The 50903-nt window shown below is 37.4% G+C and overlaps 7 protein-coding genes and 1 long non-coding RNA gene across 10 annotated transcripts; 3 read left to right on the plus strand and 5 right to left on the minus strand.

The window, feature by feature from the left end:
• The first annotated feature begins 3998 nt into the window (after positions 1–3998).
• LOC112186526 (ABC transporter G family member 1) lies at positions 3999–11204 on the plus strand. The gene is made up of 8 exons (XM_024324978.2): positions 3999–4465; positions 6880–6959; positions 7044–7514; positions 7627–7713; positions 7788–7913; positions 8012–8203; positions 8498–8584; positions 8745–11204. Exons 1-8 carry the CDS (start codon positions 4087–4089, stop codon positions 9441–9443), a joined length of 2121 nt encoding a protein of 706 aa, XP_024180746.1. The 5' UTR covers positions 3999–4086; the 3' UTR covers positions 9444–11204.
• A 2749-nt stretch (positions 11205–13953) lies between these two features.
• LOC112186527 lies at positions 13954–17681 on the minus strand. Its single transcript, XR_005806214.1, has 3 exons — positions 17613–17681; positions 14625–14900; positions 13954–14149 (listed from the first exon to the last, which is right to left on the minus strand). It is a non-coding gene; the product is annotated as an uncharacterized LOC112186527 (long non-coding RNA).
• Positions 17682–18608: 927 nt separating this feature from the next.
• On the plus strand, positions 18609–23461 carry LOC112186525 (ABC transporter G family member 1). 2 transcript variants are annotated; one of them, XM_024324977.2, is made up of 8 exons: positions 18610–19114; positions 20097–20176; positions 20286–20753; positions 20836–20922; positions 21412–21552; positions 21676–21882; positions 22299–22385; positions 22611–23461. In XM_024324977.2, the coding sequence occupies exons 1-8, from the start codon at positions 18679–18681 to the stop codon at positions 23304–23306; spliced, it is 2202 nt and encodes a 733-aa protein (XP_024180745.1). In that variant the 5' UTR covers positions 18610–18678; the 3' UTR covers positions 23307–23461. The 2 variants fall into 2 exon arrangements, with proteins under 2 accessions (XP_040370186.1, XP_024180745.1); XM_040514252.1 differs by lacking the exon at positions 20836–20922 and having other exon boundaries at positions 18609–19114.
• Positions 23462–28457: 4996 nt separating this feature from the next.
• LOC112184899 lies at positions 28458–35341 on the minus strand. Its single transcript, XM_024323135.1, has 3 exons — positions 35170–35341; positions 29738–29854; positions 28458–29641 (listed from the first exon to the last, which is right to left on the minus strand). Exons 1-3 carry the CDS (start codon positions 35339–35341, stop codon positions 28458–28460), a joined length of 1473 nt encoding a protein of 490 aa, XP_024178903.1.
• Positions 35052–39067, minus strand: LOC112186529 (putative nuclease HARBI1). 2 transcript variants are annotated; one of them, XM_024324979.2, is made up of 5 exons: positions 38593–39067; positions 38430–38484; positions 35979–36483; positions 35670–35901; positions 35052–35554 (listed from the first exon to the last, which is right to left on the minus strand). In XM_024324979.2, the coding sequence occupies exons 3-5, from the start codon at positions 36330–36332 to the stop codon at positions 35397–35399; spliced, it is 744 nt and encodes a 247-aa protein (XP_024180747.1). In that variant the 5' UTR covers positions 36333–36483; positions 38430–38484; positions 38593–39067; the 3' UTR covers positions 35052–35396. The 2 variants fall into 2 exon arrangements, with proteins under 2 accessions (XP_024180747.1, XP_040370187.1); XM_040514253.1 differs by having other exon boundaries at positions 38430–39067.
• On the minus strand, positions 36521–38436 carry LOC112186530 (L10-interacting MYB domain-containing protein). The gene is made up of 2 exons (XM_024324980.2): positions 37381–38436; positions 36521–37269 (listed from the first exon to the last, which is right to left on the minus strand). Exons 1-2 carry the CDS (start codon positions 37753–37755, stop codon positions 37183–37185), a joined length of 462 nt encoding a protein of 153 aa, XP_024180748.1. The 5' UTR covers positions 37756–38436; the 3' UTR covers positions 36521–37182.
• Positions 39068–40703: 1636 nt separating the features above from the next.
• On the plus strand, positions 40704–48213 carry LOC112186531 (ABC transporter G family member 1). Its single transcript, XM_040514254.1, has 7 exons — positions 40704–41385; positions 42701–42780; positions 42890–43357; positions 43439–43525; positions 44454–44579; positions 45585–45671; positions 47315–48213. Exons 1-7 carry the CDS (start codon positions 40950–40952, stop codon positions 48005–48007), a joined length of 1977 nt encoding a protein of 658 aa, XP_040370188.1. The 5' UTR covers positions 40704–40949; the 3' UTR covers positions 48008–48213.
• A 917-nt stretch (positions 48214–49130) lies between these two features.
• LOC112185374 (36.4 kDa proline-rich protein-like) lies at positions 49131–50437 on the minus strand. Its single transcript, XM_040515122.1, is given in 3 exon segments — positions 49131–49850; positions 49853–50221; positions 50224–50437. Coding segments are annotated over 3 exon segments (942 nt in total). The 5' UTR covers positions 50345–50437; the 3' UTR covers positions 49131–49398.
• Positions 50438–50903: the final 466 nt, after the last annotated feature.

Genomic DNA, 50903 nt, shown 5'->3' on the forward strand with positions numbered 1-50903 from the left:
AAATGAAAAGGTACCTTACCATTTGAAGGTATGTACTTCATATAAATGGTTCATTCTCTACAGAATGAGACAATCCTAGAGAACCTTGAAAAGATCTATGCCTCCAATATTCACCATTTTCTTGTTTTTTTTTTTTCACAGATAAAACTCCTAGAAACTAATAGTGCACAATTAGTTTCTAGTAACCGTGAGTCACTTTATAAACCTTCTTTTGAGTGTTTAGGTTGATCTTCGTAAGTGCAAGACGCCGGTCAACAACAGCATTGTGCTGGGCTTCATTGTATCCTAGAGGCATATTTGATTATCCCTTTTGCACACTTGATTGTGGGGCAAATAATGTCTTAAGGAAAACGTTGCTACTACATGCCTTAGAAGCATGAACTCTCTCATCATCCATACCCACAAATTTTTTCTAACCGAAGGAAAGTTGTACATCAACCAAGTATGTAACTGATATCGACTGAATTCAAATCAGACAACAGGAATTTCATAAATCCATTGTGTATCAATTCTTCATTGAAATTTACTTCAACCATAGCTTTCTTCCTATCTGGGTCCTTAAAGTCTCCCTCCAACCATGGGATTTCCAAGATGTTGTACTAGTTCATCAACTCATACAATTGTAGCATTTCAATTCTCTGTGGTTCTCCTTTTCATCAGAAAACAAAACATGTAAATTTTATGTTGTGTTATATCTAGTTGAACAATAGTGTATGTTTAATAAATATTGTAGATTAGATGATTCACACAACAGTTTTTGCTTTCTCTTTTGTTTATGTTTATTTGTTAAACAATGGTTTGCTGTTGGTATTGAATTGTCTAAAATAGAAGAGAAAGACATGATTCTATAAAATTGAACAACACATCTTGATTCCAGAAAGACATGCATTGATTCCAAAAACCATTTCATTCTATTACTAGTATTCATCCCAACATTAGAACAAGCATTAACCTTACCCAAGTGCCTATACAAAAACATAAACTTGTCCATAAAACGTGTCCAATGCGCATTAACCATGTCTATAACTAAGGCAAAAAATGATACTAGCTAGCAGGTGATCAAAATACCAAAACAACAGCCCTACATTCACCAGCCATATAACTAAGCAATATGATACTTCATCACAAACCGAGGCCACCCTGACCTCACAACGTCAATATCCTTTTGCGTGTAAATCAGTCTGTATCGTCGCTGCCACTGAAACAAATAGCATAGTACATTCTTAGCATCGCTAAATCATGCAGCAACAAGATGGAGCAGCAAGAACATGAAGTTTCAAAGCTATCGAGCTAAAATTTAAGGCTTTACATTTCAAGCAAAATCCAAGTTCATATCCTCAACAATTTCCTTCATGTACCGCAAGATGAATATGCCACAGTCCTTCCCAATTTGTTGCGCCAGAATACCCTTAAAAATAGTACATTACAAATCTCAGAAGTGCAGTAGCACAGCATTTACAAAGTACGACCTCCGAACCTACAATTATGAATATTAGCTAGACATACCGCCATGTTTTGCCACACTATTGATTTCCGGCCAGATCCATTCCTCTGAGCATTATAATTTTTTTTATCCCACTTCAACAATAAAACAATAGACATCAATAAGTTTAATCAATCGACGACAAACAAACCAACATAAAACTCAGAATTACAGCATTTTATCAAGATCAGAGACTTAAGCAGACTTACTTTTCCACAATTGTCTACCATTCGCCACTAATTAGTCGATGCCTCAATGGATCCATGAAATAGATAGCTTCCTCATTTGGGTTAACAACAATCAACATCTAATGTTTACTTACAATTTTATACCAAAACAATTAAGTTGGCTCCAGTTCTATATTTATATATATATATATATAGATATATATATATATATAGATATATATATATATATATATATATATATATATTACTTATTGAACGACATGTTTCAAGTAATCAATTAGACAACTTAAAGTTAAGTCACTTACCCTGCATTATATGGCAATAACAAAATCTGACCTTTCCCTAGTCCTTACAGTTGAGAACCTATTTGCTAGATAGCACGCTCTTTCCTTTGGATTTCCACATACAAGTGCTCCAACCTGTGAAGGGTCCACAAAGCTAACCATGTGTGACATCTTTGCTCTCTTCAAGACTTCATGCAAGTAGCTGCAAAATCACACAGCTTTAATACTCGTTGAAAACATATATAGTATAAATATTGAATACATCTATAAGCTAATAATTCTTTAAGAATGACTGATTTTCCCAACTTACCACATATACATGCAGATTACTCCACCTGATAGTTCAGTCATCTTACACAATGCATGAATGTTCAACTTAAACAGATATTGCTTCCTATCGATGCCAAATACTTTCTCTTCCAACTTGAAGGAGATTGTCATCCCATTTGCCATGTTGTCTCTCACCCACAACCACAAGCACTTCAAAGGTGCAGGGTAATCTTTTGGTAGCTTCTTCAAGTCAATTTGGTCCTCTTCAGGACTGTGTACTTGCCTGTTTTCGATAAGGATGGTAACATGGCAAGAATCTCCAATGCCGCATATAAGACATCTTTTGACCATGCCTATGAGGTTTGGTATGCTCTAAACAAACAAGACACACATTGTATCATTTCACAATGCTGCCTGATAAATTTCCATATGCAGGGAAGTGGTTAATGGTCCAAAAGAGTACTGATTTAAGTTTAAAGTACTGTCTTTTGTAACCATCATAGACCCCTTCAACCCCATCCCACAAAATCTTCAAATCATCTATCAAGGGCTGGACATAGACATCAATGTCATTTCCAGGCTGTTTAGGTCCAGTTATTAGGACACGCATGTATCTTTTTATAATTCATTCCCAACGCACACAAATTCTAGAAGCAATAGTCCAATCAATACCAACATGTTAGAATAGAAAGCATCACTCAACCCATGCTATGCTTTCAGGTTATAAGTTTTAACAAGTCCATTTAACTTGGTAATACGCATACAGCCAGGGTAAAGAGGTTTGTCTCAATCCTCAACAAACCTTAAAAATTTATCGGAGTCTACTAAAAACACCTCATCGGACCCCCCCCCCCTCTACTTGTATCATTCTGTGCCATTTCTACTGTTTCAGAATTCCCTTCGGGTTCGCTCATGTCATTTGACGAGAATTCCCCATGCCATATCCATTATGTATAACTTTTATCAATACCAAACTCAACCAAATGATCATTTACTAACCTAGCCTTCAAAAATTTACCAAAGAGCCATAACTAAATTAAGTAAGGTATAACAATAAAAGAGCCCAAAAGACCTAACAAAAGGATAAGTCCAAGCAAGATCAATTGATGCAATCAAATCAACGTGTACATTTTCTTTTCTTTTTTTCCTTGCATTCTTTGATTGGGTAACTTACATTATTTTTTTTTCGAGGCCCATTAAAGTCGGAGATCAAAGGCCTGGGCCTAGTTTGCCTAGTTCTAGGGACGGGCCTGGAATACTAACCCGAGTTGTATCAAATTGATTCATATACACGCGCCCTCTCTGCCTAAAATCTCTGACTACTCTTTATGTTGACATGAAAAGACTAAAACACGTCGTTTGTTCAAATGTTCAATGCTCTTAAATGCGGACCTTACGACTTACGTACACTTCTTTACCTCCAGGCCTTACATGTTTTTTCTACTTTTGATTTTGACACACCACGTTTATCACATGGCCGGAAAGTTAGAAATGTCGCGTGATGCATGCAGGGGAGAGGACATGCATTAAATTTTGAACGTTAAGGCCACCGAATATATAGTACTATGTTTTCATTCATTGATTCATATATATACCTGCTACGGTCCTACGTACTTAATATCTTAAATTGATCACCACATAAATCAATTATTATATACAAATTCAACCAAAATTATCGTTTGCTGGCACGAGTATTTCCACAAAGAAGTGAAATGTGTTTTAAACACATGTCCCGGCCACCTGATGTCTACCCTATAAATACCGAACAAATGTGGACATTTCTGGGAACCCAACTAAAACCAAATAGTTTCCCTTCCTGCTTACTAACTCTCTAGAGTCTAGATCTTGCTTATAGTCTTCCATGGCTTCTGGTAGATTCCATTCAAATGTCCGTCGACACATCGATGCTACGTTTGAAAATGAATATGGTTACCACACCAGTAATCCCACAGGATTACTGGAGATTGAAACAGTTGCTAGAGGAGCTTCCATCCTGGAGATTGAAACAGTTGCTGGAGGAGCTTCATTCCGAAACCAAAACCGAAACCATGTAGTTCCATTATTAACTGTAATTGATGAGGGTGTTTCCTTGACATGGCAAGATTTGTGGGTGAGAGTAGAAGGAAGAAGCTGTAGATCAATCCTCCAAGGGCTAACTGGTTATGCCAAACCAGGGCAACTCTTGGCTATAATGGGTCCTTCTGGTTGTGGCAAGTCTACTCTTCTTGATGCTTTGGCAGGTAATTTAATTAATCATATATTCCATAATATCAATTCCAGTGCTATATCAATAGATGAAATAATTATTAAACCGAATAAATTTAGAAAAAAATTAGTAATGCTAGATGAACCACATTTTCAGGGATCACTTGCATCTCACCTTATGTAACAGGAGGAATATGCTAGCAATATTCCCCTCCACTCTTTTCTTTTCTGCCTTTCATATTCATTGCATGTCTTATATATTCCACTATCTAAAAAATTAAGAGAATATACAACTAAAAGACAAGTTTTTACTAGCCAAGCGAGCTACCACTCCAGGCCCAAGAGCAACTTGGGTATGTCAAGTTTTTTTTTTTTTTTTGTTAACCCAAAAAAAAAGTTTTTACTTCCCCTTTTTACCCTTATTTAATTTCACAAGAATTTAATTAAATAACTGATTATAGTTTCTCTCTTTTTTTTTTATTTTTTTTTGTGAATCCATTTTTTTTTGCAATATATATTACTCTTGTGGGCTTACAGTTGGAATTTTACATAAGAAATACGTACATATATATATAAACACAATTCAAATTTTGTCCAAAGAAAAGAAACAACATAATTGAAACCCAAAAAAATGGCCAAATTTTTCCTTTATATACATATATCACTAGGGCTGCACAAGGATTGGGTTGGATCGGTTTTGACTCCAAAACGTCTCTATGCCAAAATGAGCGGTTTAGGCATTTTGGAGAACCGGTCATAAAAAAAAAAAAAAAAAAGCTTAATCCGACCCAATCCAATCCAATTAAAGATGGTTTGTTTCGGTCGGTTAGACAGTTTTCACCTATATAATATTAACATGCTATTTATGAAAAATTCATATTAAAAATTCAATCTCAATAATTGACATTATGTTAAATTATCTAAATTTAAAATCTAAAACATATAGTCAAAAACTAAAATCTAAATTAGATTCAAAGTGATTCACTTATTTAATTACTTAGTCATCAATACTAGCTTAATATGATAGTATTAAAGGTCAAAGAATGAGAGATTGAAATATCAAAGACGTGATGTGAGAGGATCAAAAAAATTGTAGCGATTATATACTAAGGTTTTAGACCTTTGGGTCTTGAATTCAACATGGTAGTATATCATTTGAGAATAAAGTTATAATTGGAGATTTAGAACTTACTTAGTACAAACCGGACAAATGAATATATATTTATTATGCGTATATATAAAAAAACTTTTTATTTTATATTTCAAACATATCGGTTGGTTCGGGTTCCGCGGTTTAAGCACAAGAGAAATCAAACTAACCCAATTCATAAATGGTTTGGTTCGGTATTGAACTAATTTTCAATTTTTAAAGTTAAAAAACCTTTACCAAACCATATTTTTCAGTCAGTTTTGGCCGGTTTGACCGGTTTGTACCATATTTTGCACACTCCTATATATCACATAGAATGTTAATAGAGAGAGAGATATATATATATATATATATATATATATATATACAGAGAGAGAGAGAGAGAATTTATATAATCATCTAATCTCATATGTGTTCTAATAAGAAGAAAATAAAAAGGCCTCCACCTGCCACGTCGATTAGCTATACTCTTTTTTTTTTAAGGTTTTATATAAAAAAAAAACTCAAAAGTATGGAACATGACCAACAAAAGAAAGAAAATTCTTCGTTGAAAAACTTAGGAAATACAAGAAATGAAAAAACATTGGAAAAAAATTAGAAAAACAAAAGAATCAAAATATACAAGAATCAAGAGTTTTTTTTTTCCATATTAGCTCCCAATATAAGGTCAAACTTAAATAAGGGTAAAACATGGAATGAAATTAGCTGTTTTTTTTAAGGTAGTAAATACGTAGATCGTAATTATAAATGAATCCACATGGTAGAAGATAAGTGGTGAATGTAGAAAGGGAAAAGTTAGAAGGGAAAGTTGGTAGCATTCCTCAGTAGCAGTTGATGTGGTAGAAAGTCTAACTTATCACAATATTTCATTACTAGTTGTGAGCAGTAATTTCAAATAAATACAAAAACATGATGATTAACGCTTTCACGCTTTCATTTCCAACAATAATTACAAACTTATAATTTCATTTTAACTTCTTCTAAATTCTAATTAGAGAAGATGACTGGATTTAATTGTTGACCAGGTTCGAACCCTAAGATTAATGAATATTTCTTTGTACACATCGATCATTATAAGTTTTGATGCTACTATAAGTAATTTTAGTTGGGAGTGTGGCCGTAATTTTTGTTCTTTCACTCTAATATTTTATCATTTTGGACTTTCTCCAGTCACGACTTAATGGAACTCAATACATTCAGATATTAGTTTTTGTAAAGCTTCTCTAGTATCAATAATATTTACTTTTTCGATGCAAAGATCTAGCTAATTAAGTTAAATGATGGATACTCAAACTGCAGGGAGACTCGGTTCAAACACAAGGCAAACAGGGGAGATCCTAATCAATGGACATAAACAAGCACTGGCTTATGGAACTTCTGTACGTACAAAAATGACAAAAACTCCTTCTTCATTTTTTCTTACATACGCTTAGGGCTAATAATGAATAAAACAAAATAAACAGGCATATGTGACACAAGATGATACTCTAATCACAACATTAACAGTCGAAGAAGCCGTATACTACTCAGCTCAGCTGCAATTACCAGACTCCATGTCCAAGTCGGAAAAGAAAGAGAGAGCACAGGTAACGATAAGAGAGATGGGTTTGCAAGATTCCATGAACACGAGGATCGGAGGTTGGGGAGCCAAAGGCCTCAGTGGCGGCCAAAAGAGAAGAGTCAGCATTTGCATTGAGCTTCTTACGCGACCAAAGCTTCTCTTCTTGGACGAGCCAACAAGTGGGCTTGACAGCGCGGCGTCTTATTATGTGATGAGCCGAATTGCAAATCTTGGTTGTCATAAATCCTCGCCGAGGACTATTGTTGCTTCCATCCATCAGCCTAGCTCTGAAGTCTTTCAACTCTTTGACAATCTTTGTCTTCTGTCTTCGGGTAGAACTGTGTATTTCGGTCCTGCTTCTGCAGCCAATGAGGTGAGTTTGTCAAAGCTTTCAGAATTAATGATGTAGAGTTTTCAGAATTGATCGAGTAGATAGTAATTAATTAATTTTACTACTGCTGCTCGCTATCTTCAATGGAAAACAGTTTTTTGCTTCAAGTGGTTTTCCATGCCCAACTCTTCAAAATCCATCAGATCATTTCCTCAAGACCATAAACAAAGATTTTGAGCAGGTAATTAAGCCATCTCTTAGTGTTTTCAAAAATGGTTTTAGCACGTACCATACTCTAATTAATTTTACATACAGGACATTGAGAAAGGCATAGCTGGAGCCACACCCACAGAGGAAGCCATTGATACTCTAATAAAGTCTTACAAATCATCTGAAAATTATCACCAACTTCAAAGACATATAGCTGAACTACATAAGAAGGTATAAGCTGACAACATAATGCAATCAAATTCACCATACCTATTAAAATCGTCAATTGCAGCTAACATAATTGTTTGATTTACATGACATGAATATAGGATTGTGAAGCTTTGGAAAGGAGAAGCCATGCTGGCTTTCTTACACAATCTTTCGTGCTTACAAGAAGATCGTTCGTGAACATGTATCGAGATCGAGGCTACTACTGGTTGCGCCTTGTTATCTACACCGGCATAGCTGTAGGCTTAGGCGTTGTCTATCATGGTCTTGGACATACTTATGGATCAATCCAGGTAACAAATTGATCGAGAGAGATATTTATCTGTGTGCGCGTGTGTTATTGAAGTGATTTTGGGACCTCATATTTCTTCATATTAGGAAAATGCACTCAATTTTTAACTACTGACAGAGTTAGATTTGTCCAAAAATAAAAAACTATTTACAGAGTTAGAGGTGAAGTGCAACTGTGAAATTTGAGTACCAAAATCTCCCTACAAAATTTAATGGCACTATGCATCTTATTATCTTAAGTAGAAGAATTTGATTCATTTCACGTTGGCAAATTATTTACTCTCTGTTTTTTTCAGGCAAGAGGCTCGATGCTCTCGTTTATAGCTTCATTTTTAACTTTCATGGCCATTGGTGGGTTTCCTTCCTTTGTGGAAGACATGAAGGTATTCGTTTTCTCATTTAGCACAATTCAAATGTGATGCAAATCAACTTAATTAAATGGAATATTAATTCTGTGTAGGAATATTCATAAGTTCTCTTGTATTTAAACCCTTTGATAGTAAATTTAGGAGTAGGTTTGACTCATACTCTTGTGCATGTCAGGTATTTGAACGCGAGAGACTAAACGGGCACTATGGTGTTAGTGCATTTGTTTTCGGCAACACATTTTCCTCGGTCCCTTTCTTGATGTTAATTTCACTGATTCCTGGAGCAACAGCATATTACCTTGCCGGACTTCACAGTGGATTCGAACACTTCTTCTACTTTGCTTCTGCACTATTTGCTTGCATAATGCTGGTTGAGAGCCTAATGATGATAATTGCGAGCATCGTGCCAAACTACCTGATGGGCATAATAGCTGGTGCTGGAATCCAAGGTGTAATGATTTTATGCGGTGGATTCTTCCAGCTGCCAAATGATCTCCCGGATGTTTTGTTCAAGTACCCATTATATCACATTGCTTTCCACAAGTATGCATTCCAGGGAATGTTTAAGAATGAATTTTCAAGAACAAGATTTCCAAACGACAATCGTCTCGGAATGAGTTCCTCTAAATGGCTCAGTGGTGAAAGCATTTTGAAAGATAAATGGCAGGTGGAAATGGGTTACTCCAAATGGGTTGATCTTGCTATCTTGTTAGGAATGGTAGTTCTGTATCGAATTTTGTTCTTCGTTATCATCAAGACCACTGAGAAAGTAAAGACTATTACCTCAGCTCTTCTGTCCGTGGCTCCCAATCGAAGCATGCAAGTACTGGTGAATCCCTCCTCTACTCCACTGCATGGAGAGTGTTCGAAGTAATGCTCATTGGAGTGTTCTAAATGATCTCAAATTAACTAGATTAGTCTAGAATTATCTTGTAATTGAGAAGTCGTAGAAAAGTCTAGAAGTGGTTTGACCACAAATGAAGGTCGGTGATATATACTGGTAAGTTAAGTTGGTGGAGTTGTAGATAATTATATGTTAGGTCGGTGAACAAGTTGTTTAAATATGTAACCAGCCTTGTACAATTAAGTATCAAAAGCTCCTCTCTGTTTTTCCTTTCATACAACCTGCCTCCTCTATTTTAAACTCTAACCATCTCCTCTGTTTTTAACTTCCAAGCTCTTACTCAAACACTCTGTCCTAACAATCTTACACACATTGTCCTAAGAACTAATCTTCTTTACCTTCTAAAAAACCATCAGTAGTATTAGAGCTTGCTGCGATCAAATTTAGGGTGTTGATTTGTGTCTTCCATCATGTCTACCTCCACGTCCAACCAAACATCCATTCCTCTTTCCATTTTAAGGGAGAAAACTATGATTTTTGGAGTATCAAGATGAGAACCTTCTTCATGTCTCAAGATCTGCGGGACATAGTAGAGAAAAGATTCTCAACTCCAGAAAATCTGATGGTGGAGCAGTTGAGGCAAGAAAAGAAAGAAAAACTAAGAGATTTTTAATTTGCCATTGCATGGCTTCCCACCGAGAGGAGAAAAAAGCCCTTGGTTTCGAAGGCAATGACTAAAATCCAGTCACCCAAGAAATGGGGCTAAGGTCCATTGATGAATTAAATAAAATCGACTGAATTGTTTTCTCCACGGATCTTTCCTTCGGTTCTATGGGCCGATGCCTGCTGCTTCATCTGTACGGAGTATGGACCGAGGATAAAGGAGGCTGTATTTCATATGCCATATTTTAAAACAAACAAAAAATAATATATATATATATATATATAAGTACGACATTAGAGAATTATAAAGATTAGTAATGAAAAGATAATAAAAATAATAAAGCACACAAAAGGAATTAAACTGAATAAAATAGGAATAAAGAGAAGAAATAGGACTCGAGCTCGTCCGGCGGCATTCCAATCGATGCTGGCCTCCAGCCTCGCAGGCTCTTGAGATCTGCTGCCGGACTGGTAGTCAATCTGATTTGTTTCAAGGTTGCTCCATGGATTGTTGCGCTCGAGGTAGGTCCAGACAGCTTCTGCCTGGTCTTCTGGCAATATCCCCGTGGTTGTGCTAACCAAAATCGGCGACATGGTTCTGAATCGACGGTGGGGTGTTGGACCAGTGAGATTAGAGATTGGGTCTTCACTGCGTGCGCTGTGACGGCATGGAGCGCGACGGTTTGGGTCTAAGTGGAGGGTGGTCACGGCGGCGTAGATCGGGGCAGTAAGGGTCGTGACAAAGGGCGGAGGCGCTGGGCTTGTGACAAACGACATGTCGTCAGGGGTGATGGGCTAGGACCCGGCCTGCTTGATGGGCTCTGGAGCTGGACTATTCCATTTGGATGCTCTTGGGCTGACTATTTTGGGCTGGGGTGTTTTGGCCTAGGCCTATTCTATGTTTTGTGTTTTGCCTAATTACAATAAATTCTTTGTATTAGGAAGTTAAGCACCGATGTTTACTCTAAGTATCTCTAGCGTCTCTGAATTAGTACCAAATGAGGGTCTCCGCTACCTCTACGTATTTGAATATATAATGAGTAGGACTATTTCTACGTGCCACTTTTGAGTATTTCCACTATCATCTTGTCTGTTTATGAGTTTAAATGACAGTGAAATGGTATGTAATGGCGTACTGGCTTGTGATAAATATACAATTTTTCTGATTCAAAAAAAGATAAGAAATATTAAAGAACTAAAAAGATATGGCATATGAAATATGTACGCCATATATGGAGTAAGTTCATCTAGGTGCTAAGGCAAAATATTTTACTGGTTTCCTTGTATAAGCTTACGGTGGGAGGAGATCAAACCCCTTTTTAGCTTACCATGGCAGATGGTCTTAGCATGGAAAGTTTTACATGGTTGTGTGCTTGCTGATGACTTTTTTCAAAAGAGAGGTGTATATATCTATGGCTTCAAGAATTGGTCTTGGTTGCAAAGGTTCAGAGTCTGTGGATCATCCGATTTCAGTTTGAATTGGGTCCTCTTCCTATTTCATTAATTGAAGTCTTGCAATTTGGTCTCAAGGGTCGACGCAGTGCTGAATTAAAGGAGCTATGGATTGTTTGTTTTACCACAATATGTACTGTGGTTCATTTGCCTTCAAAACAATTGAGCACAAAAAAAATTGCTCCAATTGCTTCTAAAATTCCAAATCGAAAACTCAACCATATACACTATTACTGCTGACGTTTTTGTTGTGGCTAGAGTGCTAGACCACGACGAAATATCCTACGTCCCTTTCACTTTTTGTCTGGATTTACTTCTGGTTTCTAGAGCCTTTGCCCTTCCCCTCGTTTTTTTCTTTATTTTATTTTTTATTTTATTTTAGATAATGCCCTTTACACGTACAAAATAACACCCCGTGAAGCAGTCAAAATAACACCCCGTGAAGCTCTTGGGTTTTGAGACAGCTGAGGGTCCATTTGAGGACTCATGCGCATATCATACGGTTCTTTAAGCTCAATTATTAACGCCAATGGCGGAAGTTTGTAGTCCCAGATCTCAGATCTCTGTACTAGATGTTAAACGCATAATTTTTTTATATTTCCTATATTTGTTTTACATTGTAGCCTGCTATATATTTAAATGAACGGTGGTTAAAGCACCCACCACCTATGTATGAAGTTATAGGTTCGAGTCACCATGGAGGCATGAGTGAAACCCTTTGATCATCTTTAAAAAAAAAAAAAATGAACGGTGATATAATGGAAAAATTAGGACATCTCTGTTTACTTTGGCAATTGAAGCTATCGTTTGAATTTCTGAAGTTGAAATTGCATTAAGGTTTGCTAGTAGATTACAAATTAAATGTCTGCAATAGAACTCCAAATCGTTAGCTTATATGTCATTTTCAATTTGATTTTCTAGGCTTCTAGCTTTTGGTTTTCTCAATGAATACATGAAGACTCTGTTATAGGAGACTTGCAACAACACTAGATTAATTATTAATTCTCAAAAAAAAAAAACACTAGATTAATTGGTACGTGAAATAGATCAAGGAAGATCCTTACAAGGTTTATCTTGAAGTAGAGGAAGAAAACTACTATGTAAAGGTTATTATCTTGTAAACTATTGTATAAGAGCTTTATTCATTTTGTAACATTCATCATAAAAAAATAAAATTTAGAATATTCCATTTTGTATATACTTAATTCCTTTATGTACATCCATTCAAGATTTTTTTTTATTCATACTTGACACTTTGCATGCAGTAGCAAATGACTTTTGACGACGGCAAAAATTTTTGATTGCCGTTGGTGGCGTCGCTAATAATCTTGTGGCAGTGCATTTGCCATCACAAATACCAATGCTGACATCATCAATCGCAACCGAAATTTTACTGTTGCAAAGGACTCTGCAACTGAAACTTTGCTGTCGCCAAAAGACCTTTGCGATAGCAAATTAGCTTTTGATTTTCTGCTGGGTCCATTGTAATTTTTTATTTTTTTAGTGTCAAGACGCTTTTCAATATGACCAAAAACCCATCCATTTGACCAAAGTGAAGGAAGTTCCAGCGGTGTCAAGGAGAGTGAAATTACAAAGAGCAGTTCAAATTCCTGACAAGAAATTCAGTTTGGTAGATTACCTGTTCATGAGAACCAACAGCGGCATTGAAGTCACCAATACACATCCAAGGCACCTGTGTCTGAGAGCGAATATTCAACAAGTCACTCCAAATATACAGGTATCTTTTGAGAGAAGCCATATATTAGGAATTAGATCACCTTGATTATTTAGAGAAACTAAACGCAGATTTAGAGAAGCCCAATATGCAGTAGTAATAAAGTCAAAAGCCAACATGAAGTTCAAAGTCAGACTTGTGCTGCTGACAAATATGAAATATTAGCCACTGCGGAGCGAGTATCAGAGTTTCCAATGCCCCCTATGTTCCAACAAAGAATCTTCATTGAAGTTTCTTAATCAGGCTTTTGTCTGACAGTAGGGCTAAGAACAAGCACTAACAGTCCGCCTTTGCTCTCACTACAGCAAAACTGGTCTTTTACGACACACAATGTACGCCGTAAAAGACAACTTTACGGCACAAAAAAGCGTGTCGTAAAAGATAAATTTCTCTCGTGGCACACAAAATGTGCGTCGTAACAAATATTTTTTGCGCGTCGTAAAACACTCTTTTGCGCTCCGTGAAAGATGTTTTACAATTTTGATTGTGTGTCGTAAAAATCTATTTTGCGTGTCGTAAAAGACCCTTTTGCATGTCGTAAAAGACCCTTTTGCGTGTCGTAAAAGACTATTTTGCGGGTCTTAAAAGACCTTTTTGCGTGTCATAAAAGATGTCTTCATTCACTCTTCTAATAGACAATACTTTCAATTAAACCTTTTCATTCAAGCATAGTAAAGAAAAGCATTCATGTAGTAAATTATATCAATTAAATAACTTGATATTACAAAATCGTAGTATAGTTAAACTGGTTTTCAAATATAGAACATGCTAGCTAGATTAGAATTGTCTTCCGATTGATTACATGAGTACTTGAAGGGGCTGATGATAGCTTGATACGATGCCACATGCCAACCATTTCCCATAAAGAATTCGTACATCATAGAGCCTACAAAGACAAGCAGTGACAACCATTACGATTCCTGCCCAAGATATCAAATCTGCAGCTTGTATCCATATTCAAAAGAATCAGAATTGTACTAAATGTATACACAACACACACATACATATGCACACAAACAGTTATATGCATCTACATTAAACTCACCCGGCCCATCAATCCTACTCTCAATATGCACTAGTGTGAATGATATCCAAACAGCTAAATAAACAACATACCAATCAACTCAAAATTGATCACTAGTAAAAAAGAACAAACAACCAACTAATCAGATATTGGTCCATAAGAAAATGACAAGGACCAATTTCACTTTCCAAAACTGAACAACAAAAGGTTAACAAAAGATTCATGAAACTTTGCTAAATACTCTAGTTTTCTTGCCAAACAATAGTTATTTGACCAATTAAATGATATAAATAGCATGAACAAAATTGAAAACAGTAACTCAATGCTGAAGACTTACATTGACATTCTCTCCTTTGTCTAGCCAAGCAACGAGGCCTTGCACTAACTCTGTTAATCGGTCCACCTATTGTGTTTGAGCAGCAAGAGCGTTCTCTAGCATAGTGACATTATTAGCAACGTGTGTTTGACCATCCACTTTTGAAGGGAGTGCACCAAACCCAAGCCCTCTAACTTGTCCTCGAGGGTCAGAACCAAGTGCCTTTGCAACGGCATCAGCTTTTATAGAACATGGTTGTGTTACTTCTTCTTCTTCCTTGTACTTTCATACTAGTTTCTGGAAAATACATAATTGAATCCATCAATGCTATATAAGTATCAACATTTATGAAAACAAGAAAGTACACATCTTTATGAACATCATAGCTAATTGTTAAGGCTGAATTACTAAGTAAACAATAAAAATACTGACTGAAAGAGAGTAATGTTGGATTTCTAAGAACTCAAAACGAACTGGTGGCAGCATAAACTAATGACGAGTGATGGGAATAGTATTTACAAGAATAAGTTTTAAACCCATCATCCAACCTAAAGTATAATGAACACAAGCGTTGAGGATGCTTATTTTTTCAGCTAGATGTCTTTGGAAACCAATTATCACATAACTAATCAGTAAATAGATTGCTATCGATGAAAGTTATTGTAAGTATGAGTTGACTAAAGTGCAAATAATGCTCAATTCTGACTAAAGTTCAGTATGAAAGTAAAGCATAGAAATCTGAAACCTGCATTATAAGATGAATGACATGAACAAGAAATAATACAAGATTTAATTGTTAGCACTATTTCCGGATCCTCAACTTCTTCACCTGCTTTTTTCTTCACTTCATATGCACAAAGCCAAATATTCGACCTCGATATTGCATCGGGAGTCTCATTTTGTTGCTTCTATAAAAAATGAAGAATTTTAGGATATATCCCCAATAAAGTGAAGAAATATCTGTGTAAAATCATTTTTTACAGATATTTACAGATAAAGTGTAAAATCATTTTTTTACAGATATTTCTTCACTTTATTGGGGATATATCCTAAAATTCTTCACTTTATTGGAGATATATCACAAATATCGTAGACCAGCGAGCGGCTTTCAATCACCTAGAGTATCTTTTTGTTTTTATAAACCTATTATAACTTGTGGTGTATAGGTTGAAGACAAAAAAAAATTAATAATAATAATAATAATAAAAATGAAGAAACAGAAAAAAAAATAGAAATTTTTTTTATAGTTTTTTTGTCTTGAAATGACTATTTTAACCCTCAAAGTGGGTCTAATCGTCAGAGTTAACGTTCAATTTTGACGGAATAGTAGAAATTGGACACGGCTGATTGAAATTGGAAAGTTTGGGGGGTAAAAATTCAAAATTGAGAATAGAGGGGGTGACAAGATGACACCCCCAAACCTCAGGAGGGTAAACTGAAATTAATCCTTCAATTTATTGCACATGACAATGAGGAAAAGTGAATATACTTACCTCAAAAAGAAAACATACTGCCCTGTCAAATTGTTCACATTTCCACTTCGTTGTAGCAAAACTAATTGTGGAATAATTGCAACTACTGCCTCCAAGTAAATTGAAAATGCCCAGAAGACCTGAAATAGTTTGACTTCAGCATTAGAAGTACACCATGTTGCAGTGCACAGGGATTGAAAGCATTGTAGAGACTAAAAAAACTGATATGTATATATTAACCAAAGAAAGAGATTGAAAGCATTGCAGAGACTAAACAAACTTAATTAGCCAAAAAATTGTGACTACTTGGTCTGGTAAAATTGTATACTAAATGATAATAACACGAGGGCTAGTGTGGCAGCAGGGGCGGATCCAACCACGGGCTTGGTAGGGCTCAAGCCCTACCGGACTTTTTGGGCCCAAAAAAAAAATTTGGTATATACATATGTATTTTTTTTTGTACCGCGACTTGGAGTCTTGGAGAACAGAGGCGCAGAGCAGTCCGACTCAGCGACCAGGCGATCTGCAAAAGTGCAAGGCTGGAAGCCTAGAACCAGCACCCATCTCGAGTAGTCCGGTCTCCGAGCTCCCCACCGCCACCAGCCCACCAGCAACCCATCTGGGCCGTCTGGCTGTCTCCGTGGTATCTCACCATCTCTCTCTCCCTAGTTCTGATTTCTGAAGTTCTGAGTTTTTATTAGTAAATAATCGATTTCTTGGTTTCCATTTGATGATTGATATTGTGAAGTTGTGATTCTTGTCTTCCATTTAATCTATATCACTATATGTCTATATCAGTTATGAGTTCTTGTTGGTTTTTAAGTTTTATAGTTGAAAACTTGAAAATTGAAATGGGTAATGGCCAATGGTTTCGATTTCGGTTGGTGCTACTGTCCTACTGATGTTGATGGTATAATTGCTAAATTGCTGATTTGCAGAAATGATATAATTGCTTGGTCTATGGAGTATGGAGTATGGATACTGATTAACTGATGGTGACATGGTGTATTGATGTTGATGAGTTGATGTTGATTACTTGATTTTAATAAAGGTAATGGTACTGATTGAGTGATTGGGTTGTTAGAAATGGGTTTGATAACTTGGTTTCCGTTTAATGTTGATTTCTTCTTCAATTGCAGTTTGTAACTTTGTATGATTCATGATTCATGAGGAGAAGGCCTCAGACCTCAGAAGCAGAGGGCTACAATTCATTTGAGAAAGCTTGAAAAAAATAAAGGTAATGACATTGCTATATGTGAATTATAATTGGATTGGAGGGGTAAGGCTCATTATGTCCCCCCCCCCCCCGACTAGGTGTATCATTTTTTCTATTAATAAAATTCTCTCGCACCGTCAAGGTTCTCTACTATTTTTTTTCTTCACTTTGTTACGAAATCCAAGCCCCACTGAAGGTGGAATCCTGGATCCGCCCCTGTGTGGCAGGACTATATTTAAGCTAGCACACAGAGAACAAATGCCTTATATGGTGGAGCTGTGCGTGGCAGGACTTTTAGTTGTAAACAACCATTTTTGTTACCTGAGCAACAAGAGTGTGAAGAAAAGTCCAAGCGGCTCTTCTTTTGTCACAGCAGTAGCCGACTTCCCCTGAATACAAAACATACAAACTGTGAAAATCAAAGAGCAAAATCTTGTCATCTCTCTCAGGACTTTTATCAAACAGATGGTATGCACAACTCACAAACCAGGAAAAACCAAAACAGATGGTATCAAATAGAAATCGAAAACCGAAACTCGAAGAGATAACTTGGCCCTCACTTAGTTCTACCGATCATTCCACACAATCAAACCCTAATCGAACCGCAAAATCAACAAGAAATTCAAAACGATCTGAAACACTAAGACCATTTGGAATTTGAAACGAAAAGGTGAATCAACAACATGCATGAGAAGAGCTAGTGAGAATTTGATGCAGAGAAGGTGTTCAATGAAATTACCAAGAAAGAGACTGGTCCTCTTGAGCTCAAGATGAAATTATTGAGCTCTCAAAATGTGCAATCCAACCTTGAGAACTTGAGCGGGAAGTAGATGTGGTTTTGGCGCCAGAAAGCTTGAAAGCGAAGGAGGTTGACCAAAGGTTGAAGACGGAGTGAGAGAATATGGCAGCTCAAATTTGAAGAAGAAGTGATTGAAATCATAACGTAACGTAAAGAAATGGAGATTGAAATCAGATCCCTCCGTTTTTCTTTTTCTTTTTTGATAAAGAAAATGTAATATACTTCTATTAAAAAAAAATTTATAACTCATTTACGACACGCTAAGAAAGTAAGTCGTAAAAGACTAGTGAAATAACTCATTTACGACACATATATTTGGGCACGCCGTTAATAGATAACTAAATTTACGGCACACATAAAATGCACATCGTGAATGATCTAAATAAACACATTCCGACTGCACAGATAAAATGCACGCCATAAATGATGGTCTTTTACAGTGCACTTTAAATGTGTGCCATAAAATACTGAGCTGTAGTGTCCCTACGCAATTCTTCTTTTGGGAATTGGTGAGAACGGGAAGGAAACCAGGTTAACAAAAAAAGCAGTTGTATTTGGATTAACTTTGGACGGTATTCCCAACTATATATGTGCGTCTGTCGAGCTCACTTAATTACGCACTGTCTAGCTCAGCTTATGGCTTCAGTAACATCTCATTCTAATGTTAAGCTTATTAGTGCAATTCATGAAAGTGAAAATGGTTACCATCCCAGTAGTCCCACAGCAGTTGCGGAGGTTGAAACAGTTGCTAAAGGAGATGCCGCAGTGAAGGAAGACTCCATTCAAAACCGAAACCATATAAAGGTTCCACTAATCGAAAATGATGAGGGTATTTTCTTGACATGGGAAGATTTGTGGGTGAGAGTAGCTTCAAATTTAAATGAGGGAGAAAAGCATAGTAGTGATGGAAGAAGCTGCAGATCAATCCTCCGAGGGGTAACTGGTTATGCCAAACCAGGGCAGCTCTTGGCTATAATGGGTCCTTCTGGTTGTGGCAAATCTACTCTTCTTGATGCTTTAGCAGGTAATGATGTTTTGAAGCTGCGCATATATATGTATTTATGTATATATGATATGTACGTACATATATAGGGAGCCGATGTATGGTGCCATACATGAGAGTTTCTGCTCTCCACTCCCTTTTGGTTGTTTAAAACAGTTACTTTTTAAAATAAAATTAAAAAAGAAAGGAAAAAAAAAGATATTTGAGCTTTTAGATACAATTCTCTAATTTTCAAAATTTCTAAAGAGAAACTTGATAGTTTCAATTTTTTGATCATATATCTGCTTGGTACAATTTAGTCAACTAGTAACATTACAAATAATTCAATTGCAACATTTATAAATTGTATATATTATTAGTGACTAGAATTGTACCAAACATATGTTTGTTATTTGATAAAAAATTAAAAACTATAATGCTTCAAGTAAAAAGTTTTGAGAATAGCGTCCTAAATCTAACAAGGATCCGGGCACAGAAATAGGGGGTGGCTGAGTGTGCTGTAGCCCACCCCATTTTTTAGAGAAATATATGCAGGGTATAGGTTATAGAATAGTCTTTCGCCAATATCCTCTAAAGGCCTTTCCCTCTCTCTCATCTCTAATTCATTTTCTTCTATTCTTTTATAGTTATCTTCTGTGATTCTTTTTTTAGTTTTTTCTTTCCTTGTGTATTTAGTTCTTTTCGGTTCATCTAACAAAGATTTCTCTATCAGACCAAAACAAAATAAATGAATTCTCCAATTTTATCATTTTTTCAATTAAGAGGTCAGCATTGAATTCTAATATAGGATCTAATTTAGTTTTTCATCAAGGAAATGTCATAAAACTGATTAGTGAATTTGTTCTTTCCTTCAAACACAGAACTTAGTTTGATTGACCTCACCTTCTTTTACAATTTTAGTTCCGTCCCTGTAAGGATCTAATCACAAAATCCTAGTTATATATGCAGCCATGCAGTTTATATACAAATTAAGGTATAATTGACATAAATAATGAACACTCAGGTAGAATGAGTTCAAACACAAGGCAAACAGGGGATATCCGTATAAATGGACATAAACAAGCACTAGCTTATGGAACTTCGGTACGTAAAATAGTTATTAAAACTAACATAAATTACTTTTTGTACGTAAGGTTAATAATGAAGAGTTAACGAAATATGACCAACTATGTGCGTGTATATATATAAACAGGCATATGTGACACAAGATGACACTCTAATGACCACATTAACGGTGAAAGAAGCTGTATACTACTCTGCTCAACTGCAGCTACCAGAGTCAATGTCTAAGTCAAAGAAGAAAGAGAGAGCACAAGTGACCATAAGAGAGATGGGTTTGCAAAATGCCACGAACACAAGGATCGGAGGTTGGGGAGCCAAGGGCCTCAGTGGTGGCGAAAAGAGAAGAGTTAGTATCTGCATTGAGCTTCTTACACAACCAAAACTTCTCTTTCTGGATGAACCAACAAGCGGACTTGACAGTGCTGCGTCTTTTTATGTGATGAGCAGAATTGCCAATCTTAGTCATAAATCGTCTCAGAGGACCATAGTTGCTTCCATCCATCAGCCTAGCTCTGAAGTCTTTCTACTCTTTGACAATCTTTGTCTTCTGTCTTCCGGTGAAACTGTATATTTTGGTCCTGCTTCTGCAGCGAATGAAGTGAGTTTGTCAAATTTCTTGATTGATAATTTGAGTAATTAGTAACCAACTTGTACCCCGCTTTGTTTTCAATTCTCTATAGTTTTTCGCTGCAAGTGGTTTTCCATGCCCAACTTTCCTGTATCCATCAGATCACTTCCTCAAGACCATAAACAAAGATTTTGAGCTGGTAAGCAATTTTCTGTTGATCTTTTCTGATCCTGCTAGTGCTAACAGTACTTGTTTGACTGTAAATACGGGAACAAGTACTAGAAATAAAGTAAAGTACCATTTTACAATTTGGTCACCAAAAATTACACTCCATCATTAGCTATTTTGGTTTTGTCTAACTCACACTATAACGTGTGTATTAATTAACGTAAAGAACACGTATAAAAGTTACATGCTTGAAATTGTGGAAAGTATGAAATTCACAGTGCGACACTATATTTTGAGTTTGAATTTTGTTTAGAGTTCCTGAACTAATTTACTACTCGACTAGGCTTGGAAATGTGGAGAGTATGCTTGAAAACAAAGTTCCTAAACTAATTTACTACTCGATCATTTTTGTTACAATTTAAGGGGGAAAAGAAAGATTATCATTATAAATGTTTTTATCGTAAATTTTTTTTAAATTGTGATTTTAGCAAGTACTACTATTAATTAATTTCAAATGCAGGACATTGAGCAAGGTATAGCCGGAGGCCCGGAACCCGGAAGAACACCCACAGAGGGAGCTATTCATAATCTAATGCAGTCATATAAAACATCTGAAAGTTATCACCAACTCCAAAGACAAATAGCTGAAATCTTCAAGAAGGTAATTAAGCTAATAAGTATGCAATAATCAAATCCGTTCATTAATTCTGTGCCATAAAATCTAATAAATGCCTCAATTGCAGCTAACTTTGTTGTTCTATATATTTACATGGAATCAATTTAGGATTGTGAAGCATTAGAAAAGAGAAGCCCTAGATCCTTTGTGAATGCTGGCTTTGTCACACAATGTCTTGTACTCACAAGAAGATCCTTTGTGAACATGTACCGAGATCGAGGCTACTACTGGTTGCGCCTTTTCATCTACATAGCCCTAGCTGCCGGCCTAGGCACTATCTATTATAATCTTGGATACACTTATGCATCAATTCAGGTAAGATATCGATCGAGATATATATATATATATATATATTACTTGCTAGGAATGTGGGTATGTATAATTGCCATCCGAAGAGTCTTCTTCGAAGTGTCCAGTTAAGGTTTAGTGGTTTACCCCCATATGATCCGCCATATGATATACCAACGAGATTTTCGGCGTTTGTTGCTCGGAACTTAATTGCGATTTCATTTACATATAATTAAACAATTAAGGATTTCATGTAAATTCTATATTAATTTGTTCCTCAACGGGTTATCTTATAAATTTGAAATGCTATTTTGGGGTTAATCAATGAGGGAAGAGTTGCAGTACTGGAATCCCTTTTTTATTATTCTTATCATAAGTCATTTCTTTAAACAAATTATGCGTATGTACTAATGAACGTGTTAGATATACGTTAATTGTTTCAGGCACGAGGCTCTCTACTAGCATTTGTGGCTTCATTTCTAACTTTCATGGCCATTGGTGGGTTTCCTTCCTTTGTGGAAGACATGAAGGTATTCATTATCTCCTTCTAACGTCTTGGCCGCAATGAAATAATTTAATGTGAACTAAAAATGATCACATTAGTTAGCTCTCACGAAATTTAAGATCTTCAGAATTTCAATAGATTTAGCAAGCTATTCCAATTATATTCTTAACTTTCCTTGATTCAATTTGTGACTACGCTATTTTCTATAGGTTCATACATAAGAAATAGTTCTGCTCTTGTACAATGTCAGGTATTTGAACGTGAAAGACTGAATGGGCACTATGGTGTTAGTTCATTCGTCTTCGCCAACATATTTTCTTCGATGCCTTTGTTGATGTTGATTTCATTGATTCCTGGAGCAATAACCTACTATCTTGCTGGACTTCACAGTGGATTTGAACACTTCTTCTACTTTGCCTCTGCACTATATGCTTGCATGATGCTGGTTGAGAGCCTAATGATGATAGTTGCGAGCATCGTGCCGAATTTCCTTATGGGCATAATAGTTGGTTCTGGATTGCAAGGGATTATGTTGTTATGCGGCGGATTCTTCCGGCTACCAAATGATCTTCCGGATCTTGTGTGGAAATACCCATTGTACCATATTGCCTTCCACAAGTATGCATTCCAGGGAATGTTTAAGAATGAATTTGAAGGAACAACGTTTCCGAATGATGATCAACTTAGAATCGGTAACTCTAAGTGGATTACTGGCGACAGCATTTTGAGAGATATATGGCAGGTGGAAATGGGTTACTCTAAATGGGTTGATCTTGGTGTCTTGCTAGGAATGATAGTTCTGTATCGAGCTTTGTTCTTAGTTATCATCAAGATCACTGAGAAAAGGAAAACTATTACCTTAGCTCTTCTATCCGTGGCTCCGAAGCAAAGCGTGCAAGTATTGGTGAATCCCTCCTCTACTCCATTGCATGGAGAGAGCCAGTAGAATGGTAACAACGTAATAGCTTGTACGTATGTGTGTCTGGTGATGATGATCATCTAATACTAGAATAAAATTGAAAATAAGAGAGTTGATACTCCAAAAAAGTATGAGACATGTTGTATGCACATTTGAAGTTCAATAAGGAAATATACATGTGCAAATCACATATCTTCTCAAACTGTCATGTCACTCATGTGGACTCGCATCACAACTACACTCTTAGGGCTTGTAGATGTGGGTGTGTTGTGGAATGTTATGAAAATACTTAATGCTCATCAATTGATTTAGTCTCATTGATGATCTAGGTCTTGGGCCTGAAATTCAAGCCCAATTACTTAAATCCAGGACAAAATGGTGAACATGAGAATTGGGCCAAAGTCTCTTTTAAAATCTAAAGCCCATATCAAAAAACTCAATCCTTTTCTTTTTCTTCGTTCCAGTCTCACCTCTTTTTCCCACAGCAACCTTATATTCAGATGTCATATCAAAATCCTTAAGGGTGATGGATTCCTTCTGCTAATTAGTGAAGGAGAGACCTTGAGATCATCTTCTTCTTTTTTTAGGAAGCGATGTAAGAACAAACTCAGCACTCTTACCCGAATTTATTAAAAATTAAGTAAAAAAAAATACATAGTAAGGGGGGCTAGACCAAACCTTGCAGAGAGAGAATACAAAATTGCAAAGTACAGAAGATACAAAAAAACCATTGAGAAGCGGGGGACTAGGCCAAGACCGCTTCCAAAACAAACATAAAACTAAAAGACAAAAGAAAGAGACACTGCTTATCTTTTATGTTTTTCCCATCCATAAAAATAAAGCAACCCTTCCACTATGAAAAACTATAATTTGGAAAACCCAAATAATTAGCTTGTAGAAACCTGTGGAGTTCACTAGGAGGATTATCATACAAGTAAACGTTGCATTTGAGATTCTCATATTTGCCATCTTGTCAGCTACAATATTACCTTCTCTAAAAATATGACTACATCGAAAATTCATTTGGTGTACTTTAGAGAGACAATTGCCCCAACGAACTCTTAAATTCCATGGAGGAGAAAAGGACCTAGAAGAGAAGCAAGCTACCACACTAATAGAATCACTTTCCAACCACAAATGGAACCACCCTCTAGCAAAGGCAATTTCGATAGCCAAGATAACAGTATAAAGTTCATAATAGAAGGAAGAATTCCAGCCAAGAGACTGACAAAAACTCCCTAAAAAACCACTTGAGGCATCTCGAAACAACCCCCCCCCCCCCCCCCCCCCCCCACAAGCTGCCGGGCCTGGATTGCCTTTCGCCAAGCCATCAGTGTTTACTTTAACCCAAGGAAAAATTGGTCATTTCCAAAAAACATGGTGAACTTTGGGAAGCCTTACCGCGTTTAGGAGCAACTCCAAGAGAAGACAATAATTGGGCATCCAGAACACCATTTTTGTGACCAGGAGCAAACAAACTAATTTGACGAATCCATGACATAATAGAACAACACATATTAGAAAAGATAGGGGGAAGATTATCAAACCTTAGCCTATTCTGAGCCTTCCATATTTCCATGAAAGTAAACATGCCAGCCGCTAGCCACAAATTAAAGAGCTGAGAGGAGAAAGGCTTTCGACAATAACTCACCCAAAAGTCCAGCAGAGAGTCAAAAGAAGAATAAGAAGAACCAAATTGAGCAGCCAATCATCTCCAAACCCGTTGGGCAAAAGGGCAGTGTAAAAATAAATGTAATGATGATTCTGCAGAACTATTAGACACAACAGGAATCCCACCTATTTTCACTCGATCAGCAGTAGGTAACCGATCAAACAAGATTCTCCAAACCAAGAAAGAATAACGAGGGGGGATGAAAGGCCGCCATAAATTAGAAGCTCAATCCTTTACACTAAGATGATGCCTAAAAAATTCATAGCTGACAGACAAGGATAGCTCACTAGAGGAAGAAAGCACCCAAATAAGCATATCTGACTTCTCAATAAGAGGGAGAGCAATATCTGAAATCTGTCTAGCCAAATCCGGAAAAGTGTGACAAAAGAAAGGAGGAAGTTGCCATGAATGATGTGAAATAAAATCTGCCACCTGAAGATTGCTGAAATGAGACCAATTTGAGATACCGAAAGTTTCCAAAATAGGAGCTTGAAGCCATTTATCCTTCCAAAATGACACAGATTTACCATCCCCAATCAACCATCGAGACTGCTGAACAAAATGAGAAGCAATAGACCGGAAACCTGGCCAAATTGAAGACTTCCGATAACTCAAAATTTGCGATTATTCAAAATTGGATACCTAAACCGCACATATTTTCCCCATTGAGAAGAAGAGGTATAAGAGTCCGAAGCAAACTTCAAAATAGCAGCTGAATTAAGAGAGGATAAAGTGAGAATACCAAGCCCACCTTCCTGGTTTGAGACACAGACTTGAGCTCAAGGAATAGTTACTATCTTTCGAGTCCCAATGTTACCGGACCAAATAAAGTTACGTGCCCATGACGTTTATTTCTTGACAAGATACACCGGCCACTGATACACAGAGAAACTATGAAGCAACATGCTCTGAAAAACTTATTACACAAGTTGAGTACGGCTAGCCATAGAAAGAAGTCGCCCTTGCCAACCTATGAGCCTTGCATTTGCTTTATCCGCAATAACTTGAAGATGACACCTCCGAGGTTTACCAAAAAAAATTGGAACACCCAAATAAAGAAAAGGCAACCTACCTGCACGAAAGCCCAATATTCGCTGAATTGATGCCTGCCTATGATGATACTTGGCTCCAAGATAAAAGGTACTTTTCTGTGCATTAATATAATGACCAGAAGCTTCACTATAACGATCAAAGAACTTTCGCAAGTGGCTGAGAGAAATTTTTTCCCCATGACAAAAAACAACAAGATCATCTGCATATAACACATGAGAAGGGGGGATGTAGTTCCTTGGAAAAGATAAGGCTTCAACTGACTAGTGTGAAGTAACATGGATAAGCTACGGCTGAGAGCTTCTTCAGCAAGACAAAATAGAAATGAGAGAAAGGGTCCCCTTGTCTAACCCCACGAGAACAAGAGAAAAAGCCCTGAGGAGAGCCATTAATTAAAACTGATAACCTTGCTGATTGAAGAATAGTGATAATCCAGTTGAAGAAAGTAGTAGAAAACCCAAAATTATATAAAACGAGGAGCAAAAAATCCCAATTCAGCGTGTCAAAAGCTTTAGCTATGTCCACTTTGATCCTCACATTACCACCATAGGCCTTACGGTCAAGAAAATTAAAACATTCAGACACTGTACCAATACAATTCAAAATTTGCCTACCAAGAAGAAAAGCATATTGCTATGGTGATATTATACTAGCAGCAATTAATCTCAAGTGACAAGCCAAAATCTTTGGAATTATCTTGAAAAGAAAATTGGCCAAAGCAATAGGCTGAAATTGAGCAATTTCATGGGCATCCTGAACTTTTGGAATGAGAACCAAAAAATTACAATTCATGTTAGGAAACAGCCAATTTTGCATGAAAAACTGTCTCACGCATGCAACCACATCGCAACTGACAATATCCTAACAAGCTTGATAAAAAGAACCTGGAAAGCCATCAAGACCTGGTGCGCTAGAAGCATCCATAGCAAAGACGGCATTTTTAATTTCTTCTGCAGTAGGGATTGTTATAAGCAAATCATTCGCATTTGTGACCAATGAAGGAATAACAGAGCATACTTCATCTATATTTGTTGTAGGTGTTGAAGAAGAATAAAGATTGTGATAGAATCCTACTACATGAGCTGCAATTTCTGAAGGAACAAATAGAATCTTATCCCCATCATGAATAGAAGACATTCGAGCACTAGCAGAATGAACCTTGGCATAGGCATAGGCATGAAAAAAAGAAGTGCTGCAATCCCCATCAGTGAGCCATTTAACCCGAGCTCTGTCTTTCCAAAAACTTTCTTGCATCTTGACCGCATTCAAAACACACAACTTTGCCTCAACCTCCTGTTCAAATTTTTTATCGTTCAAACCATGGATAGCAATGTCTTATTGAATTCTAGATAAAGCTTCACGAGCCCTATTAACATTCTGATGGACATCACCAAAAACCTCTTTATTCCAATTCCGCAAACATGATTTCAAATAAGCCTTCAATTTCTGCAAAATGACATACATCGGGCAGCCCCAAAATCGGCTAGAACGCCAACAAGTAGCTACTGTTTCATGAAAACTATGATGATTCAACCACATAGACTGAAACCTAAAAGGCTTAGGGCCACTTGGAGAGAGCTTTGAAGCAGAGAAAATTAAAGGGGTGTGGTCAGAGACTGCACGAGGCAGAGCAATGCAGCTAGAGAAAGGCCAAGCTTCAAACCAACTAGTGTTGCAAAGAGATCTGTCTAACCGAAGCTCAACATGTACCCTAGATACCCAACCATTCATCTAAGTAAAAGAGGCCCCAGATGTGTCCAAATGAATAAACTCACAAGTATCTGACATATTCTGGAACTCTACGGGATGGAGGAGGACCCCCTGATTTTTCATGAGCTCCCAACGCATAATTAAAGTCCGCAATAGCCATCCAAAGGAGAGTTGTTTGAGCACTAATAATTGATAACTCATGCCATAAATCCCTGTGTTTGATGTAAGAAGTAGAAGCATAAATAAAAGAGAATTGGCTAAGTTCATTCTCAAGAGATACCTGAATAGTGACTTGCTGCTCCGTATTAGAGATAATCACTGGACTAGGAACATGAAAACCCTTTAACAACCAAAGAGTTGGAAGCCTAGCTCCACGGTCATTAGCCACAACAAAGTCCAAATTCAAAGAAGACCAAAAAGTTGGAGAAATTGAGTTAAAACTCACCATCGGCTCATCAATGCAAATAAAATTCTGTTTATGAATCCGACAAATATTTGAGAGTTCAAATTGGAAGTCAATGTTACCAACTCCCTTGATGTTCCAATAAAGAACCTTCAATATAGATACTTCTGATTTTTTTTCCTGTCCCATTTTGAATAAGGACCTTCACTGACAATGGCCTGTTTGACTTGTTGTTTCTGTTTTTTCTTTTGGGATTTGGAAAGAGCCATAACAAAATCATCCTCCACTATAGCTTCTTTCTCATCATGGCTAGTAATTAAACTATTAAAGAAATATCCCTAGCTCAAGCACCCACATGCTCAAACCCAGGAGGGACTCCACCAGTAGAAACCTCAGGTTGGTTAATTAATTGATCATCTTCTACCATGTCATGCCAACTTTGACCACTCTGTGGAGAATTAAACTGAGTTTTTTGGGCCAGCACTGAGTGAGGATTGCTAGGAGCACTTCTCTCCCCATCAGTTTCATCAACACTTGCATCATCATCAGCAGTATGGACATTAGAAACATCCAAATTAATATTATTGCATGTAGTAACCATTGTAGTATTTTGAACCTTCGCAACAACCAATTGCTTACTTTTCTCTTGACTTTTATCAACTATTACTTCCATATCATTATCTGCAAGGAGGGAAAAGGAATTCCCATTAAGTACATAAGGAGAAACAGCCCCTCCACTACTTCCATCTTCAAGATTGACCATGGGTTCATTGACCACCAAATCAGCAATACGACCAAGCTTGTTGTCCACCACCTCCACTAAAGCTTGGTTAACAAACTTTGCAATCACCACATCTGAGTTTACTGCCTCCTTAGAAAGAACTTGTTGCTGAACCGAGGGCTTACTTTTCACTCTATACTCTTGTCGAATCGCAGGTTTAGCATGCTTGGAACCCTCCACCACCCCCTTAGAGTGCAAAAGATCTCCAGTATCCTTATTAAGGTGTTTGCACCGATCAATGGTATGCCCAACTAATCCACAATTGTCACACATATTTTCATAAACGACGTCAACAGGAAAACAATGCGTTTCTCTTTCAACCATCAAGGAAGAAGGCAAATTACCTGCCATATCAACATCCACTAGAACTCTAGCAAAGTAGCCAAATTCTCTTTCTTTGGTAGCCCTATCCAATTGCAATGGAGTTCCCACACCTCTAGCAATCTCCATAAGATGTTGCGGATGCCAATAATCTTGGCTTAAACCATAAAGTCTTACCCAAATTTGAGAATGAGTCTGATGTAGTGCATCAACAGGCTTGAAATCAGGTTGCCATTGCGATAAGCGAAACAACCCACTAGCCAATGTGCAAGTGCCTCCACCCCAAATTCTCCGCATATCCTCTTCTGTGTTGAAATGGATATCGAAATAGCCTTTCCCCAAGGGAACCAGATGCCATGGTGATGAGATCTTCCACAGGGAGGCAAGAGAGGCCTTCAAATCATAAAGTTTCAAAGGAGTAGAGCCTTTACGGAGCAACAAACGACCAATCAGATTAGTCTTAAAAGTCTTTAGCTAATCTTGATAGAGTTGTTCATTGATTTTGACATACGTCGTATCACCATGAACCACCGGAATCGGCAATTGACTAAGATTCACAGTCGACTCTATTGAACAGGAGAGAACAGAGGCAAAAGTCTTTGCTTTGGCGGCTTGTGGAGGCAACTGGGATGGGCTCCCTGATGACCCAAGAAGATTCAGAAAGGACCAGGGGCAGACCGCCCTCGGCTCTCAGGAAAGAGGGGCCGCCATGGTGTTCAAGCGACAAAGGAATAGGGCAAAGCCCTAGGGCTTATTGTGTGTTTGCGTTCGCTCGTGGAAGAGCGTTTTTTTTTTTTTCTTTTGGTCCAGGTGAAGGATTCCTTTTTCATGAGATCCAGAACCTGCCCTCCCTTGATATCATCTAAGGAACATTCTTTTCTTCCTGAAACAATGAGTGTACAATTGGCAATTCTCCTCGCCCATCTCGTTCCATGTTTCATGTCATTGCGGTTGCGTCTACTACAGCCATTGTCAACTATTGTAGCAACTTTCACTTCCCATATTCTTATCTCTCAAGTAAGAACTTTTTTTTTTTTTTTCTGGATTTTAGGGCATAAATTGTATATGGATTAAGGAGGAAAGGTTTTACCCAAAAATCAAATGCACTGAGTCAGCATATCACCCTCTAAATAGAGTCTTATAAAGGGGGATGTACTTACATAAGCATTTGCAAGCATAATTAGCTATAATGAGCCACGCTCATGCTACCTCTAGCTAGCGGTACCAACTCTCGCCAAAAGAGTGACCTACGGGAACACTAGGCTACCGCCTGAGCCCCGGCTTACCCCCAGATCACAACTGACGCGCCGCCACGCGCCTCGCCAAGACAGCATCAGAAGCTAGGGGACTGAAGCATATCAGTCCCACATCGAAAACATGGAGAAGATCAGCTCCCTCCTCAGCTATAAAAGGTTTTCTCCTCTCTCTTCATTAATTACGCATTTATTACTTACCTACTGTTACTTTGTCAACATAAATACATTGACTAACTTAGGCATCGGAGAAGAGAAGACCGCCCAACGCGGTCTCTTTCTGACGCCCCTCTGTATTTTACTTGACAGGTAGCGGAAGCTCTGAGAATATCACAAGTAGCGGTTCACCCATCGGACCAGCGTTAACCAAGGTTTAGCTGCCGCTGAATCTTAGACATTAATATTGGCGCCGTCTGTGGGAACCCTTGAACAAATTCCACCCCACCACAACAATCACTATGGCTAACGGTAGCGGGGGAAACGTTGAGGAGCAAGCGGATCAATCCGCCAACCCCCACCCACCAACCCCACGACTAACATTAACCCAGCGGTCAATGTTAACCGTGCACTATTCAACACTCTAGCCAACCCTAGCGTGGGGCCCCAGGGCTCCTCCTAGGTCCCACTGACCCAAACTGCAGCGGAGATCCAACCGGGCAGCAGTCGCCCACCGATCCAGGACCTAGCCGCTATGTATGAGCTGGCATTGGCAGACCTCTACAAAGCAAACAGGGAGCGCAACAAGAACGCCGAGAGAAGGCGGAGGCCCAAAAGCGGGAAGCTACACTGATGTCAAGGTTCGACGAACTAAAAAAGGCTCTGGAGGCAAACACTAATACAGCACAAAGCGAGCAATTGCAGAGCACCAGACGCAGTCAACCCAATACCTGCGGAGTGATACCCATGCCAATCATACAGATGCATGTATCACTGAACCCACCAGAAATTACGGGCCCACCTCCTCTACCCCGCCTAATGATGGAGCAGGAGGCAGAATCACAGCCAAACACCAACTGCTCGGCAGCAAGGGCTAGAACTAAAGGTAATCCACCCGCCCCCGGGCAGGAGCTAGTTCAACGGAACCTCTAAGCGGGGCCCGCTGGTGACACAACCGCCCTAATTCTGGAAAGGATGCAACAATTAGAGCAAAAGCTAATCCGGGCGGAGGCAGGCGCTGATCCGCTCTTTATGTCCAGACCAGGGCCATTCACTGCCAAGATCCTGTATGCCATCAGACCAGCACACGCAAAGACACCAAAGATGTCACATTACAGCGGCATGTCTGACCCCTTCGTCTACATGGACACCTTCAAAAAAGTCACTAACAACAAGGGATTTGATGACTCCACCCTCTGCCACTTGTTCAGCGAAACATTGGATAGTGAGGCAATGAGCTAGTTCTTTGAATACCCGCCAAGATCCATCGACTCATTTCATGCACTGTCAAATGCTTTCCTTGCTCGGTTCATCTTGTTGGGTGCTGGACATCACAACACAAATCAGTTGTTCAACCTCAAGCAGGGGGCAGAGGAAACATTAAAGGCGTTTGTCACCAGGTGGCGAGCGGCAACGTCTCAATGCAGCGATCTTGATAAAACAATGGCGCTGGCAGCTTTCAAGCAAGGACTCCTCAATTGGCCATTTCTCTATCACCTTAATTATAATCATCCAAATGTCGCGTATGACCATGTCATGAGCGAGGCTGTGATCCATGCACAGGCAGAATTCATCACATATGGAGAAACCCCCCACCACCGCCAACACCTGCAAAATCCGCTCTACCCTCCGCCAACCATCAGGAAACCACTAGCAAAACCTCTGCTACACTGCCAACTGATAAGAAAAAAGAATGGCAACTAATAAGAAGAGAGAGTGTCCGAGGGCGAATATCTAACAACTCGCTCCAAATATACAGGTATCTTTTGAGAGAAGCCATATATTAGGAATTAGATCACCTCGATTATTTAGAGAAACTAAACGGAGATTGAGAGAAGCCCAATATGTAGCTGTAATAGAGTCAAAAGCCACCATAGGTTCAAAGTCAGACTTATATTGATGACAAACAGTAGCCAATACAGAGCAAGTAGCGGAGTTTCCAATGCCCCTAAGTTCCAATAGAGAATCTTCATTGAAGTTTCTTGGGATTTTGTTCGAGGCTAAGGCTCAGAACAAGCACTAACAGTCCTCCTTTGCTCCCTACCCTATTGTTTCTTTTGGGAATTGGTGATAACGAGAAGGAAACCAACGATATCATATCCTCCCTGTTAGCAAAACAGCAGCTGTAGTTGGATTAACTTTGGGCGGTATTCCCTGTTGAAAATATATACATCCCACATGGAAAAAATGAGACCTTGCCTATGAGTTTACAAGGGTTTGGGTCACTCCATCCATTGGCAATTGGTTTTGGATGTGAACCCCAGATTACTTTATCATGGTATTAGAGCAGGTTACCCACGTGTGCATGCCTAACTGCCACACGGGCTCCACATCACCGAAAAGTTGTTCACGTGTATGGCTTGAAAATTCACCACACGTGCGGAGGCATGTTGAGAATATATACATCCCACATGGGAAAAATGGGACATTGTCTATGAGTTTATAAGGGTTTGAGCCACTTCATCCATTACCAATTGGTTTTGGATGTGAACCTCATATTACTTTATCATTCCTAACTATATATGTGTGTCTATCAAGCTCACTTAATTACGCACTGTCTAGCTCAGCTTATGGCTTCAGTTACATCTCATTCTAATGTTAAGCTTATTAGTGCAATTCATGAAAATGAAAATGGTTACCATCCCAGTAATAATTGGTTGTGTGCTTGCTGATGACTTTTTTCAAAAGAGAGGTGTATATATCTTTTTTGTTTTTTTTTTTTAAAGTGGGCTGGTGCGGCTGCCCTCAAGCCTTGATTAATGAAATAGCAGAATACAAGGGGAGGGACGTAGAGCCTGAACCCTAGATTACAATAAGCATAGAGGAAACATCCTGAAATAATACCAGAAATCCCTACAAAATCCATGTATTCTAACAAGCACCAATTAGCAAAGAGTGCACGAGTGGCTACTCTATTTGCTATGACATAGCGGTGACATACCGGAAAGATAACTCTATGACAAAAAAGTATAATTACAAATAAAACAGTTTTCCCACTATATTGCCGCATGAGGAAAAAATCCTGCGACACTCTATTTCATCCTGCCGCTAGGAGGTTGCGTCCATTTAATCAAGTAAATAGCTCGCTGCCTTGCTAGGCCAGACAAAGCACACTAAGTGTGCATACCGGGACAACGCCCAGGTCGCCCTACCAAATAGTGGTAAGGACTTATTTCCGGCAAAAAGCCACATATTACTAAACTTAACAAACAATAAACCATAATAAGAAAATAAAGGCAACATAGGCCAAGAGCCCAAGCCCAGGCCCAGGCTCAACCATCATCACGCCCAAGCCCTAGTAGCAAACTACACAGGCGTCGAAGTCTCCATCTCGGCTACACTTCTCTCGCCGTCCCACGGCCGGCAGTGCCTTCACTGCCACGTACCCTTCGCCGGCTGGATACAGGTTTTCTCTCCAGCCAAACATCAGATAGGCAGCCCCTCACAATCAATCCCCTTGCCAGAGCTGATCCACCCAAACCAAACCAAACCAGATTGGAATGTTCCGATCAAATCCGAGCCTCGCCGTCACCGCACCAGGCAGTTCACGCTTCAATCTAGGATAGAGCGACAGCTGCCCAGCCCGCCAACCTTCAAACCACCGCTGTGCTTCCCCAATCTAGCCTCCAAGCAATTCGGACAACAACTCCTCCACCTCGCAGTTTCCACTCCGGTTGAGCCTACATCAGGACACTAGGTCCTCTCTTACCCATCCAACGACGACGCCGCTTGGGCGTGCTGTCGGACAGGACATCTATACCAGAGCGCGGCGCCTTCTAGGTTTCTAGGTTTTTCTCTCGTCTGTTGAGGTGTATATATCTATGGCTTCAGGAATTGGTCTTGGTTGCAAAGGGTTCAGAGTATGTGGATCATCAGATTTCAGTTTGAATTAGGTCCTCTTCCTAATTCATTAATTGAAGTCTTGCAATTTGGTCTCGAGGGTCGACGCAGTGCTGAATTAAAGGAACTATGGATTGTTTGTTTTACCACACTATGACCCAGTTTGGTATTGCAATTAGAATAATTGGTTGTAAAAAATCGCAAGTGTGAGAACAATCAACGGTTAAATAAATCTGTTAAGTGTTTGGTAAATTATCTTTTTTTAATTACAATAAAAAAAAAGTAGATTGATATGTTTGGTAACTTGAGTGCAAAAACTGCAGTAATTTTATGTAATGACCAAAGCAGATAAAATGCTTTAAAAAAATTATATTTGAAGGCCTAAAACATATTTTTATTTTTATTTTTGCTCCCTCTCACTTTCGTATATACCAGAACCTCATATATATATATATATATATATATATATATATATATATATATATTACCATAACCTTATATATATGATCAAACAAAACTTTATTTAAAGACGTTCAACAACTTTTTATTCCTCTCTCATTCTCTCTTTGCGTAGATCATATATAAATGTGTGTGTATATAATAGCAGAACTTCATGTATATAATCAAACAAATGTACTAGTTAAAAATAAAATCCACAACCTGCATGAAAAGTAAAATAAAGTCTTGTATCTAAATAGGTGCACCCATTAAACTTGAAGCAATATTGTTTCTCAATGCCTCCATTTCTCTGGAAACATGACCGTGACCATTTTGTGCATCATCCTCTCTCCCAGTCTCTTCAATGTCAAGGTTTTCACTTTTGTCAAAAACACAATCACGTACGGAATACCTTCTTATATAGTTGTGAAGTCCCATAGTCGCTATAATAATTTTAACTTGCCATGTCCCGTAAAATATTCCATCTTTTTCTCTACACACCAAAAGTGCGTTCAATAACGCTTCTGATGGAAGAGTGTGCATGATTGAATATCTCTTTATAACCTGTTGGTTGAGCACCTCTACGAAATTCAGGAAGATGATACCTTTGACACTTATATGGTCCCAAATACCATTTCATTTGTGGGTATTCTGCATCCACCAAATAGTATTTTCTTGGAAGAAAAAAAAAATAATAGGTCGATCATAATTTAAAGTGTAAGAACAAATGCATAAATCTATATATATATATATATATTTAAATTACCATTTGGAGGTTTAGGAAATTTCAAAGCTAGATTATGAATTGCTGATTGGAATATTCTTGTATCGTGGGCTGTGCCTTCCCAACCTGCGCATGCGAATGTAAACTGCATGTCAAAGTTGCATACAGCCATTATATTATGAGTTGGTATCCCTTTTCTACCAATGTATGGTACTTGATTCGAAGGTGATATAGTTGCACGAACATGTACGCCATCTATAGCTCCAATACAATCCTGCATAAACTATGATATTTTATACCACGATACTTTTTGTTAAAAAATTAAAAATTAGTATAAGATGTAAAACATACCTTAAAATGAGGCATATATCTATAATCTCCCAATATTTCTGGTGGAATGCTTTTGAACTTAGGATCAGATGGCTTTATGAATTCTTTTGTCATATCACATACCACATTTAGCATTCCACTAAAGTACCTACTAACAGTCTTGCCAAAGTGTTGAAATCGCTCTTGTACATTTCTGTTTCCTGCACCTTCTCCTAAAGTGTACAAAAACATTCCTAACTTCTCAGCTACACTTATTCTCTGTGAGCCCTTCACCTTATAAATATTCTCCAACTCATCACACAATCTTATAAATACATCTTTGTTCATCCAAAACATGTTCTGACAACGGCTTTCATTCCCTTCTAGCAATTCCATCAACCAAATGTTACCGGCCAGTGTATGAAGAATTCATACAAGGGACTTTGTGAATATATTTTTCATAATAGAGTTCTATAACAGAAGCACAAATGCAAATAATTCTGTTAATCTCCTCCTCTTCCTCTCCAAAAATGTCCATATCCAAAACCTGCAATTTATACTAATATCCATCAACCAATCATGTAGTCATATGTGCTAAATATTCAAGGCAAACAAAAAGCAACAATAATAACACTCAAAGATGATACTTATTGAAACAATAATCAACAAAAAAATGTCAAGATCAGAATAATGCAAATTAGACGAAAAATGACACTATTAATCTTCCTCCTTCCCATCTACTTATTATTTTCCCTATCTTGATTACGAAGGATAAATTGAAGCTTCATCTCCGGATCTTTCATCACAGAAAACATTTCCCTCTTCTCTTGGGAGCAAAATAACTCAGTTGCAAACCACCACAGTTGGCTACCAATCTCTATCCCTGACAAACTTTCAACTACCTTCATTACTTCAGAAACACTAGTAGATTGTGAGCCTTTTATCAATGTTGATGATGCGGTACTCCTAGACTCAACTACCTCAACAAGGCGATTAATTTGTTGGGACAGTTTTGCAGCACCTCCCATTTTGCCTCTTTTCCCTTTCAATTCTTTCGTGTCAAGTTGACAATTCGCTCGCTTCTTTCCTATCTCTTTGGTAACTTGAGCTAACTGTGGACTTTCATTAGGGTCAAACTCCTCAGAATCAAGATTATCTTCCAACGCAATAACTTCATCCATTGGAGCTTGGCCGTTTTGAGGTGGTGGTAGATCAGATGAATGTGCCCAAGCATATTTACCGGTAGCTACAGCACATTGAACATCATATCTAACTTTGCCTCCATCTCAGGATTGATGCCTCGAACACTTAATTTTGCATATTGCGGATTTATCTATATTTCATAAAGATAATAGTTAGCATGGAGACATAATACTATCAATATAAAAATAAACAACATAAAACAGTAGACACTTTTAGTGCTCTTAAATTTCTTGTTGCATACCTGTATTTTATTCCTCCACCATTCTTCTGATGCATCGACAATATTTTTAGTGGGATTCCAACCAAGGCCAGTATCCTTTCCGATTAGATCTTTCCATATTTTCCATTCTTTTTTCAGTAAATCCCACTTGTTCTTCAATTGTGATTTGTCATAATTATTTCCAGTCTCTGCATGAAAGTTTGCAACCAAACTAGCCCATCCTTCTTTATTAAAGTGAGTACCAGGCCTCTGTCCTTTTCCAACTTCCTTGATACATAAGTCACAAAATATGGCTACTGTTTGAGGATTCCAGCTGGCAGATTTAGTTCCAGTTTGCCCATTTTCAAGATTGATCGTCTCTGTGCTATTATCACTAGTAATCTTTTTCCTTCCCATCTTTATTAAAGAAGAACAAAGTTTATACACCAATATACTATTTTCAAATTACATACACCTCATAAACAAAATAAGATACCCAAAGAATAAAGAAATCTTAGATCGAACTGTAGCCGAACAATAGCATCAAAGCTATATCAATATATATATAAATGCTTAGAACTGTAGCCAACAAATTAAAAAACAAAAACCACGTCCATATGAAAAGCTATTGTAAAACATCAATAATGTTGTTATGTTGATAACAGCGATAGCATATATTTGGAAGCAATCATATGAGCATAAAGTAAAGAAGAACATGATTTATGACTTCCCAGTTATAGTATTTACTTTATTATAACCAATCATGTTGAGTCACATTCATCAATGAATGTCCAAACAAAACAAAAGAATCCTCACAAAGGGAGCCAACATTCTAGAATTCTCTACTTGAATATTTATAAAATAATACTAACTCTTCTACTGAACACATTCTATGGATTTATATCAGGATACCTAAATACATGTATGCCTCCATTGAATTCATCAATGCCTTTATCAAGGCCGTAAAACATGAGAAAGGCGTAGAAACAATACGAAACCAGAAAAGAAAAGAAAAAAAAACAAGTACTAACAAGTACTGAAGGTTTGATATCAATAAAACTTTGATTGAGTATTCAGAGAATACTACTGACCTATTTGCATAGAAATCACCTCTTCAAATTGGCACCTGCAATCAACCTTTTTCCCCTTCAATAGATAAATAAATATATCAATTGGCAAACAAGTTAATGCATCTAAATCCATCCAAGGCATTAGATAGAAACAGAGAGAGATAGCGACAGAGAGAGAGAGAACCTTAATGAAACGTGATTGAGGATAATGGCATAAGGAAGCTTGAGAAGAATGGCAGAAGGAACAAAACCTTTGCAGAGTTTATATAAGAGACAAACCCTAGAATTAAAAGAAGATAACGCGCTCATCTTTGAGGAGAAAACGAACCGAGCGCGGGCAAATTTGAAGAGAAAACAAAGCAAGCAAGCGTAGATTTGAGGAGAAGACGGAGCAAGCACGCTCATCAGAATTGGATTTGGCGCTGAAACAACGAGGGTTTTTTAGGATTTCAGAATATTTCATTTAAGTTAGCGCGTCTTCATGAGCGTTCCGTAAACACAGATAAGAAAAAGCAGGTAATAATTGAGGTTTTGTGCTGCAATAAATAAAAAAAACTCAGATTTGAAAAGTTTACTAAACGGACAGAAAGCCCAAAATGTTAAAAATAAGCAAAAATTATCCCAAACCACAATACCAAACGGAGACTATGTACTGTGGTTCATTTGCCTTAAAAAAAATTAAGCACATAAAAAATGGCTCCACTTGCTTCTCAAATTCCAAAACGAAAACTCAACCATACACACCATTGCTGCTGTCGTTTTTGTTGTGGCTAGACCAACGCGAAGTATCCTACGTCTCTGTTACTTTTTGTCTGGCTTTACTACTGGTTTCTAGAGCCTTTGGCCTTTGGCCTTTCCCTCGTTTTTTTCTTTTTTATTTTTTTATTTTTTTTATTTTTTTAGATAATGCCCTTTACACGTACAAAAAATTGGCGTACGAACACGTATGCAGGTACGTGGTGCATGTGTCATGTGATGTTGATATTTTATTCCCAATGGATAACTTTACAAACGAATGCAGTCAAAATAACACCCCGTGAAGCTCTTGGGTTTTGAGCCAGCTGAGGGTCCATTTGAGGACATATGCGCATATCATACGGTTCTTTAAACTCAATTATTAACGCCAATTGCGGAAGTAGAGGGTTGATGTCAAACAATGTAGGAAGTAGGAAATCCCAGATCTCTACTCTAGATGTCAAACGCATAAATTTTTTTATATTTCCTATATTTGTTTTATATTGTAGCCTGCTATATATTTAAATGAGCGGTGATATAATGGAAAAATGAGCACATCTCTGTTTATTTTGACAATTGAAGCGCTACAGTTTGAATTTCTAAATTGAATTTTCTGAAGTTGAAATTGCATTAAGGTTTGCTAGTAGATTACAAATTATGTTTGCAATAGAACTCCAAATCATTAGCTTATACGTCATTTTCAATTTGATTTTCTAGCTTTTGGTTTTTCCAATGAAAACATCGACTTGCAACAACACTAGATTAATTGGTATGTGAAATAGATCGAAGAAGAACTCTACAAGGTTTATCTTGAAGTAAGAAAACTACTTTGTAAAGCTTATTATCTTGTAAACTATTATATAAGAGCTTTATTCATTTTGTAACATTCTTCAGAAAAAATAAAATTTAGAATATTCCCTTTTGCATATGCTTAATTCCTTTTTGTACATCCATGCAAGATTTTTTTTTTTCATACTTGACACTTTGCAATTTGCATGCAGTCGCAAATGACTTTTGCGACGGCAAAAATTTTTAATTGTCATTGGTGGCGTCGCTAATAATTTTGCGACAGTCCATATGCCATCGCAAATACTAATGGTGACACCATCAACCACAACCGAAATTTTACTGTTACAAAGGACTCCGCAACTGAAACTTTGCCGTCGCCAAAACTTTACGACAGCAAATTAGCTTTTGATTTTCCGCTGGGTCCATTGACCAAAAACCCATCCATTTGACCAAAGTGAAAGAAGTTCCAACGGTGTCAAGTGAGTGAAATTACAAAGAGCAGTTGAAATTTCTGACAAGAAATTCAGTTTGGTAGATTACCTCCAATACTGTTCATGAGCACCAACAACCGCATTAAATTCACCGATACACATCCAAGGCACCTGCATGTGTCCAAGGGCGAATATCCAAAAACTCACTCCAAATATCTTTTGAGAGAAGCCATATATTAGGAATTAGATCACCTCGATGATTTAGAGAAACTAAACGGAGATTTAGAGAAGCCCAATATGTAGCAGTAATAGAGTCAAAAGCCAACATAAGGTTCAAAGTCAGACTTATGCTGCTGACAAATATTAGCCAATGCGGAGCGAGTAACAGAGTTTCCAATGCCCCCTATGTTCCAACAAAGAATCTTCATTGAAGTTTCTTAGGCTTTTGTCTGAGAGTAAGGCTTAGAACAAGCCCTAACAGTCCGCCTTTGCTCCCTACGCAATTGTTCCTTGGGGAATTGATGAGAACGGGAAGGAAACAAGCAGTTGTATTTGGATTAACTTTGGACGGTATTCCCAACTATATATGTGCGTCTATCGAGCTCACTTAAGTACGCACTGTCTAGCTCAGCTTATGGCTTCAATTACATCTCATTCTAATGTTAAGCTTATTAGTGCAATTCATGAAAGTGAAAATGGTTACCATCTCAGTAGTCCCACAGCAGTTGCGGAGGTTGAAACAGTTGCTAAAGGAGATGCCGCAGTGAAGGAAGACTCCATTCAAAACCGAAACCATATAAAGGTTCCACTAATCGAAAATGATGAGGGTCTTTTCTTGACATGGGAAGATTTGTGGGTGAGAGTAGCCTCAAATTTAAATGAGGGAGAAAAGCATAGTAGTGATGGAAGAAGCTGCAGATCAATCCTCCGAGGGGTAACTGGTTATGCCAAACCAGGGCAGCTCTTGGCTATAATGGGTCCTTCTGGTTGTGGCAAATCTACTCTTCTTGATGCTTTAGCAGGTAATGATGTTTTGAAGCTGCGCATATATACGTATTTATGTATATCTATGATATGTACGTACATATATAGGGAGCCGATGTATGGTGCCATACATGAGAGTATCTGCTTTCCACTCCCTTTTGGTTGTTAAAAACAGTTACTTTTTTGAATAAAATTAAAAAAGAAAGAAAAAAAGATATTTGAGCTTTTAGATACAAGTGTCTGATTTTCAAAATTTGTAAAGAGAAACTTGATAGTTTCAATCTTTTGATCATATATGCTTGGTACAATTTAGTCAATCTGGTACATTACAAAAAATTCAATTGCAACATTTATAAATTGTATATATTATTAGTGACTAGAATTGTACCAAACATACGTTTGTTATTTGATAAAAAATTAAAAACTGTAATGTTTCATGTTAAAAAATTTTGAAAATAGCATCCTAAATCTAACAAGGATCCAAGCACGGAACCAGGGGGTGGCTGAGGTGTGCTGTACCCCACCCCATTTTTGAGAGAAATATATGCAGGGTATGTGTTATAAGGAAAATTCTATAATACATACCCGTATCTAATACACACATTTATAAATGTGACAACAAATTTGTTGTCAAAGTGGTAATATTGAGTTATATTTTGTGTAATCTTAGTTCTAATAATGGTAATTACACCATTTACGACATTGTTACAAGTTTTTGAACAAATTTGTTGTCAATGTTGTAATTTTTGTTTAATTATATGTAAATAGTGTAAATAAATATGGTAACTTTGCTCTTAATGTTGTAATTTTGATTCAAATAATTGTAATTTTTGTTCAAATAGATGTAAAATGAGTGTATGATAAACATCACAGTACCGTAGTTTGTCTCAGGTTATAAAATAGTCTTTTGCCAATATCCCCTAAAGGCCTTCCCCTCTCTCTCTTATCTCTAATTCATTTTCTTCTATTCTTCTCTAGTTATCTTCTGTGATTCTTTTCTTAGTTTTTTCTTTTCTTGTGTATTTAGTCATTTCCGGTTCATGTAACAGACTTCTCTATTAGACCAAAACAAAATAAATGAATTCTCCAATTTTATCATATTTTCAATTAAGAGTTTAGCATTGAATTCTAATATAGGATCTAATTTAATTTTTCATCAAAGAAATGTCATAAAATTGATTAGTGAATTTGTTTTTTCCTTCAAACACATAACTTAGTTTGATTCAACTCACCTTCTTCTACAATTCTAGTTCCGTCCCTGCAAGGATCTAATCACAAAATCCTAGTTATATATGCAGCCATGCAGGTTATATACAAATTAAGGTATAACTGACATAAATGATGAACACTCAGGTAGATTGAGTTCAAACACAAGGCAAACAGGGGATATCCGTATAAATGGACATAAACAAGCACTAGCGTATGGAACTTCGGTACGTAAAATAGTTATAAAAACTAACATAAATTACTTTTTGTACATAAGGTTAATAATGAAACGTTAACGAAATATGACCAACTATGTGCGTGTATATATATAAACAGGCATATGTAACACAAGATGACACTCTAATGACCACATTAACGGTGAAAGAAGCTGTACACTACTCTGCTCAACTGCAGCTACCAGAGTCAATGTCTAAGTCAAAGAAGAAAGAGAGAGCACAAGTGACCATAAGAGAGATGGGTTTGCAAACTGCCATGAACACGAGGATCGGAGGTTGGGGAGCCAAGGGCCTCAGTGGTGGCGAAAGGAGAAGAGTGAGTATCTGCATTGAGCTTCTTACACAACCAAAACTTCTCTTTCTGGATGAACCAACAAGCGGACTTGACAGTGCTGCGTCTTTTTATGTGATGAGCAGAATTGCAAATCTTGGTCATAAATCGTCTCAGAGGACCATAGTTGCTTCCATCCATCAGCCTAGCTCTGAAGTCTTTCAACTCTTTGACAATCTTTGTCTTCTGTCTTCCGGCGAAACTGTATATTTTGGTCCTGCTTCTGCAGCGAATGAAGTGAGTTTTTCAATTTTGTTTATTGATAATTTGAGTATTAGTAACTTACTTCTACCCCGCTCTGGTTTCAATTCTCTATAGTTTTTCGCTGCAAGTGGTTTTCCATGTCCAACTCTCCTACATCCATCAGATCACTTCCTCAAGACCATAAACAATGATTTTGAGCTGGTAAGCAATTCTCTGTTTATCCTTCCTGTCCTGCTAGCTTGTGCTAATTAACAGTAATTGTTTGACTGTACGTAAATACCGGAACAAGAACTAGAACTAAAGTAATGTACCGTTTTACTGTTTGGTCACCAAAAATTACACTCCGTTTTTAGCTATTTTGGTTTTGTCTACTTAAACTATTACGTGTATATTGATTAATTAATTAATTAATGTAGAGAACACATGTAGAAACTTACTCGCTAGAAAATGTCTAAAATATGAAATTCACAATGTGACATTATTACTTTGAGTTTTGGATTTAGGCCACGTTTGGTTCATGGAAAGTAAGTATCAGGAAAAGAAATTTGTTCATTTCCTGCATTTGGAATACAAAAGGAAATGAAATAATTTCCTGAAAGAAGAGAAAATAAGGGAAAATTGTTCATTCCAAACATCAAAGGAATTACTTTACCCATTTCTTTCCTTGCATTTATTAAGCTCACAATATATTATTTTACTTTATTAATTACAAATTTTTTAATAAGTTTCCTGATAACTTTCCAAATATTACTAAACATCGGAATAGAAAGTTCTCGGGAAATGTCATTTCCCTTCTCATAGGAAGACAAAGGAATTACTTTCCTTTTTTTGGAACCAAACGAGGCCAACTGTCTAACAAAGAATAATGAATGAAAAGAAAGCTAAATAATCAACAATCCATTATTTGTACTGTATTGAAAATTTAAAAGTTGGTTCTTTTTTTTTTTTGTTAAAGATACAAGAAATTCTACTAGGGCCTCGATAATACTCCTAAACTAATTTAGTAGTCGATCATTTTTGTTACAATTTAGGGGGAGAAAAGAAAATCTATCATTAGAAATGTTTTTATCATAAAGTCTTTGAAAAAGTGATTTCAGCAGGTACTACTTTTAATTAATTTCAAATTCAGGACATCGAGAAAGGTGTAGCAGGAAAGACACCCACAGAGGAAGCTATTCATACTCTCATGAAGTCATATAAAACATTTGAAAGTTATCACCAACTTCAAAGACAAATAGCTGAATTATACAAGAAGGTAATAAGCTAAGTATGCAATGATCAAATTCGTTCGTGTGCCATAAAAATCTAATAAATGCCTCAACTGCAGCTAACTTTATTTTTCTATATATTGACATGGAATCCATTTAGGATTGTGAAGCATTAGAAAAGAGAAGCCACGCTGGCTTTGTAACACAATGTTTTGTACTTACAAGAAGATCCTTTGTGAACATGTACCGAGATCGAGGCTACTACTGGTTGCGCCTTTTTATCTAAATAGCCCTAGCCGCCAGCCTAGGCACTATTTATTATGATCTTGGATATACTTATGCATCAATTCAGGTAAGATATCGATAGAGAGATATACATGACTCTTTTCAATTAATTGTACTTGGAACGTGGGTTGCTTTCGTCCGGAGAGGGCCTCCCCCAAGAGAGATTATTGAGAGCACCGCCGTGCACTTGAACCAACATAAATGAATGGTTAGATTGCATTAAATACATTTTTTGTTTATTAAAAATAAAGTTGATAATAAATATCAAGGGTTGAGATTATTTTATAAGGGTTGTGTCACTTACACCGTCGGTGCATAGAATAATTTCCACTCCCCCAATTGTGTCCAATATAAACTGGGCTAAGGTTTACCCCTCTATAATGTATCAACGAGACTTGGGCGTTTGTTGCTCGGAACATATTTGTGATACATTTACATATATCCGAACAAATAATTAAGAATTTCATGTAAATTCTAAATTAATTTGTTCCTCTATGGGCTATCTTATAATTTGGATATGCTATTTTTGGGGTGAATCAATTAGGGAAAAGTTGCAGTACTACAATGCCTTTTTTATTATTCGTACTATAAGTCATTTTCTTCACCAAATTATGTGTATGCACTAATGAACATGTTAGATATACATTAATTGTTTCAGGCACGAGGCTCTCTACTAGCATTTTTATTATTCGTATTATAAGTCATTTTCTTCACCAAATTATGTGTATGCACTGATGAACATGTTAGATATACATTAATTGTTTCAGGCACGAGGCTCTCTACTAGCATTTGTGGCTTCGTTTCTAACTTTCATGGCCATTGGTGGGTTTCCTTCCTTTGTGGAAGACATGAAGGTATTCATTATCTCCTTCGATCTAACGTCTTGGCCACAATAGTATAATTTAATGTGAACTAATAATGATGTTAGCTCTCTCGAAATTTAAGATCTTCGTAATTCTAATTGATTTAAGCCACAAATGTATAAAATCCACCTAGTAACTTTTATTTTTGTCTCTTTTTTTTTTTTTTTTTACGAAAACATGTCAGCCCATTATATATATTCAACAAACAGTATAAAAACGAAACACCCCTATGTGGTCGACAGAAAGAATCGTTCCTTAGGGAACCTTAAAACCTATTCTGAAACAAGAATAAGACTCAGGAAACCCCCAGTTGACCCACATTTTAGGAAATCCACACACCATTATTTCAAACAAAAACCTAGAAACTCCGAAGCAAGTAAATTAAAATGATCATCAGAGCAACTGGTTTTTGCGACCTAAGAAAAATTAAGCAATACTCTAGGCCATAGAGACCTAACCCATCCAACCCCCTATCAAAGAGATAGTCAAAGCCTTGTATAACCTCAATCCGAGCTCAAGAATGAGGTTCACATTCCAGTTCAAGGCCCAAGTGGCTCAAACACTCCAAGCCATGAACTGAATAAGAAACCCTAGAATCCCTAGTTTCCATGCAGTCCCCCGCGCCGCCGTAACTTTTATTTTTGTCTTGTTTGATATAATAAAGTGATAAGACTATAATTTATTATTTACTATAAATCTTTGTTTACATAAATTAAGGGCATCTTTAGTAATACTAGTCTTTTTTCAGTCAAATTTTAGCCAAAGTAGCTAAAAAGTCATTTTGGCTAACCACTTTAGAAATAAGTCTGCATCAGTGCTCTCTATTTTAGTTAGTTTTGAATTTATATTATTTTTTAAATAAAGATTAAATAGTTTAAATATATTTATAAATTACATAAAATAACTCTAAATGAATGTTTTAAATTATAGAGAACCTCATCTCGCTCTCTATATTTAAGAGCAAGATTACTAAAAGTTTTAATGGAGAGCCACTAGAAATCTGCTGCGGCTGATAAAATATCTAAAAAGCTAAACATGCTCTCCAAAAATAGCTAAGGAGCTAAAATAGAGAGTTTGCTAAAGATGCAATGCTAGCTATTTTTTACTCAAATTTTAGCCAAAATAGCTAAAAAGTCATTTTAGCTAGCCATTTTAGAAATACGTCTGCATCAATACTCTCTATTTTAGCTAATTTTAAATTTATATTATTTTTAAAATGAAGATTAAATAGTTTAAATGTATTTATAAATTACATAAAATAACTCAAAATGAATGTTTTAAATTATAGAGAGCCTCATCTCTTTTTCTATATTTAGGAGCGAGATAGCTAAAAGTTATAATGGAGAGCCACTTAGGAGTAAAGTAGAGAATCTGCTAAAGATGCTCTAAGAAAACTATTATGTTTATATTCTTAACTCGCTTTAATTAATTGCCCAGTACCATTTGGTCTAGTGGTATACGACTCTCCTTTATAAGTGGAGGTCGTGCATCAAAATATGCTAATTGTTGTATTTGAGTTGTTGATTTGATAAAAAAAAAACAAAAGAAAAAAACTCTCTTTGATTCAATTTGTGGCTACGCCACTCTACATAGGTTCGTAAGTAGTAAATAGTTTTGCTCATGTACAATATCAGGTATTTGAACGTGAAAGACTGAACGGGCACTATGGTGTTAGTGCATTTGTTTTCGCCAACACATTTTCTTCAATGCCTTTGTTAATGTTGATTTCACTGATTCCTGGCGCAACAACCTACTATCTTGCTGGACTTCACAATGGATTTGAACACTTCTTCTACTTTGCTTCTGCTCTATTTGCCTGCATGATGCTGGTTGAGAGCCTAATGATGATAGTTGCAAGCATCGTGCCGAATTTCCTTATGGGCATAATAGTTGGTTCTGGATTGCAAGGGATTATGTTGTTATGCGGCGGATTCTTCCGGCTACCAAATGATCTTCCGGATCTTGTGTGGAAATACCCATTGTACCATATTGCCTTCCACAAGTATGCATTCCAGGGAATGTTTAAGAATGAATTTGAAGGAACAACGTTTCCGAATGATGATCAACTTAGAATCGGTAACTCTAAGTGGCTTAGTGGCGACAGCATTTTGAGAGATATATGGCAGGTGGAAATGGGTTACTCTAAATGGGTTGATCTTGTTGTCTTGCTAGGAATGATAGTTCTGTATCGAGCTTTGTTCTTGGTTATCATCAAGATCACTGAGAAAAGGAAGACTATTACCTTAGCTCTTCTGCCCATGGCTCCGAAGCAAAGCATGCAAGTATTGGTGAATCCCAAGAGAGCCAGCAGAATCGTAACAACGTAATAGCTTGTATGTATATATGTGTGTTTGATGATGATGATCGATCATCTAATTAAGGTACTAGAAGAAAATTGAAAATAAGTGGTTTTTTTCTTTCTTTTTCTTTTTGGAAGAAGAAGTTTGGATCAATTATATTGGCTGTTTAATTTCTGGACGCCATGGGTGTGTATTTATATTGTGGAGGTTCATTTGAGGATAAGCAGCTGAACTTCTACCAAAACAATGTATATATATATATACCCAAGTTACAATATGATTTTCTTTAATTAAAAAAAAAAAAAAAAAAAAAAAAAAAAAAAAAAAACTCTGCCCTGTCCAATCTGAAAAGTAAATATGAACAAACATGTTATGTCTATGCACCGAGCTCATTAATTTTAGGCAAAGCAGGGCCGGCCCTGTCCAATGATTTTCTTTAATTAAAAGTCTTGTTTTAAGGATCATTAAAAGCGTGATATATCATTACTCATTAGTGTTCAAAACGAATATATTGTTTGAGAAGGACATTTAGAAGTAGTTGGAAGTGCTTTTGCTTGAAACCACTTCTACGATGAGCACATAAAAATTTTAAATTTGTTCCAAGTGCTTCTAAAATTCCAAAACGAAAACTCAACCACCTACATATTATACTGCTGACATTTTTGTTGTGGCTAGACCACGAAATATCCTGCATCTCTTTTACTTTTTGTACTTTAAAAAAAAAAAAAAAATTTTACAAGAGGTATTTGGACGGGAGAGGGAACCCACCAATTCAGAAACATTAATTCACTATTTGTCCGGCTTTACCACTAGTTAGAAGTCTTTGCCTTTTCCCTCTACACGTTTTTATATATTTTTATTTTTTGGGATAATTCTCTTTACACGTAATGAAACAATACTGTACGAACGAAATTCACAATGAAAGGTAGACATACGTACGTAGGTACATGGTGCTGTGATGTTGATATTTTATTCCCAATGGATATCGATAACTTTACAAACGAATGCAGTCAAAATAACACTCAAAGAAAGTAGTACACTCACGTGAAGCTCTAGGGTTTTGAGAGAGCTGAGGGTCCATTAGGACAGTGACGACATATACGCAAATCATACAGTTCTTCTCTAACCTCAATTATTAACACGCAGTCCCAAAATAGAACAACATATTCTGATTATAACAAATCAACATGAACACTTTTGCGGTTTTGCCACAGTATATCGATCTGATACACAATGAGATAAACCCAAACGAAAACATAAACCAAATTACAGACATTAATTAACCTCATGAAGTAGTTTTACTTCCAAAGCTTTCATAAGCACAAACACACGCTATTATTACATGCCAAATATTACTGAAACTCTATTATTAATCAATATTTGAAAACCTCGAACGACGTCAGAGTGACTCAGAGAGCTTATGAAGGACACTTGAATCCATCGGGCGGTGTCTTCCCACAGTCGATGAGGACCTGAAGAGCAAGGGGTATGATAATGTTGATGTTAAGGAGCTTAAGCCTGATGGTGGTGCAGAGGCAAATGGCGGCGTCCAAGTCCAGCAGTCCTTGAAGCACAGGACAGCAAGCGTCTTTAGCACTTTCCCCTATCCCAACGTGAATCAGCCCACCAAGCACGTCCACACAAGCCCCTAGCTTGAGAGCGTCGATGGGACACGTGTTTTTTGGTGGCGGCGGTGGGTATGGCACTACTGAAGGTGGTGGAGGAGGACAGGGTGTTTCTGTTGCTGGTGGCGGCGGGGTAGGGGTCACAACAGGTGTCGGTGGCGGGCTAGGGTACACCGGTGGAGGGTACACGGGGGGCTTGGGAGTTGGTGGGTTCACAATTGGTGGTTTAGGTGGCGGGTACACGGGGGCTTGGGAGTCATTGGTGGTTTAGGGATGAAAGGTGGGTGGACAATTGGTGGTTTTGGGATGAAGGGAGGGTGCACAATTGGTGGTTTTGGGATGAAGGGAGGGTGGACAATTGGTGGTTGTGGTGTTGGTACATAGGGAGGTTTCACATGTGGTGGCTTCACTGGTGGTTTGGGAATGTAGGGAGGCTTCACGTGTGGCGGCTTCACTGGTGGTTTGGGAATGTAGGGAGGCTTCACATGCGGCGGTTTTACGGGAGGTTTGGGAATGTAGGGAGGCTTCACATGTGGTGGTTTTACTGGTGGTTTCACATGTGGTGGGTGTTTGGGTGGTATAGGGTGAAATGGTGGTTTGACATGAGGAGGGTGTTTGGGGGGAACTTAGGAGGGTATGTCGGTGGTGGACAGTACGGAGCGTTTGCAAGAGAAGTGAGGAAACTTCCCAAGTTGAGAATCAGAACCAAGAGCAAAGCCAGAACATAGTTCGTCCCCATGTTCAATACCTAGCTCAGAAGAGAAGGCTAGGCTAGATATTTGAAAACCCAAAACCATGCAAAGCCTTCTTATAGTGTTTAGATATTGAATGTGCATGACAGTGAGAGTGAGAGAGAGATGCCAATCACACTCCTGTGCCTTTCTTTGTGGTACCAACTTTGTTAAATAACATTAAATTAGTTTCCGTGCATATATTAGGATATTAGATCTGCCAAATTGTCATGGTTCATTTGACCTAAAAGTCTCCAGACTCCAACTTGAAGATCTTGCCAAAAAAAAAAAAAAAAAAACCCCAACTTGAAGATCACGGTTACCTTATATTTGGATTGATTTCGAGCCAAGTTGGGATACTCGTAGTTACTGTGATGTTTTGGCCAAAAATATTTGCTACTTTAAATTTTAGGACGAGAGGGGAAATCAAGAAAATCGCGTTTGGGATAGAGCAAATTTTAACATGTAGTTGCTATTCAGCCCGTGATTGGGTTCATGATGCCAAACATGCATGTGGAACTTTCAGTACTAACTAGCACGGTTTTCTTGTATTAAAATTGGGTGAGG

The sequence above is a fragment of the Rosa chinensis genome, chromosome 2 (genome assembly GCF_002994745.2).
Source record: "Rosa chinensis cultivar Old Blush chromosome 2, RchiOBHm-V2, whole genome shotgun sequence".
Lineage (NCBI taxonomy): Eukaryota > Viridiplantae > Streptophyta > Magnoliopsida > Rosales > Rosaceae > Rosa > Rosa chinensis.

Excerpts from the sequence above, each read along its gene's own strand:
- LOC112186526 (XM_024324978.2), top strand. The coding sequence starts at position 4,087 with ATGGCTTCTGGTAGATTCCATTCAAATGTCCGTCGACACATCGATGCT. Across the intron at positions 6,960-7,043 it reads CACTGGCTTATGGAACTTCT|GCATATGTGACACAAGATGA; the intron begins GTACGTACAAAA and ends CAAAATAAACAG. Across the intron at positions 7,914-8,011 it reads TAGCTGAACTACATAAGAAG|GATTGTGAAGCTTTGGAAAG; the intron begins GTATAAGCTGAC and ends ACATGAATATAG.
- LOC112186525 (XM_024324977.2), top strand. The coding sequence starts at position 18,679 with ATGTGCGTCTGTCGAGCTCACTTAATTACGCACTGTCTAGCTCAGCTT. Across the intron at positions 20,754-20,835 it reads CTGCTTCTGCAGCGAATGAA|TTTTTCGCTGCAAGTGGTTT; the intron begins GTGAGTTTGTCA and ends AATTCTCTATAG. Across the intron at positions 21,883-22,298 it reads ACACTTATGCATCAATTCAG|GCACGAGGCTCTCTACTAGC; the intron begins GTAAGATATCGA and ends TAATTGTTTCAG.
- LOC112184899 (XM_024323135.1), bottom strand. The coding sequence starts at position 35,341 with ATGGGACTTCACAACTATATAAGAAGGTATTCCGTACGTGATTGTGTT. Across the intron at positions 29,855-35,169 it reads TATTGCTTCAAGTTTAATGG|GGAGCCCATCCCAGTTGCCT; the intron begins GTGCACCTATTT and ends TTGGGTCATCAG. Across the intron at positions 29,642-29,737 it reads GCCGATTCCGGTGGTTCATG|GCTCTACTCCTTTGAAACTT; the intron begins GTGATACGACGT and ends TGCTCCGTAAAG.
- LOC112186529 (XM_024324979.2), bottom strand. The coding sequence starts at position 36,332 with ATGGAATTGCTAGAAGGGAATGAAAGCCGTTGTCAGAACATGTTTTGG. Across the intron at positions 35,902-35,978 it reads GATATATGCCTCATTTTAAG|GATTGTATTGGAGCTATAGA; the intron begins GTATGTTTTACA and ends TAGTTTATGCAG. Across the intron at positions 35,555-35,669 it reads ATTTCCTAAACCTCCAAATG|AATACCCACAAATGAAATGG; the intron begins GTAATTTAAATA and ends TGGTGGATGCAG.
- LOC112186530 (XM_024324980.2), bottom strand. The coding sequence starts at position 37,755 with ATGGGAAGGAAAAAGATTACTAGTGATAATAGCACAGAGACGATCAAT. Across the intron at positions 37,270-37,380 it reads GGTGGAGGAATAAAATACAG|ATAAATCCGCAATATGCAAA; the intron begins GTATGCAACAAG and ends TATGAAATATAG.
- LOC112186531 (XM_040514254.1), top strand. The coding sequence starts at position 40,950 with ATGTGCGTCTATCGAGCTCACTTAAGTACGCACTGTCTAGCTCAGCTT. Across the intron at positions 41,386-42,700 it reads TCTTCTTGATGCTTTAGCAG|GTAGATTGAGTTCAAACACA; the intron begins GTAATGATGTTT and ends ATGAACACTCAG. Across the intron at positions 43,526-44,453 it reads TAAACAATGATTTTGAGCTG|GACATCGAGAAAGGTGTAGC; the intron begins GTAAGCAATTCT and ends TTTCAAATTCAG.